We start from the raw sequence: 65,896 nt of genomic DNA, 5'->3' as shown, positions 1-65,896 counted from the left end.
TTTCTATGGATTTTAAAAGTCTGGGTGTATTCGTTCCAGACTTTTAAAAGTCTGCAGAAATCTGGGTGTATTCGTTCAAGACTTTTAAAAGTTCATATAAATCTGGGTGTATTCGTTTCAGACTTTTTAAAATCCATACAAATCTATGTGTATTCGTTATTCCATTGACTTCAAATCCGGAATGACTTTCATGGATTTCATCCAAAAAATACACACGACGAAATCCGGCCAAGAACCACGAGAATTGAAATCCGTGGAGTTTTGAGCGAGCGCTGAGTTCCAGCGGCCGCGGCCAAGAAGTCAGCGACCGCTGGAACTCAGCCACCGTTGAGAGAGTCCAGCATATGCTGGATTTGAGCGTGCGTTGGGTTGCAGCGGTCGCTGGGCCCAGATAGCCCAGCCCAAGTTGATTTTATTGAGCATGAATTATATAATTAGGGGTGTATTAGTTGGGGATTTGATGAAATCCACGGAATTGAGCATGAATTAGGGGGTATTTGTTTGGGATTTGAGTAAAATCCCCAGAATTCGAGCATTCTGACTTGGGCTTCCAGCGCTCGCTGGGTTTCCAGTGGTGCTGGGACTCAGCGGGCGTTGGCATCATGGATTTCAATTCCAGAATTATCCCCTAAATTCTTCGAAAATCAGTGAAAATCGGGGTGAAATTCAACCACGAATTCTTTGAAAGTCGTCTGGAATCTATGTGAATTCCATGGAATTTAAATTTCATGGACTTTTTAAAGTCTGTGGAAATTCACAACGAATACACCCCCTAAGTTTGAGTACAACTCGTTTATATTAATGAACTTTGGATGCACTTCTATCAACAGAATTTCACTAGGTGATTTCAAATGAGTTTCTATCGAATTGAATCATTTAAAAGGGTGACTCTATTTATATTCCTTATTTTACTCACTAAATTCCTTTAATTAAAAAGTTAACAAAAATATTAATAAATTTATTATTCTATCATCATAGCCTTATATTAAAACAATACCTATAAACATGGTCCCAGTTTCTTGCGATTTTGAAAAATATCCCCACCACCAAAATCAATCAAAATAGGTCAAGGGAAAAAAGCATACCGAAATGGTGCTTTAATTTGAAGATTCGATGTTGTATTTCACTGCGAAATTCAGACATTGAAACAACATCAAGAAACAAAAAATACAATCACAATTACTAAGAGCATCTCCACCGGGGGGTCGAAGGGGGGGTCGATCTGGGGCGCTGGGAGGGTGGCCGCGCTTGAGAGCCGGCCTGATGCGAGGCCGTGTCGAAGTGGAGACCCAAGGTGAAGGGAGGAAATGGCTGGCGCGTCGGGAGGACGCGCCCCATTTAAAAAAAAAATTCAAAAATCTGATTTTTAATAAATTTAGTCGTTTGAATTTGTTTTTTTTTTTTTTAATTCGACCGTTGCTGAACGGCTATTTTTGTTTTTTCTTTTTTTTCCCTTTTTTCCCTTCTATAAATACCACTCTTTCACAATATAAAATTCACCACTTTCTCAACTACAAATCTCTCTTCAAAAATTTTCTCATCTCAACTACAATTCTCTCTTCTACATTTTTCTTTTAATGGATCGCGAATTCGATGAATACCTCGAGCAACAAGGCGGCGGTTCGAGGCTTCCGATGATGGGGTTTGCTCCATTTTCGCAAGCCTCCAATGTCTTGGCTACGGAAAATCTTCCCACGCCTGCGGCGCACGCCAACGTCCAAGAAGAGCCGGAGGCGGCGAGGCCGAAAGCCAAGGGCACCCGCGCTTCATATTCTAGCGAGGAGTCCGAGCTCGTGGCAATCTTGTGGGCGGAGGCAACCCACAATCCTATTTTGGGGACCTCCCAAAGGTTGCTCCAATATTGGGGAGCAATCGCAGAGAAGTTCAACGCGCTCAATGAGTCAGGAGCGCCGCCGCGAAAGCCGGAACATCTCAAGTCCCACTTCGCCCGTGTTCAAAATGAGACGAAATTCTTCGAGGGCTTCTACAACACTTGCAAGGAGAATTGGGGGAGTGGTATGAGCGACGATCAAATCACCCAACCAGCCCAGACTAGGGGTGAGCATCGGTTCGGTTCGGTGCAAAACCGAACCAAAAACTCAAAACCGAAAACCGAACCGATGGTGAAAATTGAAACCGAACCGCACCAATAGGGGGCCCGGAACCGAACCAAAACCGAACCGGTAAAACCGTCGGTTTAGGTTCGGTTCACCGAACCGAACGATGAGGAGGGTAGGCCGCGCCGGAAGCCTAGGCTGTTGCCTGTTGGCGACGCGGAGGAGTGGGCCGAGTGGCGGTCGGCAGGGGGCTGTCGCGCCTGGGCAGGGGACGTGGACTCGAGTCGCGCCTGGGCAAGGGACGAGGACTGGAGTCGCGCCTGGGGCAGGGGACGAGGACTGCTGGAATGGAGTCGCGCCTGGGCGGGGGCTGTCGCGGAGGACAGGGGGTTGTAGCAGGCGACTGACGCGAGTTGGCGACGAGCCGACGCTCGCCGAACGGCCGGAGGAGGGGAGGCAGAACTGGAGTGATTGGAGTGAAGGGAGAGAGCAGAGCGGGGGATGAAGAAGGGCTGGCGGCTGGGAGATTGAATTGTGAATTAGGCCATTAGGGTTTTACTTTTAGGTAAAATAATTAGAAAAATATTTATATATTAATGTATCGGTTCGGTTCGGTTTAAAACCGAACCAAAAAATGAAAACCGACACCAAACCGAAAATTTTCGGTTTTCACTTTTCAAAACCGAACCGAAACCGAACCAATAGATTTGGGACCGAACCGCACCAATCCGGTTCGGTTCGGTTCGGTTTTCAGCATCGGTTCGGTTTTTGCTCACCCCTAGCCCAGACGATGTTCGAGGCGAATTTCAAGAAGCAATTCTCCTACATCAAAGCTTGGAAAGTGCTTCGCGAATGCGAAAGATTCATGTCGCAAGCCGGGGATGTCCACTCCGCAAAGAAGTCGAAGGGCTCCGATGGTGGAGCAACCACCACTTCTTCGGAGCCGAGTGTCACGGCGAGGCCCCAAGGCCAAAAAGCAGCAAAGCGAGACAAGGGCAAGGCGAAGAAGGGAGAAGGGTCTTCGGGAGGAGGTTCGACGTTCTCCGACGCCCTCGAGAAGGTGACCGAAAGCATGAGGGAGCATGCTCTCAAAACAGGGGAAATCGCCGAGGTTAAAAAAATGCAAGCCGAGATGAAACGGGAGGAGATGGATATGAAGCTCTTGAACAAGGACACGACGGGTATGACGGAGGCACAATTGACCTTGCACAACCACCTAGTCAAAGAAGTGCTCAAGCGTCGATGGCTTATTTAAATTAGGAAATTATTGTTATTTTTTATTTTATTATCGTATTTTAATTATGTTTTTAATTTTATTTTAATGTGTTCTCTTTGTTAGCAAATTTTCTCCGGGCAGGAGGGAAAATTTTCCCGAGCAGCCCATTTTCCCTCATTTTCATCTCAAATCATGATAATATTATCATTACCTGCAGGTGTGATAAAATTTTCTCATGATGTATATATTTTTTTGATCTCCCAATTTTGCCCTTAACACTAGGAATGTCAGTGAGTGAGTCTTATTCGGATCGAAACCATTAAATTTTTTTTCTTTAATTTTACTCCCCACAAAATCCCACCCCCCACCCACCCCCTTTCCCCCTCCCCAAATTTTATTTTATTTTTTAAATTTTCCTCACCACCTAAATTTTTTTTTCTTGCTACCTCCACCCACCCTCCCCTCCCCACCCCTACCCCACGCCCCACCCACCCCCTCCCAACCACCCCACCCCCCACCCCCAAATTTTTTTTTTTTTAAATTTTTCTCGTCACCTCCACCCATCCTCCCCTACCCCACGCCCCCACCCACCCCTCCCCCCCAACACCAAAACAAAAAAAATTTAAATTTTTCTCGCCACCTCCACCCCCCTCCCCAACCCCACCCACCCCCTCCCAACCCACCCCCCTCCAACCCCAATTTTTTTTTTTTTAATTTTTCTCGCATCTCCACCCACCCTCCCCTACCCCACGCCCCCCACCCACCCCCTCCAAACCCACCCCCCAACCCCAATTTTTTTTAAAAAAATTTTCTCGCCACCCTCCACCCACCCTCCCCTACCCCACGCCCCCACCTACCCCCTCCCCCCAACCCCAACCCCAACCCCAATTTTTTTTTTTAATTTTTCTCGCCACCTCCACCCCCACCCGGCCAACCCACTACCCCACGCCCTCACCCACCCCTCCCCCCAACACCCAAAAAAAAATTTAAAATTTTTCTCGCCACCTCCACCCCCCTCCCCTACCCCACCCACCCCCTCCCAACCCACCCCCCCCCCCAACCCCAAAAAAAAAAATTTAAAAATTTTTCTCGCCACCTACACCCACCCTCCCCTACCCCACGCCCCCCCACCCACCCCTCCCAACCCACCCCCCACCCCCAACCCCAAATTTTATTTTAAAAATTTTTCTCGCCACCTCCACCCACCCTCCCCTACCCCACGCCCCCACCAACCCCCTCCCCACCACCCCCCCCAACCCCAATTTTTTTTTTAATTTTTCTCGCCACCTCCACCCCACTACCCCACGCCCTCACCCACCCCTCCCCCCCAACACCCAAAAAAAAATTTAAATTTTTCTCGCCACCTCCACCCCCTCCCCTACCCCACCCACCCCCTCCCAACCCACCCACCCCAACCCCAAAAAAATTTTTTTTTTTAAATTTTTTTCGCCACCTCCACCGACCCTCCCCTACCCCACGCCCCCCACCCACCACTCCCAACCCACCCCCCCCCCCCAACCCCTAATTTTTTTTTAAAAAAAAAATTCTCGGCACCTCCACCCACCCTCCCCTACCCCACGCCCCCACCTACCCCCTCCTAGGGGTGGGAAGATAGGGTTCGGGTATGGGTACCCGATTACCCGACCTGAAAAAATCGGGTATCGGGTACCCTATACCCGAAAAATTAGGGACCGGGTTCGGGATCGGGTATTTAGGGTGGGGAAAAATCGGGTATCGGGTACACCCGAAATACCCGATTTTTTATTAAATATATATTAAATTATTTAATTAGGGGTTACATTTTCGAATTTTTTTAAAAAAATCGGGTATTTTCGGGTATTAGGGTACCCTAATACCCGATTATGGAAAATCGGGTACGCTAATACCCGAAATACCCGATTTTCACAGTCTGACCTGAAACATGCAATTTTGACCGGGTAATTTAGGGTACCCGAATACCCGACTCGGGTACCGCCATCTCCAGCCCCCCCACAAACAAAAAAAAAATTAAAATTTTTCTCGCAATCCCCACCCCCCACCCCCACCAACCAATTTTTTTTTTATATTTTTCTCGCCACCTCCACCCACCCCTCCCTACCCCACGCCCCCACCCACCCCCTTCCCCTTCTCCCCTAAATTTTTCTCGCCACCTCCACCCCGCCCCCACTCACCCTCCCCCCCCCCCAAAACAAATGGATGGGGGTGGGAGTGGCGAGAAAAATTAAAAAAAAATTGGGGGTGGGGTGGGGTGGGGAAGGTGGGCAGGGGGTGGAGACGTTGGGTTAGGGGGTGGCGAGAAAAAAAAAATTGCCGAGGGGGGGTGGGGGGAGGGTTGGTGGGGGCGTGGGGTAGGGGATGGGGTGGAGGTGGCTAGAAAAATTAAAGATTTTTTTTGGGGGGGAGGGGGGTGGGTTGAGGTGGCGAGAAAAATTTTAAAAAAAAATTGGAGGCGGGGGAGGGTGGTGGGGAGGGGGTGGGTGGGGGCGTGGGGTCGGGGGGGATGGGTGGAGGTGGCGAGAAAAATTTAAATTTTTTTGGGGTGGTGGTGGGGGTGGGTGGGGGCGTGGGGTAAGGGGGATGGGTGGAGGTGGCGAGAAAAATTTAAAAAAAAATTGGGGGTTGGGGGGGGGGGAGGTTGGGTGGGGGCGTGGGGTGGAGGGATGGGTGGAGGTGGCGAGAAAAATTTTAAAAAAAAAAATTGGGGGGGGGGGAGGGCGTGGGGTGGGGATGGCGTGAAAATTTTTTTTAAAAAAATTGGGGGTTGGGTGGGGGGGTGGTGGGGAGGGGGTGCGTGGGGCCGTGGGGTAGGGGAGGGTGGGTTGAGGAGGCGAGAAAAATTTAAAAAAAAAAATTGGGGGGTGGGGGTGGTGGGGAGGGGGTGGGTGGGGGCGTGGGGTAGGGGAGGGTGGGTGGAGGTGGCGAGAAAAATTTAAAAAAGAAAAAAAAAATTGGGGGGTGGGGGGGAGGTGGGTGGGGACGTGGGGTGGGGGGATGGGTGGAGGTGGCGAGAAATTTTTTTTTAAAAAAAAAATTGGGGGTGGGGGTTGTGGTGGGGAGGGGGTGGGTGGGGGCGTGTGGGGTGGAGGTGGCGAGAAAATTTTAAAAAAAATTTGGGGGGAGGGGTGGGGGTGGAGGTGGAGGTGGCGAGAAAAATTATAAAAAAAAAATGAAGTATGACATAAAATAAAATTGAAAGTATGGCATACAATAAGTAAGTCAATAATAAGGGTAATATTGTCATTTAACAATTTATCTATCATTTTCCAATAAAGAGAACATGTGTATAGGATAAATGAAGTATATGATAAAAAAAATTTCCATCAAAGAGAACATGAGATAACAAGAGTGGAAATGATAAAATTTTCCCACCTTTTCATTTCTATCATTTTCTCATGATAATTTTACAACCAAAGAGAACGCACCTAAGGGTATTGAGAATGAAACAGAATTAGGTGTATGATTCGTACACAAAATTGGTATGTTGATTGACAAAATCCCTTAATTTTTGGTGTTGAGGTTGTTGAACCATTCGAAGAAGAAGTCGCCAAGGTTGATGTCGCAGTTGCCTGGCAAAATTTTCGATGGGTGGCCGCGGCGGTGAATGATGAAGGATTCACATATTGGAGAAGGGGGATTATGATTTATGATACTCTCCGTCCCACTTAAAGCATCTTACTTTTCTATTTGGATTGTCCTTTTTGAAATGTCCTATTTAATTTTGGGACACTTAGCAAATAACGAACACCTCAACATAACTTGTAAATTACACAAAAGATTCTTTAATGTTTTAATATTTTGTTGTATTTTATCCCTAGGATACTATCTTGTAGCACCAACGTTTACATATTTTGTTAGAACCGGGTACACGATCGAGATATTACAAAATAAATATTTTGAGATATTACAACTCAAAATAATTGAAAATATTACAAAGAAAATAATTTGAGAAATTACAACTCAAATAAATGTATACAACTGAAATATACTGTATAAATAAATTATACGTATAAACTAAGTCGAGTCGAGATGAATCTCTTCCCGCAAGAAGATTATCGCCCCGGTAGTGCTCTTCGGTTTGGCGTATCTCCCCCAAAGGTAAAACGACTTCGTCTCGTCGGATGTAGCACCACAATCCGGCGAGCTCCGGCGAACTGAATAAGGGTCGAAAACTGAGCTAGAGGTGGAATGCAGAATGCAGACTATTTTGTGAGTTGTGAGTTGTGAGTTTTCAGAGTGAATTCTAAAGCTCACCACACACCCATATTTATAGGTGTTAAACCGAGTGTGAACGGATCGGCAGTCAACTCCGGCGGCTGCGGTAGGTGGCCGCAATCGTTGAACGCAGAAGTTGAAACAGTCAATTCCGGCGGCTGCGGTAGGTGGCCGCAATCGTTGAACGCAGAAGTTGAAACTGATTTTCCCTCTTCAACATCCAAACTTTGACATACAATATCTCACTCACCGGAAATCGGTTTTGAGACTTCAAGTATATCACGTTGATCTACTCGAGATGTAGATTAACATCCAATTATTATTTTAATTAAATAATAAATATTTAATTAAATAATAATTTTCAGATTTGGCATAAAACCATATTTCCAACAATCCCCCACATGAGTGAGAAATCAGTATGCGTATGTATGCAGACATTTAGCTCAGTCTTCTTAAGAAACAACATTGCTTTTGGAAAGGTAGCTTGTGGCTTTGAACCTGCCATAGTCAATATTATCGAGTATACCGGCGGCCTAGTGGATTGTGTTCCTTGAACTAGTCCTCCTCGGTGTATACTTAGTCAACAATATTGACACAATATTGCTTCAATCCTTATTCGTTCTCACGTTTGTGTCCATTACAGGCCTTGGAACACCTCTTTGGATTCATAAGTGTTTCAATCGAAGCGGCCCCACTTCACACTTACATAGGTGACTCTTAACTCAAGTATCCTGCTATATTTGTCCTCTTCGAGGAGTTCTAGAGTCATTAAAAGTCAAAGACTTAACCTCACCACGTGCAGGTTTCCGAACACTCACTGTTCTACAAGGAATAGGCAATTCGAGTGTTCAACACACGGATTTTCATAACTTAGTTGTCCCATTGAACCAAGTTCTTGGGATCCTCCAGTCATCATGGTTGGGTTGCCACTATGATTATCCTTAATTTGTGGACTTCAAACCCATTCCCCCTAACAGTTTATACATCTGATCTCGATGGATACTTTTTGTCAAAGGATCCGCTATGTTATCAATTGATCTTATATAATCAATTGAGATAACTCCACTAGTGATCAAATGTCTCACGGTATTATGACGTCGACGAATATGTCTCGACTTACCGTTATACAAATGGTTTTGTGCTCGTCCGATAGCAGCTTGACTATCACAATGAATTATCACGGACGACACAGGTTTTGACCAACATGGAATATCCTCGAGGAAATTTCTAAGCCACTCGGCTTCTTCACCAGCTTTATCCAAAGCTATGAATTCTGATTCCATGGTCGATCTAGCAATACATGTTTGCTTCTTGGATTTCCAAGACACAGCACCACCCCCCACAGTGAATACATAACCGCTCGTTGAAAACGAGTCTTTGGCATCAGATATCCAATTTGCATCACAGTACCCTTCAAGTACAGAGGGTTCCCTAGTATAATGAATCGCATAGTTTTGAGTATATTTCAAATATCTCAAAACCCTTTCAAGAGCTTTCCAATGTTCATTACTAGGGTTAGCTGTAAAGCTGCCCAACTTGTTGACCGAGCATGCTATATCGGGACGAGTGCAATTTGTTAGATACAACAAGCTCCCAATAATCTTCGCATATTCTATCGCGTCAACAGGTTCTCCCTTGTGTACACTCAAATGCACATTAGGTTCCCATGGTGTCTTAGCTATTGGCTTGTCAAAAGCGTTGAATTTCTTTAACACTTTCTCAACGTAGTGAGATTGTGTTATAGCAATACCATCAGGTCTTCTTAGAATTTTAATTCCAAGGATAACATCAGCTAAGCCCATATCTTTCATACTAAAATTTTTACTTAGCATGCCTTTGGTTTCTTGAATCACTCGGGAATTACTTCCCATGATGAGCATGTCATCTACATAAAGACAAACAATAACATATCCGTTATTAGAATTCTTAATGTAGATACATTTATTGCACTCATTGATTCTGAATCCATTTGACAACATCACACTGTCAAATTTTAAATGCCATTGAAGCGGTGCTTGCTTCAACCCATATAAAGACCTTTGAAGTTTGCATACTTTGTGCTCTTGCCCAGGTACTACAAACCCTACAGGTTGCTTCATATATATTTCATCTTCCAACTCGCCATACAAGAACGCAGTTTTCACATCCATTTGGTGAATCTCGAGATTGTGCAAGGCAGCAATAGCGAGAAGCATCCGAATAGATGTTAGTCTAGTTACAGGTGAATAGGTATCGAAGAAATCGTACCCTTCTTTCTGCCTGAAACCTTGAACGACAAGTCGGGCTTTGTACTTATCTATAGTACCATCAGATTTGTACTTCTTCTTTAGGATCCATTTGCATCCTAAAGCTTTACTTCCAGGTGGTAGATCCACTAACACCCAAGTATGATTCTGCATAATGGAATCAATCTCAATATCGATGGCTTCTTTCCATAGAGCTGCATCAGAGCCAGATAAAGCTTCTTTGATCGTCACCGGTTCGCCTTCTAACATTAAGACAACATAATCCGGTCCATGAACCTTAGCTTTTCTAACTCGTTCCCCACGTCTCGGTTCTACATCCATAGGTTTAGACCTTGGTCTTTTCCTATTAGGTGGTACAGGATTAGAACCCGTGGCATCATCTACTTGAGTAGAATTACTAGCTACTTCCATAGGTTTAGAACCTGTAGCATCACCATCAACTCCATCATTAGAGTTCGATGTACCTTTCTTCTTGTTAGGATAGATATTTTCAAAGAATATAGCATTCCTTGATTCTATCGTTGTCCCAACATGTATATCAGGTATCTCCGATCTGTGCACTATAAAACGATAGGCACTGCTATTAAGTGCATGACCAATGAAGATACAATCCACCGTTTTAGGTCCTATTGTAACTTGCTTTGGTAAAGGCACTTCTACCTTGGCTAAACACCCCCACACTTTGAGGTATTTATACGAAGGTTTCCTTCCTTTCCATAGCTCATAGGGAGTTACATCTTTCCCTTTGAGTGGAATCTTGTTCAAGATATAGTTGGCCGTCAAGACAGCTTCCCCCCACATGTTCTGGGGTAATCCTGAACTAATCAACAAGGCATTCATCATCTCCTTAAGAGTTCGATTCTTGCGTTCAGCAACGCCGTTAGATTGTGGTGAATAAGGTGCAGTCGTTTGATGTATTATACCACTTTCGTTGCATAATTCAGCAAACGGAGCTACATATTCTCCACCTCTATCACTTCGAACCATCTTAATTCGACATCCAAGTTGATTCTCGGCTTCATTTTTGAAGTTTATAAAAGCTTCAATAGCCTCATCTTTACTTTTCAATAAGTAAAGGTAACAATACTTTATGCAATCGTCTATAAAGGTGATAAAGTACTTCTTGCCACCTCTAGTTTGCACGAACTTTAAATCACAAACATCGGTGTGAATAAGTTCCAAAGGTTGAGTGCTCCTTTTTACCGATTTAAACGGTAACTTAGCCATTTTGGCTTCAACACAAACTTCACATTTTTCTTGTGAGTTGTATTCATCAACTTTTAGTAAATTTATTTTTACTAATCTCTTTATAGCATTTAGATTAACATGTCCAAGTCTACAATGCCATAAATCAGAACACTCAATCAAGTAAGCAGAAGCAGTTGATGCATCTTTATTGATTTTAGCCTTGGCAGGCTTACAAGCTCTTACTCCAAGTTTGAAAAGTCCTTCGGAGGCATAGCCTTTCCCTAGGAACTTTCCCCACTTGCGTATTACAACATAGTCAGATTTGAAAAACAATTCAAAATCCTTTTTCGTAAGCCTAAAGCCCGAAATTAAATTCTTTCGGACAATTGGAACGTGTAATACGTCTTTCAATGTGATCTCCACGCCCGACGTGAGTTGAAGAATCACATCTCCCATGCCAAGGACTTGGGATGTCCGCTCGCTAGCCTCCATTATCGTTTTGTTTTCCACTTCCTTGTAGTTGTGGAACAACTCACGATTTATACATATATGGACGGTAGCGCCGGTGTCCACGAACCAAGCGTTAGGATTGTCCACATGATTCACCTCGGAGATCATGGCAGCAAAGTCATCGTGGCTCCAATCGTCGAAGTCCTTCTCGACGTTGTTCACGTTGCTCTTTGCCTTCTTCCGCTTTGGCTTGCGGCAATCCTTAGCCATGTGACCTTTTTTGTCACAATTATAACATACACCATCAAACTTTGATGGTTGACTACCGCTTTGCTTCCCTTTACCCTTATTATTAGGGTTAGGGCGACCACGTTTGTTGTAGGGACCGCCTTTCTCGGCGAGATTGGCCTTTGCCTCCATCGGAGCTTTTCCCTTTTGATCACGACTTCTCACGTGATCCTCCATTTGAAGCTTGGATAACAATATCGGCACGGACATCTCCGAGCGCTCATGCTTCAAAAGGTTTTGAAATTTCCTCCAACTAGGAGGTAATTTCTCTATGATGATTGCAACGAGCAATGCATCCGCCAAGGGCATCCCTTCGGCTTGAACCTCATGTGAAAGATTTTGGAACTCTTCCACTTGGTCCATCAATGGTCGGGAGTCAACCATTTTATATTCCAACCATTTGGCAACGACATACTTGGTAGTATTCGCCTTGTCCACTTGATACTTTAGATCAAGGGCCTCCCACAATTGTTTCGCGGTTTCATGAACCTTGAAAACACGGTAGAGCCGTTCGTCCAGAGACATGAGAACGGTGTTACGACACAAGTAGTCGCCGCGACACCAGTTCAAATATCCGGTACGAATTTCTTGGCTTGTCTCCCCTTCCCCTTCACTCGGGGTTGGAGGTTTATCCTCCATTAAGAATCCGGCAAACCCCACGGTTGTGAGGTAGAATAACATCTTCTCTTGCCAATATTTGAAGTTCTTGCCTGAGAACGTTGATGGTTTCTCGGCAAGACCAATAGTTCTAGATGTTGACGATGAAGCCCCCGTTGATACAAACGAGGAAAAAATTGACGACGTGGTTGAACCGATGGTTGCAGAGGTGGTGGAGCCATCCATATTGACGTCGGTGTGAGCCATTTCTCGAACGTGTATCAACGGCAGAGAAATAATCTTCTTGCGATTGTTAGAACCGGGTACACGATCGAGATATTACAAAATAAATATTTTGAGATATTACAACTCAAAATAATTGAAAATATTACAAAGAAAATAATTTGAGAAATTACAACTCAAATAAATGTATACAACTGAAATATACTGTATAAATAAATTATACGTATAAACTAAGTCGAGTCGAGATGAATCTCTTCCCGCAAGAAGATTATCGCCCCGGTAGTGCTCTTCGGTTTGGCGTATCTCCCCCAAAGGTAAAACGACTTCGTCTCGTCGGATGTAGCACCACAATCCGGCGAGCTCCGGCGAACTGAATAAGGGTCGAAAACTGAGCTAGAGGTGGAATGCAGAATGCAGACTATTTTGTGAGTTGTGAGTTGTGAGTTTTCAGAGTGAATTCTAAAGCTCACCACACACCCATATTTATAGGTGTTAAACCGAGTGTGAACGGATCGGCAGTCAACTCCGGCGGCTGCGGTAGGTGGCCGCAATCGTTGAACGCAGAAGTTGAAACAGTCAATTCCGGCGGCTGCGGTAGGTGGCCGCAATCGTTGAACGCAGAAGTTGAAACTGATTTTCCCTCTTCAACATCCAAACTTTGACATACAATATCTCACTCACCGGAAATCGGTTTTGAGACTTCAAGTATATCACGTTGATCTACTCGAGATGTAGATTAACATCCAATTATTATTTTAATTAAATAATAAATATTTAATTAAATAATAATTTTCAGATTTGGCATAAAACCATATTTCCAACATATTTCAGTCTTCATGTTTTGTCCATGTTCTATTTTGTACTCGTACTAGTCTGAATCTCTGAACTTAGTGAGTCTCAAATCAAAACTCGATCATAGAGTTTCAATGATTTTTGTTGGATCAATATGTCATTATTGAGAAACTTTGTCTTACAAGCGCGTAAAAAAAAGTGATTTGGAATTTTAATATCGATTTTGAGTTTTGTTTTGAGACTCATAGATGTGAAGCCGTCTTAGCTCAGCTGGTAGAGCGCGTGGCTTTTAACCACGTGGTCGTGGGTTCGATTCCCACAGACGGCGTTTTTACACATTTATTTTTGTATTTTTTAGCTTTTGTCCTTTTGATACGAGTTATGACTTATGATTATGAACATCGCTTATTTATGCTGCTGATTCACGCAATTTGCAAAACATTCTCTCCCCAGCATCAAATGCTTGTACAAAAATGGTTGCTAAAGGATCTAAAATCTCTTCTGTTGAACTGCAGAAACAGTGCATCCATCTCCAAACTCCACGCATTGATGATTACATCTGGGATATCCAACAAAGGAGCGCAGCTAATAGCATCATACGCTCGAACTGGCGACATCGACATGGCCTACAAACTGTTCGACAATATGCCGAAGAAAGGCATCGATTCTTGGAACGCCCTCATCATCGCCTATTCCCGCCGGGAAACCCCGGCTGAAGCCATAAACCTCTACAGAAAAATGAAGAACTCGGCTGGAGTCAATCCGGATAGCTCGACTTTCACGGTGGCCATCAAGGCCTGCACCACCTTGCTCGACTTGAAATCGGGCGGAGAGATTTGGAGAGACGCGGTTGAATGTGGGTACGGGGGCGATGTCTTTGTGGGCTCGTCCGTGTTGAATTTGTTCGTCAGGTGCGGAAGAATGGACGAGGCGATGAGCGTGTTTGATGGCATGAGGAGAAAGGATGTTGTGTCGTGGAGCACGATGATCACGGGGTTGGTGAAGAGCGGGAGGCCCGGGGAGGCGGTGGATGTGTACCGTAGGATGCGGGAGGAAGGGCTCGAGGGCGATGGGGTCGTGATGCTGGCCTTGATGCAAGCTTGCGCGAGCGTCGAGGATGCGAAAATGGCCGCCTCTGTGCATGGATTCATCATAAGGAGAGGCTTGAAAGTCAATGATGTTATGGTGCAGACCAGCCTTATAGATATGTATGCCAAGAATGGGAAATTAGGCACAGCTTCTTGCATTTTTAGGAGGATGAGAAGCAGAAATGTTGTTTCTTGGAGTGCTTTGATTTCGGGGCTTGCAAGAAACGGAGACGCTGGAGCTGCGCTAGAGCTGCTCGTCGAGATGCAGAGCTGGGGGTTTGAGCCTGATTCGGTCTCACTCGTTGGCGCGCTCCTGGCATGCTCTCACCTTGGTTTCTCGAGGCTAGGTAGGGAGGTACATGGATTCATTGTCCGAACAGGGCTTGAGCTGGATCAAGTTTTGGGAACTGCGTTGATTGATATGTATGCCAAATGCGGATCACTGCCCTGCGCCCGGGCGCTCTTCGAGAGGATGAGCTCTTGGGATGAGATCCTCTGGAACACAATGATCGCGGGCTATGGGATCCACGGACGAGGGGAGGAGGCGCTCGAGGTCTTCCATCGGATGATCCAGACGGATGCAAGACCAGATCATGTGACATTTGCTTCTCTTCTCTCTGCAATGAGCCACTCCGGGCTAGTCGAGGAAGGGAAGCAATGGTTCAATGCCATGATCAAGGATTACAAGATCCAACCTATGGAGAAACATTATGTGAGCTTGGTTGATGTTCTAGCTCGAGGGGGACGCGTTGAGGAGGCTCGGAGCTTGATCTTAGACATGGGATGTGAACCCGGGATCGCTGTTTGGGTCGCCCTCCTCTCCGGATGCCTCAACCATAGCAAGTTCTTGATAGGGGAATTTGCAGCAAAGAAGGTTATAGAATTAAAACCGGATTGTCCGGGGATTTACACCCTTGTTTCCAACTTCTTTGCTGCAGCAAGGAAGTGGGAGGAAGTTGCTATGGTGAGGAGAGTGATGAGAAGTGCAGGGATGAAGAAGGTCCCCGGTTACAGCGTGGCCGAAGTTTCCGGAAGGCTCCATGCTTTTGTTGTTGAGGATAAGGGTCACCCTGAGTATGAGCAGATACTGGAGATTATGGAGGAGATGGAGCTGAAGATGAGGGCTTTAGGGTATCGACCGAAGACTGAGTTCGTGCTGCACGACATCGAGGAAGAGGAAGTGAAGGTGAAAATGCTGAGGAATCACAGCGAAAGGCTTGCTATTGCCTTTGGGATCTTGAAAACCAGACCGGGTACGAGGCTGCTGGTTACCAAGAATTTGAGAGTTTGTGGAGACTGCCATGAAGCGATCAAGTTCATGTCGATTGTTTCAGAGAGAGAGATTGTTGTGAGGGATGTTAAGAGGTTTCATCACTTCAAGAATGGGAGCTGTTCTTGCAGCGACTACTGGTAGAGATGAAGAACAAGAAGAAGATATTTGTGTATGCTTGCATATGTTTGGCCTAATTGTATAGTAGTTAATGTCTGAGATATTTAATCTCAAGTTCGAGTCCACCATCACACAGTCTTAAAGTATTTGTTTCTCCTACAACAGATAAGGAGAAAATAATGAATTTTGCTGCAGTTAAAGTATTTTGACTGTTTGAAACGTGAGCGAATCAATGGTGTTTGTTTGTGTATGTTTATGCTTTCGTGGTTATTTGTTTGAGATGACAATGATAGGTGAATTGATGAATGATGAATGATATTAGGGCTTGAAAAAAAAAATTGGAATAGGTTTAGAAAAATAAAAGTTTGGATAGGTCGAAAAATACATTCTTCTAAAAACAATCAGTTATTTGGATAGCCGAAAAACCGATGGGCTCGGTATTCAGTTATAATCCGCCACCGTTTAGGGCTCGGGTTAACCGAAACCGAACCGATTCCCACCCCAAGTTATTCTTCAAGAGTGTAAAGAGGTCAAGAAGTTAGAAGTGAATAGCTCATCTCTTGCATTTTCCTTTTCTGCAGTAACATTTATGTCTGGAAAGACAAGAATGCTCCTATTTGGGTTACATCAATGTCACAACTTAAATAAACTGGATTTTGCAACTGGAGAAAAACTTAGATCAAATATCAAAAGTCTAACAACATTCACAACCGAAATCTCTGAAACTGACAGAATAATAGGTGAACACATTTGGTGACTTGACTAACCTGAACTTCTCTCCAATCTATTCGCCTTGCTTCCACGACGAAAAGCGTGCCTCTAATCAAACACTTGAATAAAATTTTCAAGATTCTCACCAGCAACGGCTCAACTCCGGTGACCTAGTGCTTGGTTTTGAAGATTTTGGTTGTCCTCCAAAAGTCTGTCGTATTCGAGTAGTAGATCTGCTGCTTGTTTCTGGAGCGCAGCAACATGGCCTTCTGCAGTCTCGACTTTCTTGTCCTTTTCAGCTGACTCCGACTTGAGCTTGTTCAAATTCTCAGTCAGACTCGATATCTCCTTCCTTAGCTTCTTCACTTCAGCAGAAGCTTTTTCTTCCTTCACCTTGAGCTGCAGCTTCTCTTTCTCAAGATTCTCGACTTCTTGCTTTGAAACTCCGGTGTTGCTCCTCAGTTTTATCAATTTTTGTATGTAATGATGCATACGATCAATTAAAAACCCGAGGAACAGCGAAAAGCCTGCGAGATGTCGCCGTTAACTCTCAACGCCATAAGGGACTTCATGCTTTTACCATTACTTACAAAAATTTACAAACATGTCATAACTTCTTCTTATTCATTAAAATGAAAGAAGGTGGTATCACAATCATACCAAATATCAAAATGTTATCCATTAGCAAATATATGATTCGGATGAAAATGACACAATCCAATCTCATCATTCCTCTCTTTCCCTCTTTTCTTTACACATTAGTAAAACCAAAACAGAGACGACTGCAAATGTAAAAGCCGGTTGGACAAGATCATCGTATTTTAAATATTCAGAGCAAATGAGAATAAGGATGACACTAAATCACACACAATAAACATTAAAAATCCCTCTGCAGAGAAAGGTAAAACGAGCACCTTTAGGTATGTCGTCCAATTACTTCAACAACCTAACTAACAAGAAATCGTGTGATTAAGCCCTCACAAGATAAACAAAAATGTGAAATCTATGATGCCAAGATTATGCCTTTGCCTACTTCTCTAAACATTCATCACTATTTCACCACACGATTCCTCCCTTTCTTCTTTCTGATCACATCACTATTTAAGCAACAAATTTACAAACACAAGCATTTCAACATCCTATGTAACATCCACTTAAGATTCTTTCGCTAGCAGCATTGAGTTCTAAAACGAGTACCTTTAGATATTTCGTCAAATTAATTAACAACCTTACAAACTGAAAATCATGTGATTAAAGCCCTCACAAGATAAACCAAAATGTGAAAACTCAAACAGGGCAAGATTGTGCTTTTGCGTACTTCTCTAAACATTCGTCACTTTCTCACAAAACGATTTCACTTCGTCCCCTTCTTTTGCCTGTTCCAACTCTTTCTGATCGCATCACTACTTCTTAAGCAGCAATTTTACAAACACAAGCATTTCAACATCATATGTAACATCCACTTAGATTCTTTCACTAGTAGCATTGAGTTCTCAAATGGCAAATTTCTAGACAGCCTCAGCAAACATAAAACCTATCATTTCAACCAAACTAACATAGACATCAACCAAACAATACAAATTGAAAGCAATGCAATATGACAATTACATGAATCAAGAAGCAACCAAGGATGCAAGAACAAAACATAAGCATCAACATCCTATGTAACATCCACTTAGATTCTTTCACTAGTGAACATTGGGTTCTCAAATGGCATTTCTAGACAACCTCAGCAGACATAAAAACCTAACATTTTACTCCACCATATAATTAAACTAACATAGACATTAACCAAGCAGTACAAATTGAATCAAGAACTAAAAGAAAAGCATGATCCATCAAGTAACCAAGGATGCAGGAACCATACCCATCAGAGTTGCCTCTAGCAAGTTTGTCCTCCAAAGAACTTGATCCATCGGCGTCATCGTTCCGTGTTTCGTGCCCTTGTTCTGAATCTTGAGAATGCTAAATAAATCAGACAACAAAATGACAAAGATGGTTCCCGCAATGGTTAGAACTGTGGCCCTTCTCATCTTCACTTGATCCAACCCCTTTATTACAAGCTCCCTAAACGGACCAATCTTGACCATTAAAAGGAATGCAACCAAACCCTCCGCACACACAACCAGAAAGAACAAAGGAATCATCTTTGCAACAACACAATCACAACTTGTCCTAAGCAAAACTAAACCAAGTTTCAATTTTTTTTGAACTGGGCACAATTTTCATGCAAAATAAGGAAACCCCACATAGATTTTTGCAGGAACTGTGCAAGCAAGAAGAAGGGCAGAGAGCAAATCGTGTTCTTGATAAACCCTTTTGTTCTAGATGTCTATTCAGAGTCAAGTAAGAACTTTCTATTCGAAAAGAATAAATAAAAATCAAATCTTTAATCAAGAAAGTAAAACCCCATTTCTCATTCAGCAGAATGCGAGGGGTTAAGGCCACAGATCTGTAAAAGAAATATAGCTGCTGGAGCCAAACATGACACAATTTTGAAAACACCTCTCTCTCTCTCTCTCCTTGGTTTATTATTCCATTAATTCTAGATTAAAGGTTTGTTCTTTTTTTGGGGATTAGTGGGATGGCTATGCTTTACAGGGCGAAAAAAGGACGAGCACATAAAGCAGCATGAAATGAAATGAGTCAAAAAAGCTTATGATGGTGAGAGTAGTTATTACACAGCATGAATTGGTAAGTGAAGTGAAAGCAACACATTCTTCTATTTTAGGAGTGAATTGGCAAATTCTATATTCATCTCCTAAATTTGCAGAGTTCACATTATTCAGACACTAATTCACAAGTGGTTTGAGTTCTTAGGGTTTTTTTGCACACAGGATTGTGAATTTATCATAAGGTTTTAGGAAATGCGACCTGCTGATTTTGCCATTTTGTGGATGCCATGTTTATGCGCGTGGAATTATCTTCGAACAAATGTCTCATATCAAAATAGATAGATCGAAAATTGAACAATTTTATCCTTTTTAGCAAAACATAAAAATACTGACAAAGATGTATATGCATTATAGAAAGCTCAAATAATTTGAAGTTGTTTAAATATTAAACATACAAAAAATTTATTGGCAGTGGGGGGCTGAGGCCTCCACCAAGCAATTACTATTATTTTTTAATTTATTATTTTGAAATTAATAACTTAATAATACTTTCCTCAAAAAAAAAAAAAACTTAATAATACTTTGTGTAAAAACTGTTACTCATATACTAATAGCTTTATCACCAAATCAAACTGTAAGAAAATTATGTATTTTTCAAATTTTCAAATTCAAACACAACTCTCATTAGGGTTTTTCATGCGTCCGCCCTTGATGTTTTTTTCTGGAATGAAATATATGCATAAGAGCATTGGCAACGCCCTTACTCGAGTGCCTACTCGAGTAGAGCGTTGCACTCGAGTAGGGCGTTGCAGGGGACACCTACTCGAGGGATACTCGAGTCTTTGAGTATGCACGATGGGGGGAGAGGGAAGACGCGTGCAATGCACGCGCCTTAATTTAATTAAAAAAAATAGAGAAATTTGAATTTTAAATGAAAATTTTGACTGCTTTTCCTCGATCTCCGTGCTTTGACCGACCGTTTCCATTTTTTTTTTCTTCTTCTTCTTCTCCTCTTTAAAAAACCCCATCTCCTCCATTTTTCTTCACATTTCTTCTTCTCCAATTTTCTTCTCCTTCATTTCTCTTCTAATTTTATTCCTTCATGGATCCACACAACCCTTTCTATGATCCTAATTGGTGCCCCGATCTCTCCGCGAATTATCACCCCGATATGGGAGAAATCAACTTGGAGGAGACCCCAGCCGAGGAGGAACCAGTCAGTGCAGAGCAGAGTGGATCCAAACCAAAGAAGGGCGGCCGGAGGCAGGAAATGGCCAACAAAATCAAGCACGACAAGGAAGTAAGGATCCGTCATACTTACCTTCCCGAGCATACGGATCTCATCGTCCAAGTTTGGGCAGAGGAGACGAACGACGCCATCCGTGGGACGGATCAGAAGGGGGAGGCGTATTGGGGACGGATCCGCGCACGTGTCAACCCCATCATCGGCGTCGACCTTAAGATCCGGCAACTTCAAGGCCACTGGGCCCGAGTGAGCGCGGATGTGCGTCTCTGGGAAGCTATTTGGGTGGAGACGCGCAACAATTGGCCTTCCGATCATTCTGACGATATGCTTCGTGACAAGGCTCGAAGCCCACAAAAAGGCCGCATTCAATTTTTGGAACGCGTGTAAAGTTCTCCGGAACAATCCCAAGTTCAAGTCGATGTACCTCGTTGGAGACGTGTATGCCTCCAAGAGGACAAAGACTACGGAAGAGGGCGACTTTACCACCTCGGCGTCGGGCGAGGAGATCTCTTCTTCCCGGCCCATTGGCAACAAGGCGGCGGCAAATGGGAAAGGGAAGGCGTCAGCGTCGCAGATGAGCTCAGAGCCTCCACCCGAAATAGTGGAGAGGTTGGACAGGTCCGACCAACAGATGAGGACATTCACCGCCCAGTACACGCGGAGGAACGATATCAAGGAGAGGGAGCTTGATATGCAGCTCCTGAACGCGGATACGACGCACATGACGGACGCACAAAGGGCATTGCACGCGTCCATGGTCGCCGACGTGCTCAGGCGTCGTGGTCTAGACTAGGATTTTAATTATGTAATTTTAATGATGGTTTTTTATGATGTTTTAGGTGTTTTTAATTTTTATGTAAATTTTTATGATGTTTTAGGTGTTTTTAAATTTTATATTTAATGACGTATTTAACTATTAGAAAATATGTTATTTAAATTTGAGCAATTAAATTTAAATGAAAAACATAAAAATCAAAACTAATGTTATCAAGTAGGCTATCAAGTAACCCCATGCAGCACTACTTACTCAATAACAAAACCCACTATCAAGTAGGTTATCAAGTAGCCTATCAAGTAAGCCCATTACGGATGCTCTAATACATGTATACAAGGATTGTGTGTAAATCGCAAAAAAAAAAAGAAAAAAAAAAGGATTTTGTGTAGGCTAAATTGGTTTTGACCTGGGCAAAAGGTTATGACTTATGACATAAGTCATCTTTATCTTCAATTAAATGGATTTTGTAAATGTAGATTTTTGACCTATTTCTTTGTGTATAGAAACGAGTGAGCTATCTTATGGGTTATGGTATGGCCCAATAGACTTGGTCTGAATTATCAAAATGGGCGACACCCTAGTGGCAAGCATGCCAATTTTTGTTTATACGTTATTGCTCATTCTTCCAATACTTCATTATTTTTTATTGCTCTCCTTTAAAAAAAAAATTGAAACATGTTGCTATCTTCAAAATATACAATTTGAAAGAAGGCGCAAAGATAATAAAATATCATTGTGTTTGTGGGACTTAAATATTCTCAAAAAGCACCAACATGGTCTTTAATTCTTGGTGACATTGTTCACACAAGTTGACAGAAATCGGAATTATTCTTTTATTTCCTTAAAGAAGGGTAAGAGTACATATATTTTACAGGTCAAGTAGAACTATTTTATATATTAAGAAACATTTTTATTTAATTTAATTTATATATATATATAGAGAGAGAGAGAGAGAGAAATATTTCGTTAAAAATGCTAAATATATCGAGAATTAATAATGCGTGCGAATAAATCAATAATTTCTATAAATAAATCAATTTAAGCATGAATAGACATTTATTTTTTGTATGGTATTGAATTATGAAAAAGGCGAGCTTTTCACCATATTAATTAAATATGACTATTCATGAATTATATTGGTTAAGCTTATAAGCGCTTTAAAATAGCTTATAAGCTTCTTCAAAGTATTTGACAAATTAAGTTATTAATAGTTTATAAATTGTAGTAAAAATAAACTCCCCAAAAACAATTAAGTTCATCTGCCCCAATGTATTTTTTCATAATCATATACGCAATAATCATTTTACAAAGTATATTATTTAATTGTGCATTGTTATTTCTATCATATACCCATTCAAATTCATTTATTTTTTATTTTCTCTCTCCAACAAAAATTTTCTCTCTCTAATACAAAATTTTCTCCCTAACTTATAAGTTGAATTATCCAAATATTTTGACAATTTATAAACTTTTAAAATATCTTATAAGGTATTACAATAAGGTTAGCCAAACACCCTCTTCTTTTACTCTCAACAATGAGTACAACTCATCAATCTCGTATGTGTGAATCTGTGATGTAGTTTTCCCACCTTTTATGTGTTATAGTGATCCTGTCTGCATGAGGTTATTTTTTCTCGTATGTGTGAAGTTTATAATATACTCCATATAGATACTCCTATCTCTTATAATTTTAAAAGAAAACAAAAAAAACAAACAAACAGCGAGTACAACTCATCAATAGCTACCGGCAACTTGTTCCAATCATTCTGTCGCTATGCCTTTCGATTTCTTTAAATGCCAATTATTTAAGGTCAGTACTATTAATGACCCATTACATTTGCAACGTAATTTTGTAGAACAAAGATTATTCTTTTCTTCCATATCCAGTTAGTTTCGTGAAAAAATAATTAGTTTATCTGATCTCTAACAAATAAATAAAATGTTGAAGGATTCTTAGAAAGAGTTGACATTTTTAGACCATAAAATTATAAAGCGATGTGACTTGTTTTTAAAGTAGAAATTAAGGTTGATTGTTTCTTAGGTGTGAACAAATTTAAAGACGCAGGCACGGGGTTAGAATGTCCAAGCCCAAATAGATTTGGTCTACTCTAATATTTAAAATAGTATAGTAATTAAATTCAGTAGACAATAGAATATATTTTTCAAAATAATTAGACAGTAGAATACTACTATTAGTTTTCAATTATATGACAATCTTTATGCACTAAATTTAAGAGTTTATACATATAGTGCTTTTTGTTTGAGAATTTTGGAGATTGTGGATGTCTGAATGGACGCTGATTAAAATTAAGAGAGTAGATTAAAAATAGCTAATTTATCTTATAATTTAGAAGAAAAAATTGTATAGATGTAGGTGAAGTTCAGACACAGACACAGTGTTCAATGAAAATATTTATGTGAGTAAGAATAAATATTTATTTCAAGAAAGTGTGAAACATTTTTTTATCTTATGTCAATAACTAATGTGAAACCAGAAGAAAGATGTTAATTGTGGGAGTTAAGTTAATTAATTTCCAAATAAATTCATCAAAACACTCAATAATCCAAAACAAGCATAATCCCAAAGATATCCCAATAATAATAATTGAGGAAAATGAATGCTAAATGACCATGAACTTGTTCTTTGTTTTCAACATGTTGGTTTAATTCGAATCCCCATGTTCTCAACATTGTTAGGTTTAGCAATATTAAAATGAATACTTATGTATCCTTATGAGCTGTAATGTTGGGTTGACTACATATGTATTGGTAATTTTTTTTACTATTATATTAGGTTTTACGCATGAAAAAGACGAGAAATACTATTCTTTTTTTCTATTTTATGACATAATTATGAAAAAGACGAGAAATATATACTAACACTAATTTTTAAGACATTAAATAGCAAAAATGATCATAGGAGATGGTGTAAGTGCATGTTTGACTCAACTTATTTAATGTCGCAGAATAAAAATAGTCTTTTGGGGCTATAGAAATATCAGACGATGTTTTGAAATATATTCAAAAGGAATTTGCATTGGTCAAAGTAGATGATATATTATCTAATATTTTTTTTTTGAAATAGCTTATAAATTGGTTCTATTATATGGATAAAAAATAGTAGTAATATTTATTTTTTCAAATACTTGCAATAACTTTGTTAATTAGGACAAGAAGTAACGATTGTGAGTATCCACATAAAAGTGTGGGCAACGACGACAAGTGGCTACAATTTTGGCATCGACGAACATACATAATTATAGTGCAAACTCAAAATTTGAAGTGTACGTGTGGATAATACGAGAAATAATTTCATTTGTAGATTGATAAATATAGAAATAAAATTAAAGACAAATATAGGGAAATAAAAATTCAAGACGAGTGAAGACTTGGTTAATGCCTTGAGAGGGAGAGAATAGTCAACCATGAGCTGTGGCACTCGGTCAACGGTTGATCAACCTCTCACCTCTTCTTCTTATTTAGACATCAATCTCTCTCTCTCTCTCTCTCTCTCTCTCTCTCTCATTGAAGTTGGTGGGAGCTTTCAGCGTTACGTGCTATTTCGTGTTTTGGGTTGATAAGAAAGACACCATTTTCTCCTCTGCTGCTTTCTGGGTTTTGAAGCTGAACAAAAATGGCGGTGAGTTTGAATTTCTCTCTTTTTACTTTTTCTCAAAGTCAAAACTGCTGCTTTCTTTCTAGTTTTTTTTTCTGTTTATCGAAATATCAAGTCTTCATGTTGTAGATTAAAACCAGTGCCTGGATTATGTTTTCTGAATATTGCCTTCTCTCTCATGCTGTTTTCTTTCTTCTTCTTTTTTTGGCAATAGAATTTAAATGTTACATACGTCGATTGGATTTGAACTCGAAAAGTACTCGTGAATTGTGAGTTAGGAGTTCGATTATTTTATAGACTGATAATAACTCGTGACATCACTTTAATATGTTTGTGTAATTCACGACTGATAAATCTGAGGTCTTATAGTATAAGTGCAAGTTTTTAAAGCGTTTGTATTTACTCGCTTTGTTATTCATAGTAACTTTTCCCTTTTGTGGTTAGGATTTAGGAATAAGCTTTTGGGAAATTGCTATGTTTTTGGTTTGCGTTTTTGCTGACAATACAAAATATTTTTCGGGCATTAATTATTTTTTTGGGTGCAATTTTCTGACTCTGTTTTGATCATGTTAAAAAATATTGGTTTCTTATTGAATATTGATCAAGCACAAGTCATGATAAAATTAGTACTCTAATTAGTGCTTCATTTAAGCAAGACCTCGATTTTCAAGGTATTGCTAAGCTTCAAACATATGGATTATATACAGCAGCCTTTACGAAACTTATAATTTATACACTAGTATAGGAGAATTAGATGCTGGTTGCTTGTCACGTGTATTAATAATACGTAAACTGATTATTGATATTGTATTTATTTGTTTGGTTGTAGAAGCAGCGGTCAAATGTGCCAAAATTTGGCAACTGGGAAAACGAACAAAATGATGTTCCTTACACGGTTTACTTCAACAATGCAAGGAAAAATAAGGGAGGAAAGATGATAAATCCAAACGATCCTCTAGAGAATCCAGAGATGTTTGCTCATCTAGAACCTTCGCCTCTTGCTGCTGCCGCTCCTCCGACTCCTCCACAAAAACCGAGAGCCAGGCCAGAGGAGCCAATCGGGAGAGGGGCCGTGAGGCCCGCCCCCGACCAAAGAGATGGTGATTTTAGGCAGATCAATTCTTCTTCTACTAGGAATGAGCCAAATTATGGTGGTCGTGGTCGTGGCCAGAGGTCCGCTCGCTCTGCAAGGCCGCCTAGTGCAGGCTCGGAGTTGAGCTTTGAGCGTTCGCCTCTTCATCCTCAGCCTCGCCCTCAAGCAAATGCTGTGGCCCGAGCCACTGGATCTCCGGCTTGGGAAGGTCCTAGAAGCCATGATAGTAGCCATGGCACGCCTTCTAGGTCGCGTCTCAGGCCAGTTCGTCCGGATGAAAGTGTACGACTATATTTTTTCATTTTGGTTAAATTGTCTACTTTGATAACTTAAAATGTTATAGGTTGCTTACATATCTGGATATACTAAATTTTGTAGCTTGTTTGATCCTTTGAATTTGGTGGATGTATGCAGCATGAGAAAGGAGCGGCGGTTCCAAGATTTGGTGAATGGGACGAGAACGACCCTCAGTCAGCTGAAAACTTCACGCACATATTCAACAAAGTGAGGGAGGATCGGAACATGAGTGAGGCCGGGAATGGCTCGACTACTCCGAAGCATCCATCCTACGCACCACAACGCTCCAACGAGCCTAAGGTTAGACCAACATCATCTATCTATCTATCTATCAGTTCAAACCTTTGATTTGATGTGCTGTTTTTGGTCTCATCTCTTGCTGCTTTTCTTGTAGCAATGCTGCTTTCCGTGGTGGTGAAAAGCCTCTTACTAGACCTATCTCTCAACTCTTCACAATAAATGTGATGTTCATCATCTATGTGCTTTTTTGAGGGCTTGTTACTCATTTCATCCTACTCCACTTTGTACCATCTTTTGGAATAGAGATTAGTTGTTTGTGTTAGATATGATTCGTTTCTCTTCTTCTTTTTTTTGGGCCAATGTATTTCGATTGTACATCTTTCTTCATATTTTTTGTTCCCATTTGCGAATTGCGTTGTAGTTTTTTTCTTTTTCGAATGCATTGTTGTTCTCATAAATCATTCTAGTTCAAATGCAATCAATTCACTCGTACTTCTTCTAGTAAGTAAATATGTTATCCAAAAAATGGTTTAAATGAGCTCTGACGCAAATCGCATAAAATATGAATTATTTTTAATCTTTAGATTATGAAGGTATACAGTGAATTTACTATACTTTACTGAATGAATTTGTGGTTCAGGTTCTAATATCATAAGTGAAAGTGACGGAAATTTCACTTTTTCCAAATTCATCATTTTTCATAACGAATTCATACTGTTTTATGGCAATGTATTTTATATAATAAATCTTATTTGTATAATAACTCATCCCTATATACATTTGAAATTATACATATTTTTATACACACACTAACCCCAACCTATTAATTGGAGGAAATCGTCTTACTAACTAAGGTGCACTTGATTGTCTCTTAAGTATAATACATTTAAGAAGTAATATTTTTATTTTTCTATGAAAGCGTTGTATTTTCATTTTTCGATGAAAAAATTCAGATGGAATCCTCTGTCCCATAATTTAGTGTGTACCACCATATACCACTCTTAATTTATTATAATTTTTAATTATATTTTCTTCAATTTTAATTTATTATGCTTTAATATAATAAAAAGATAATTAACAAGGGTTCACTTATCCAATTAGGGTTTATAAATATTTTTTTATATTTATTTGAATTAATAATTGATTATTTATGTTAATTAATCCAAAGTTAGGGTATACTATAGTTTTTTAAAATTTCAACTTTTAGTGATAAATATTAATTAGAGTTTATAATATAATAATATTTTTTATTTTTATAACAAACAATTATAAAATAGATAAATTAAGAGTGATATACGGTGATGCACACTAAGAGGGTGTTTGGCTAAGCTTATTTTAAAGAGCTTATAAGATGTAATTTTTATGAGCTTATAAATTGTCAAAGTGTTTGGATAATTGAGCTTATAAGCTAGAGAGAGAAAATATTTTTTTAGAGAGAGAAAATTGAAGAAAAATGAACTTGAATGATATATGATGAAAATAATAAATTATAGTTGAAAAATATTTGTAAAATGATTGTTGCATATGAGATTATAAAAAAATAAGTTGAGGTAGAAGAACTTATTTTTTGGGGAGCTTATAAGCTCTTGGAGCTTATTTTTAGAACTTATAAGCTGTTTAGGAGCTTATTGTGCCAAACACTTTGAAGGAGCTTATAAGTTCCTAAATATTTTATAAGCTGTTTTGAGAAGCTTATAAGCTCAGCCAAACACCCTCTAAATCGTGAGACACGTCCGGAAAAAATTGTACTCCATTTTGCTGGAACTATAAATTAAGACCAAAACCTCTGGACTATGAAATTTAGATGAGCCAGTTTACCGCAAAGCCCAAATTTCGAGCCCACTATTTTGCATAATTATGTGAGTATCTGAGCTAGAGCGTATCAGATTCAAGGAAACAAAATCATGTTTTAAATCCAAGTTTCAGCGCCAATTTGTGGAGGCAAATCGAAATTTCAAAACATTTCCCATTTTCCAATCTCCAAAATCGAACTTAACAGCAGCCACACTCAAAAATCAAAACCAATTCAAACTTCAAACCACTTTCTCCTTCCCTCTCTCTTTGATTTTCAACGAGCAAAAGCAGCAACCGCAGCTGAATCTGAAAAATTCAGGTAACTTCGCGAAACCCTGAATCAGTTCCCGTCGAGTTTTCTGGAGTCACCGCTAGTCAGCTCAGTCTGTGTCGGCCCTAAGATAATCGATTGTGCTTTGTGAATTTTGTGCATTTTTTGGGGGGGTTTTGAGTGTTTGACTCGTAGCTGAGGTGAATCTTCACGGTTCAATGGGGGCTGACCGCAAAGATTTGGCTTTTTTCTGGTGAGATTTTGATTGCAGTTTTTAATCATGGGCTTCGCGAATGTGTGCTGGATTAGCAAGATCCCGGGTAGAACCCAATTGTGAAACCCCTCTTTTGTAGTTTGATTGAGGGTTTCATAGAATTTGATATTTTCTGCTAGTCAATTAAGGAATATTTCCCCCTTTCTCTCGTTTTTCTGCCTTTGATTTCTTCTTCTCCTTCTTGTTGATTGGATCTAGGTTGAGTTTGGGGGTAGTATCGAATTCTAGTTCTGAATTGGGAATGAGGGAGCTAAGTATTGAATCGTTTTACGCACGGCTAAGAGAGTCAGCGATAGCCTCAGCTTCATCTGCCCCTCTTCTAATTTTCCCTTCAACTTCGGATGTTGATTCACTATGTGCGTTGAAAATTATAGGGCATGTTCTTGAATCTGATTCGATTAGGTATGCCTGTTACCCAGTTTCGAGTTTCAAGGAAATCCACAAGTATGCAGGGCCTAACCTGAGTTCATCCTCGAATGAGCCCATAACCATTTTGTTGATTAATTGGGGTTGCCATAGGGATCTTCGGAGGGACCTGCAGATTGGCCCCTTAGCTCGAGTTTTTGTCGTTGATAGTCATAGGCCGATTCATTTGCATAATTTGAGTGACCAGAATGACTGTGTGGTGGTGCTTTACACGAGGGATGATGAGAACCAGGCCGATCTGGTTTATGATTTTGATGTGTCCACTGTTGCGAATGCAAGTGAATTGAACAGCGATGGTGAGGTTGAAGAAGATTCGGAGAGTGAGGATGAGAGTGATGTCGAGGAGGGTGGGGAAGTAGGTAGAAAGAGGAGGAGAGATTCTGAAAATGAGGGGAATCCTGATAAGTTGTTCAAGAAGTTGAAGAGAGACTATTACTATATGGGCACATACCATGGGAAGCCATCGGGATGCTTAATGTACGAGCTATCGCATTCCCTAAGGAAGAACAAAAATGAGTTGCTCTGGTTGGCTTGTGTGGCTTTAACCGACCAGTTTGTACACGAGAGGTTAACTGAAGAGAGATACCAGGCTGGGGTTATGGAACTTGAGCAGCATATTAACAGCTCGGGAAACTTGGATGCTGTTTCATCCGTCACACTCAAGGATGGCACAAAGGTTACTGTGCCTGATTCTTCCAGAATTGCTTATGAGGACGAGCCTAGGTTGATGTTATTGCAAGAGTGGAATTTGTTTGATTCAATGCTGTGCTCATCATATGTCGCAACTAAACTGAAAACTTGGAGTGACCCTGGGTTGAAAAATATGCAGCTTCTTTTGGCTCGGATGGGGTTTGCACGAGAAGAATGCAAACAGAAATACCAATACATGAATGTAGAGATCAAACACAGAATGAAGGATATGTTTCAAAAGTTCCTACCCGAGATTGGGCTCAGGGATTTCTACTACAGGGGTTTCCTGCTATTGCACGGGTATAGCTCGAAAGTCTCTGCTGCAGATGTGGTGTACGGGGTCACTGCTCTTCTAGAGTCGTTTGTGGAGGCAGATGGCTCTTCTGGTTCAAAGCAGTTTGGTGTGGCATATGATGCTTTGTCCTTCAACAAGGTCGAGAAGCTGGAACTGGGAATGAGACAGGCTATTAAGGTGCAACGTGCTGTTCTTAGACAAGGAAGCACAGCCATAACAAAGAAGGGATCAATAAGAAGTGGCAGTAAATTCAGATGGGTAAAGCTGGAAGATACTGCAGATTCAAAGCTCTTATGTCACCCTCAGGCTCTGACCAAATTTGGGTTCTTTCTGATGGATGCTCTACGCGAGAAGGGAGCAAGAATGAAGCCTCTGATATGTGTTTGCTACACTCAAGAACAGCAGAAAGTGCTGATTGTTGGCATATGTGGGAAGCCACGCCTTGGTGCACGAAATGGAAATGCGTTTGGGATTGCCTTCAGGAGCGCGGCTGATGAGACCGGAGCTGAGTACTTTCACGAGCTCTTTGAATCATCATGGATAGTCTTGGAGGCGGCTGCAGTAAATTCGTTCATGATCAGGTTAACCGAGAAACTATTGTGATCATCTTTTCAAATTTGTAACTCTTCCATCTTTCATTTGACTGTAATTCTGTTATAATTCATAGATGTCTTTCTTTTGTTCTGCTAGACTAATGCTTTCTCTAAATAGTTTTAACTTGCATGTAACATCATCACTATTCAATAACTAGATTGAATACTTCCACCAGACTATAGTTTTCTTCTTTGAACACAACTCCAGCGCTGGATTATAGCAGAGGATATGAGATATGTGTATCTGGATCAACTCTATCACCATCATCTTTATCTGTATTTTCTTGAATATATGAATATGGATGGCTTGGAGAACTTAGAATCATCATTCTTTGTAATATCTTGTGCTGCTGCTGCTTACGTGCTGTCGAAATTAAATAGGCTTCATTTTGCACATGCTTCGACATATATTCGGGGCGGTCAGATGGTTTTAGAGCTCTTGATATCTTTTTGAATTATGAATTGATAGTTTAAGAATTTGTAGCAGAAATTGTACGATTCTTTCATAAATTGTGCAGATTTCAGTTTCTAAAGTTTCTATCTTTGAGAGGTCCAGTTGTATGCCATGGCCGTTCCAAAAAAGTTCAAAAAATAAAATAAAATACTCATACATACTCCCATTCGAATCCATATTTAACTACAAGATCTTGAACTAATAATCGTATATGATTTACCAATATTGGCTATAGTTTATTGTTTCTCCTTCCAAATTATCTAGACAAACCAATGAGCATCAACATCGGCGGGTGCGAAGCCGGGATCGATCCCGATCTATCGCACCCGCAACCGATGCCGCACCCGGGTGCAATGGAGGTGGAGCGATGGAACGCTCCTGCTGCGAAGGTGGAGCGAAGGGGATGGGTGTGCTACACGCGCCCCATTTCCGTAATTAAAAAAAAATTTGAACGGATTAAAAAAAAAATTAAACGGTCAAATGACCGTTGCCTTCTCAACGGTCGAATTTAGCCAATTTTAATATTTTTTTTTCTTTTTCACCTATATATAATCACTAGGGCTGTCGATCGGTTCGGGTTCGGTTACCCGTACCCGAATTTTCGGTTACCCGAACCCGAAATTGCCAAATTTCAATAACCGTTCCCGAACCGTTTTAGAAGTTCGGTTACCCAATACCCGCTTCGGTTAACCAATTGGGTTATTTGGGTATCCGAAATACCCATTTAAAAAATAAAATTCAAATAATTTTTGCTCTATCTACTCTAAAAGAAATTACAAATATATAATATATATTTACAAATATATTATATATATATATATATATATTAAATAATTTACAAATATATAATATATATGTAAATTTACAAATATATAATATATTTGTAAATATATTATAATATATATGTAAATTATTTGTAAATTTACAAATATAATATATTTGTAAATATATAATATATATGTAAATTTACAAATATATAATATAATTTACAAATATATTATATATAATATATATATATATATATATATAATAATTTACAATATATATATATATATATTAAATAATTTACAAATATATTTATATATTAATTTACAAATATATAATATATTATATATGATATATTGATAATGTATATATTAAATAATTAATAAAATAATTTTCGGTTATTCGGTTAACCCGATCGGTTTTTCGGGTTAACCGATAACCGAAATTTTCAAAAAAACAATAACCGAAACCGATCCATTACCCGAAATTTTCGGTTATTGGATACCCAAACCCGAGAATTTCGGTTCGGTTAATTGGATACCCAAAACCCGATAACCATTTAGACAGCCCTAATAATCACATATCCCCTTCCTCAATCACAAACACTATATCAAACTACTCATTTTCTCTTCAATTCTTAAAGAAAATGTCTTCATCCACCAATTCTTCCAACAATTATTCTTCCTAAAATTCTTCATCCGACGAAGAAGGTCATGTTGATCCCGCACAACTTCCTCCTCTTCCCAATCCTACTCAAGCCCCCGATTTATTTTTTATGAGATGTGCTGTGAATTTTATGACAGTGGCAATTTCATATCGTTTCGATCCACCTCCACCACGCCCGAGGAAGAAACGGATAGTGGTTCGTCGTGACCGTGAAGGTGGAGCCGAGCGCCTCCATCGCGATTATTTTTCTGTCGATCCTGTTTATGGGCCACAATTCTTTCGCCGTCGATTTCGCATGAGCCGGGAGTTGTTTCTACGCATTGTCAATGCGCTAGAAGTCGATCCTTACTTCCAACAACGTCCGGATGCTATTGGCCGCTTAAGCTTCTCCCCGATCCAGAAGTGCACTGCCGCTATTCGACAATTGGCATACGGAACTGCTGCTGATTGTTGTGACGAATATCTCCGTATAGGAGAGACAACGACGTTGGAATGCACAACATAATCATTGAGGATGAAGGTGGAAATGCAAGTAATTTTGACGGTGACGGCGGCGAGGGACCAAGTTCTCCTCAAACACAATTCAATTACGGAGCACCAACGGAGTTCGCCGCCTATTTGGCACGAAATGCAAGCTTGAAGGATGCACGATTGCATGCTCGCCTCTGCGATGATTTGGTTGAGCATCTATGGGCACGCTTTGGTCCGGTTGACCCGTAGTTCGACGGCTTTAAATTTTTTGAAAATTGGATGTTTTAAATATTTGTTGTTTTTTTTGTAATGTTTGGATTTTTAATTGAATGAATTTTATGTTGTTAAAATTGAAGTTGTTTAATTTAAATTGAAAAAAGAATAAAAATAAAGAGAAAATAAAATTAAAATCTATTGAGTTCGGGCGGGTGCAATACCATTGCTGAACTGGGTGCACGGTTGTTGATGCTCTGGAAAAGAAGAATTTATCGACCTTTTTAAAAAGAAAAGATAAAATTAAATCAATTGGGGTGGTAACCGAATAAATTAGGTTTCTTAAATTAATATGCGATCTGAATTATTATTATTATTATTATTATTATTATTATTATTATTATTATTATTATTATTATTATTATTATTTTGCTTGTGCTTGAATGAAGAGTGGACTCCTCGAATAACTGAAAGTTTTAAGAGAATGATTGGGCTAGTAACCCAATAAACTAATAAAATCAGCCAATTTAATGTGCGATCAGAATTTCAAATATTGAAATTGACTACTATAAAAACCTAAATTTTCTAAAATAGTAAAATTAATTGGGCTGATAACCCAACAAGAGTATTCACAGCGGAGCTCCATCCACCGCCTCGAGCCCTACCCCAACTGCTGTTGCAAGCTCCTATCTCGTGCTCGGCTTTTGTGAAAATATATGAGGCGTGTGCTATAAACGTGTCATTTAAAAAAAGAAAAGAAACGAAATTTAAATATTGTGCAACGACTCTTTCAATTGATCTTTTTTTTGGTAAATTAACTCGTTGAAGAGACTTGTTTTCACTTTTTTATTTTGTGTTTTATTCTTAAATTTATCTATAAATACTACTTCATCCGTCCACGAAAGAAGAAGTGACAAGTTTTAACAAAAAAATTGTTGAGTGTATTGAAAGTGAGAAGAAGTTTTGAGTGTATTGAGAATGGTGAAAATATATTTTAATTAGTATTGACACTGGTAAAAATGTGAAAAGTAAGGGTAACTGTGATATTTATAAGTGGTGGGGTATAATAAAAAAATAGATAGGAAGTTCTTTTGTGGACGCCTCAAAAAGAAAAAACAGGAAGTTCTTTCGTGGACAGAGGTAATATTTCATTTCTTCAATTCTCACGTCAATTCTTACCAATTCTCATTTTCTAATTCTCATTTTTCTTCTCTAACAATGTCTTCTTATTTCCACTCCTCATCCGATTAAAACCCCAATGTGGTTCTGATCGTTCTCGTTTACAACGTTGATCCCGCCGTTCAATTCATGCAACTCGTAAATCAATTTTTAGAAATAGTCAACGCAGTTGGTCCACCGGATAGCCTTCCGAGGCAAAGAGGTAATAAGAAAACTTACATTCATCGTGACCGTGAAGCGGTAAGGTATAAGGTATGGACAATTTATTAAGATATACCGTACCGTTCCACCCCTAGCATCAATGTTGAACCACTTATTTATTTATTTATTTTTAGTAATATTTATTATTTGAGGGAATTATTAATTCACTTCCAGGCTTAGTCTTAATAATCATTGCAGGGAAGAACATAGTCATAGGCCATATTGACTTTTGTGACTAGGATTGACCAACACAAAAAAATGGGTCGCTTAAAAGTAAATCTTCAACTATCAAAGAGAAAAATAATAAGGATATGAAGTCTATTCAACGTTGAATGGAGCATCACTGAGGGTGTATACAAAATATTTTAGTTTAATATATGACAAAATTTTCATTTATTATTATTATTTTTTTCAATTTGATAATCAATTTATATGGAGTATTTTTTTTTTTTTGAAGTAGAGAGGTTCTTTGTTTGAATTTACAAAAACACATGTTCATCAAAACTAAAAATACCATATATCAAAATTAATAAAAATTAGATAATAATACAAAATAAAAGTAAGATCTCAATTCCTCAATATAACTAGTAAAATACTTTTTCTGTCTTATTAATAATGGACACAAAAATTGAAAAAAGGTCTTTAGTGTATAAAATAAGTAGGAATTACTTACTCCCTCCGTCCCATGAAGCATGACACACTTCTTTTCGGCACGAGAATTAAGAAATTGATATTTTGTGTGTTAAATGTGGTAGGTGAAAAAGTGAAAATGTGAATAAAGGGTAAATTTTTTGCCATTTTTAGAAACGTGTCATGCTTCATGGGACAGACCAAAAAGGAAACTGTGTCATGCTTCGTGGGACGGAGGGAGTATAAGTTATAAACATAATATTTAAATTAATTTTATAGTATAAAATAAATGTTATTTTCTGATAATAATTCTCAAATTTTCAAAATAACAAAATAATTCTCTTCATCCGGGGCCAAACACGGCCTTAAATCACGAAATTTACAGCGGCGCCCAAATTTCGTAAGTGGTGACGTGTTAATGAGTCTTGAAACGTGGCCATTTCCCTCACTCTCTCCAAATCGTGTGAAAATGTCTGTATTCACATAACTCTATTCCCAATCCCTAATTTATTTAACAAATCGAAAACCTCCTCCCTCGCCTTCTTCTCCCCCAATTCAAATCTTCAAGTTGATAAACTATACTATCTAGAAAGTTATATAGATACAAAGCTTTCTTTAGTTTCACCGATTCGTAAATTGAAGAAATCAGGTTAGGTTTTCATGGAGAGTTATTATTTTTTTTTTTATTTTTTTTTGTATCGCCATTTTGGTTTTTATTTTTGCTTAGGTCGATCCGTTTGACATGTTTTATCTTCATTTGTCATGGTTTTGATTGTTAAAAATGCTATCTTTGTACGGTTTATGGTGGATTTCTTGTTTATTTCTGACCTTAGGGTTTTGAGTGGTTAGGTTTATGGTGGATGTCTTGTTTATTTCTGATCTTAAGTTTTATTATTTAGGGTTTTTTGGGTTGGTGGAACTGAAAATGCTCTGTTCTATTGATCGGAGTAGGCTATGATTGTTGAGCAATTACTTTAGATATGCATAAACGGTCTACGCTTTCATTTACTTTCTGCACCAGATCAAACTATTTGAATGTTCAAGAAAATGATGATTTTGGTTTGGATAAAAATCCGAACTTGTTGTGTTGGATAAGATTAGTAGGTGGTTTGGGTTGGGGGTACAACTATGGGGTCTCCTTAGGTGATTATATATAAATTGTTGGTATTGACTTATTATTTAGTGTCATCTGCATCTGAGGTACTTATTAGGTATTTTCATTAGCTGAATGAACTTTGGTCTGCAATGGATGATTCTCAGGAGATTGGAGGTCTTGCCATTGCTGCATCATGAGCAATCAACAGGAAATTAGGATGTATACAAGGGCTAGAAGTAGGAGGCGAATGCTAGATGTTGATCTTAATGCTGCACCGCCATGTGAAATCCGGGAACATGGTGTCGTTTCACACCATACTAGGTCGCAGGACAGGCAAGATGCTGTAATAATTGGTACCTTGCCTCCACCAATTGATGTAGAGGCGCTTGATGATGATGTTATTATCTCTTCGCCTACAGCATTTGCAGAAGTATACCATTGTTGCTCTCTTCTTGTTACTTATTTTAGTTTAGTTTTCTTTCTGTAATGCATTCTGAACTTATTTTTCAGGCTAAGAACAATTCCAGAAGGAACCGTGGGCGTGCTATAATTGTTGATGTAGACAATGGTATGTATTATATGAATTATGAGCAATCATATAGAGAAGTGGACTTCATGTGACTAGTTCAAGTAATACACCTTTTTTTTTAAACGTGGAGCTGTTTGGTTCTCCTTAGAGGTGAACTTTACTATCTACCACTATCTCAAAGAAGTCTATTGTCAGTCAACAACAAAATAAGTATCTTGTTGGTCTTTTAGTATACATTTCTTTGAATATATTGCTTTTTATTCTTGAATATTCGTTTCATTCTTTCAGTTTTGACGTTTTAGAATTTCCTTGCTGATATGCTTCAATATTTTTACAGATGAGAGGGCATCTCGCAACAAGCGTAGAAGGGTCCCTACGAATCAGACAATTATAAATTGTGACCTTTACATAAACCTGGAAAGCAGTAGTAACTCAATGGTAGCATATGAGATGCGCCTTTGTATTTTTCTGTTTATTTTCTTTTCCAGTAGTCTTTTCTTGTCAATATCACTATCCTTGTTGAGTACTATGGTATTTGAATTTTAGAGGAAGAGTGGCCAGACCGCTGCAGTGCCTCCGAAACCTCCAGTTCCACCGAAGGAGCCTACATTCAGCTGTCCCGTTTGTATGGGCCCATTAGTTGAAGAGATGAGCACAAAATGCGGTCATATTTTTTGCAAGGCATGCATCAAAGCTTCCATAGCTGCTCAGGGGAAATGTCCTACCTGCCGGAGAAAAACAACTGCCAAAGACATTATCAGAGTTTACCTTCCTTCAACTAGAAGTGCTTGAGCTCTCTGTAAGTCTCTCCCTCTCTCTCTCTCTCTCGGTTGCTTTTGTACCTGCCCGTGCTCTTGTTGGCCTATGAAGATTATCAAACTTGTGTGTATTTGCAGCTAGTGTGAGTTCTTTACAACACAAAAGGTACAAATAATAGGGAATATACACTTTCTTGAAATTGCTAGAATATTACTTCTCACTGCAATATATGCTTTTCTTGAAATATATATTGTATTCTAGGAAATCCTTTGATGGCTATTGCTATATTCAAGTGTATAAATTGTAAGTGATTACTGCAGTGATTCAATATTTGTGGAGGCTTTGAAGGGAGAGATGGTTTTGGATGTGAATATGGAGTAGGAGGCAGATGAAGTGGTTATGGGGCGAGGTGGAGGTGAAATATTAGTTTTGATTGCGTCGACTAGATGGAGGGTCGTTATTGTAATTTTGTTAAATTGAATATCCATCCAGGATCACAAATATGCACTTTTATTAAAACATACTTTTGTTCCGTGTATCGGACAAGAATATATCAGTGCAATTCATTCCATCTTTATATCCTACCATGCTTTTTTCAACCTTGTTATTCAAATTCTCACGCTTGAATTACAAATCATTTGCTACCAAACACTATTAAAAATCTTATTCCTTGAGGAAAATAAAACTGGTAAATGTTGTGAATTTCATGTACTAGTTTGATTATTTTTGCATGGTGCATTTATTTTGATTGTATAATTTTTATTGAAAAATGATGAATAAGAAAAAATGAGAAAGTGTCGTATGTTTATTAGAAATGAAAAGATAGAAAATGTTGGAAGATATTTTTACACTCCTACTTTAGAATAATATTATTCAATATTGAAGAGAAAATGAGTGAAAAGAGATTATTGGAGAAAGTATTTCATTTTATTTGGAGAATTTTTTACCATAATAAACATGTGAAAATGATGAAAATATGTGAAAATATACATTTTCTCTTCTTTTCCATCAAAATTTTGAGACTATTATTATTTAGCTATTATATTTCACTTAATTTTTTTGAGATTATTATTCATTCTATAAATATATATATATATATATATATACTCACATTTATTATTTTCGCTTGACTTAGTAATAAGGACTGCTATAGTTTTTAGGTATATATTGTAAAATGATAATTTTAATTTATTTTTTTAGTAACGCTAAAATTTTACTACTATTTTCACTGTCATACTGTCTTAGTAAATTAACAAATGATTGTGATATTTACGACAATCAATTGGAGTTGCGTGATAGTTATGAAATCAGAGTTACAATTTGATCTAAGATTCCAACTAGAAATCTGATGCATCACCTATAAAGGAATCCAAAACTTCAAACACTCGTGAAGACATTTGATTTGATAGATGTGATAAATAAAATTAATAAAATTGAAAAATTATGGAATAATCAATTAAACTTTGGATTTAGGGTGATAAATAATTATTTGAGTTTAGGATGATAAATAATTACTCAATAAAATGATTAAAACATGGTTCGAACTATTCACCACATGAAAACTAAATATTTAATTAAATTAAATTATTTTATTAATCATATTTTATTATTCAAATCAAACGCCTTTTATATATAAATAAATATGCTATATAATGATGTATGTTATTGAAAAAAATAAAAAATAAATAACACTACCATGAGTTAAATATGATTACATGAAAAAAAAAATGCAGTATAACATTTCTCTTTATTTTTATATATTCATATAGATGGAACATCAATTTTCCAAGGGACCTACCAAACGCGACATATACATTCCTCCACCGTCGTTTTACAATTTGTTCGTCGCCGATTTTTTCAAGGGCGTGGAAGACGATGGAAACTTCCTTGAGGTTGAGTTGAGGCCTCTCTCCCTACTCATTTGAGATGTATATACGAAATTTAGTATCCCACTTTTAATTTTTTAATTTTCTTTCATTTTTTTTCTCTTCAATTTCAATTTTATTTATATTACTTTAATTTTGTAATTATTATTCGAGTTTTATTCCACCTAACTCAAATATATAATTAATTATTTCTTTTATTATTTAATTTCTCTTTTATTTACTAATAATTCATTATTATAGTTGATAAATCTAAAACTAGGTATATAATATTGTTTAACTTTACCTTTTTGAAATAATAGTTAATTAGTGTGATTCGTAATATTGTAGTAATAAAAAATTTATTTTGATAAAAATATTATTAAATTAATAAATATAATAGTGAAACACGTAATCATAGAAAAATTGAGGGACACTACTAAATCTCATGCGTTCAATGCTACTCTCAACAAGAAATCAACAAGTAAACGGTGAAAGAGCCCCAAACCTTGGCTGCCGCCGCCAACATTGGTATACGACGGCGGAAAGGGCATGGAGATTGTGGGAGTTAACGAGCGTGGATTTAATTCTTTAGTTTTTTTATTTTACTTTTATTTCTTTGGAGGTCTTGAAATTATAATATGACCCCCCCCCCCACACCTTTAGGGGTGGTAAAACGGTTCCGGTTAATCGGTTTTAAACGTAACTGAACCGGAAAAACCGGTTTTTGGTTAACCGATAACCGGTTTTTACCGGTTCGGTTCGGTTATCGGTTAGTGTGTTCATCACTAATCGGTTAATCGGTTTAACCGGTCGGTTAACCGGTTAAACCGATTAACCGGTTTATTTTATATTAAATTAATTAATTTATATTTTAATATTTTAATTTAAATAATACACTAATATTTCAAATATCTATGAATTTTTTTTTGTTCTAAATTATTACTATAAGTTATGAATTGGTGTAGTGGATAAGACCTTATTCTTTCTGTCAAAGGTCAAGAGTTCAAATCCTATTGCACACAGTCTACAAATTTGATTTTTTTTACATAAAAACCGGTTAACCGATTTAACCGGTTAAATTCGGACAAATTGAGAAATTCGTGGATTAATCGGTTTGACCGGTCCGATTAACCAGACCGGTTAATCGGTTAACCGATTCAATAATCGGTTCGGTTACCGGTTAGGGAAATGGCCCTTAACCGGTTCCGGTAAACCGGTAAACCGGTTCGGTTAAAACCGAACCGACCGGTTTACCAGCCCTAAACACCTTATATTTTCATGTGATTTTTTGGAATAAAATTTCTTTTTTAAATGTAGATATTTCATTCCATATGATCTTCGATTTTGATGTTGTATGATGTTGGGAACGGGAGATTAAATACATACAAATTAACCAAAGGACTTTTTTTGGACTAAAAAAACCTATATACTGTTGAGAGCATCTCCAATGCATGGTGTCTTAGATGGTGGTCCCCATCTAAAATACACCCCTCTCCAATGCATTGGTGCTTAGAGGGTGTCTTAGATCTCCATTTCCACAAAATTCATATTTTTACACTTTTATTTTTAAATTCTCAATTTCATTAAAAATAAAATCAAACATTACAATAATTAAAATATGATAATAAAATAAAAAATAACAATAATTTCCTAATTTAAATAAGCCCTCGACGCTTGAGCACTTCTTGGACTAAGTGGTTGTGCAAGGCCAATTGTGCCTCTGTCATTCCCGTCATGTCCTTGTTCAAGAGCTTCATATCCATCTCCTCCCGTTTCATCTCGGCTTGCATTTTTTTGACCTCGGCGATTTCCCCCGTTTTGAGAGCATGCTCCCTTATGCTTTCGGCCACCTTCTCGAGGGCGTCGAAGAACGTCAAACCTCCTCCCGAAGACCCTTCTCTCTTTTTCGCCTTGCCCTTCTCTCGCTTTGCCGCTTTTTGGCCTTGGGGCCTCGTCGTGACACTCGGCTCCGAAGAAGTGGTAGTTGCTCCACCATCGGAGCCCAAAATAGGATTGTGGGTTACCTCTGCCCACAAAATTGTCACGAGCTCGGACTCCTCGCTAGAATATGAAGCGTGGGTGCCCTTGGCTTTCAGCATCGCCGCCTCCGGCTCTTCTTGGACGTTGACGTGCGCCGCAGGCGTGGGAAGATTTCCCGTAGCCAAGACATTGGAGGCTTGCGAAAATGGAGCAAACCCCATCATCGGAAGCCTCGAACCGCCGCCTTGTTGCTCGAGGTATTCATCGAATTCGCGATCCATTAAAAGAAAAAAATGTAGAAGAGAGAATTGTAGTTGAGATGAGAAAATTTTTGAAGAGAGATTTGTAGTTGAGAAAGTGGTGAATTTTATATTGTGAAAGAGTGGTATTTATAGAAGGGAAAAAAGGGAAAAAAAAGAAAAACAAAAAAAAACAAAAATAGCCGTTCAACAATGGTCGAATTTGAAAAAAAAAAAAAAACAAATTCAAACGGCTAAATTTATTAAAAATCAGTTTTTCGATTTTTTTTAAATGGGGCGCGTCCGGTGCCATTTCCTCCCTTCGCTCCGGGTCTCCACTTCGACACGGCCTCGCATCAAGCAGGCTCTCCAGCGCGGCTACCTTCCCAGCGCCTCGGATCGACCCCCCCCCTTCGACCCCCCCGGTGGAGATGCTCTGAGAGCTTGAGAAAATTAATCAACAAATCAAATAATTTTGTGACGTTGAATCGAAGCCTATCTTCTATCCTCTATCTTACATCCCACACTTTCTAAATTAATTCAATACAGTGGGCCAGTGGCGGATTCACATGGAGGCTAGGGTGGGCTGAAGCTCACTCCCAAAGTTTTAGTTTATTATTTTTTAATAAAAAAAATTAATTTAATTACTCCCTCCGTCCCAACTTTTAGTATCCAACTTTCCTTTTTTGATCGTCCCAAATTTTGGTATCCACTTCTATTTTTAGTAAAAGTAGGTGGGGTCCTTACTCCACTTTAATTATTTTAACTCTCACATAAAATGTGGGACCCTTATTCCACTCACAACACATCAATCACTTTATTAAAACTCGTGCCGTTCTCAACTGGATACCAAAAGCCGGAACGGAGGGAGTATTATTTTTATTTTTATTTTTTGATCGGACAAAGTCATGCTAGATGTTAGTAATTAGTTCCCCATCCACTCCAAGAACCACCTTATCTCTCCATTCACCAAAATCCACCTTATATCTCCAATCTCCAATTCGCTCCCAAGAGGGATCGAACCCGGATCACTTTATACTAACATATATATATATATATATATATATATATAATTTGTTTAAATAGTTTCTATATTTCAATTAATTAATCAACTTAATTTAGTATCAATGAATAGATTTTTAATTTTAATTTTAATAATTTGTGTAGATAATTGCATATTTCTTTATTTAAATATAAAAGTAGCACGTATCTTACAAGTGTAGATATTCTCATACGTAGTCAAACTAGATGTATATGATTCTAATATAATTTGCGTAATTAAATTAACTTATTCTATATAGAATGTTATACTCCATCCGTCCCACGAATCTTGACACGTTTTTCTTTTTGGGCCGTCTCACGAATCTTGACACATTTCCAAATAAGGTAACTTTTCTCTCCTATTTTTATCACTTTTATTATTTTCTCTCTCCTAATTTATCACTTTTATCACCTTCTATCTCCTACTTTATCACTTCTATAATTTATTAACTACATACTTAAAACATTAATCTACAATTCCTCAATTCCCGTGCCGAAACCAAACGTGTCAAGATTCGTGGGACGGAGGGAGTAATAATTATGAATTTGAAAATATTATTTTTTTTCTCACCCTATTCATAGTGTTAGAATTTGAAAGTTCATTTTATCTATATAATAGCAGAATGATAAAAAAAAAATATTTTTCCACCTAAACTACAGTTGTAAATTCTATTCTTTTTTGGGCTAATTGCCGCTAAATCCATATACTTTTCCAATTTTCAGTTTTTTCCCATGACAAAAAATCTACTTAAAAATCCATGAATTGAAAAATCGATTGGAAATTTCCCCCGCGTTCGATTTCCGGTCATCGGCGAAATGAGTCAGATCCTATGTGGCGAAATTCATTCCAAGTGTTAAGTTTAATGAATGACATGGACGCCACATAAGATTTTAAAAACTGAAAAAATAAAACAAAAAGAAAAATTAAATGCCACATAATACTCTTTTCCTCTCCTCAAGGCCACCGTCTACCCTCAACGCCGACGTCTACCATTCCGACTCTAGCGTCCCTTCCGGCTGTAACTTCCGCAAGCCAAAACTACCCTATTGTGTTGCAAGAATACATCAGAAATGACCGTTTCAACACTTCCAAAACCCCAAAATCAACCATAATCTTCATTCCCCTCGCCGAATCCAATGTCCGATCCATCGTGAGATGCGCGAAAAAGAAGAAGCTGCATCTCAGAATTCGGAGCGGCGGCCACGACTCGGATGACCTTTCCTACACATCCACAACCCCATTCGTGGTTCTTGACATGTCCAACCTCGAATCCATCGAGATAGACGTGGCCCACAAGACGGAGTAGGTGTAGTCTGGTGCTACTAGGGGTGAGCAAAAATCGAACCGAACCAAAAAAACCAACCAAACCAACCATTTTTGGTTCGATTCTGTTCAGTTTTGGATTTTCTGGTTCAATTTTCGGTTCGATTTTGAAAGGTAAAAACCGATCAGGTATCTATTTAGTTTCGATTTTCCGGCCATGGTTCGGTCAGGAACCGAACCGAACCGAACCGATACATATATATTTTAATAAATATATTATTTATTATATATATTTTTATTAGTTAAAAACTTAAAATTAGAAACCTTACCACTACCACCTAAGTCAAAATTTGATTTTCAAGGTTCTACCCTAACACTTCTAACCACACCCGCCGCTTCCCCCCAGGCTCCCCTCAGTGACGCCGCGCTGGAGTCTGACGACACAGCACGACGCCGCGCCCTGAGGCCCCCGACGATGCCGCGCGACGCCGCTCTTTTGCCCTAACACTTCACCTCCGCCGACGCCGCTCTTCTCGCAGCAACAGATCGGGCGGCGGAGCACCCTTCTCCCCTCCTCCGAGCACGAGCAGACCACCCTTCACCAACGAGCAGTGGAGCACCCTTTTGCCCTAACTGTTATGTTTTTCTTGTTCGCTGATTTAGGGTCAAATTTTTGTTGACATGCTATTGATTACTGTTATGATTTTAGGGTTAGATTTTCTTTTTGATATGCTAATTTAGTGATTATAATGTTTTTTTTTGAAAAAAAAGAAAAAAGAAAAAAAGGGTCAGTCGGTTCGGTTACCGATTGATTTTGATCGGTTCGGTTCGGTCCAAACTTAGGATGGATCGGTTCGATTTCAGTTTTATGATTTTGGGTCGGTTCGGTTCGGTTTTGAACCAATGCTCACCCCTAGGTGCTACACTTGGTGAACTATACTATAGAATCTAGGAGAAAAGCAAAACCCTAGCTTTCCCCGCTGGAGTTTGCCCCATCATCGGCGTCGACGGTCACATAACTGGCAGCGGCTACGAAAACCTGACGAGGAAACACGGCCTAACCGTTGACAACATGGTCGATGCTAAAATAGTCGATGCAAATGGAAGAATTCTTAACAGGAAGGTGATGGGGGAAGAGTATTATGTGGCATTTAATTTTTTTTTTCAGTTTTTAAAATCTTATGTGGCGTCCATGTCATTCATTAAACTTAACACCTGGAATGAATTTCGCCACATATGATCTGACTCATTTCGCCGATGGCCGGAAATCGGACACGGGGGAATTTTCAATCGATTTTCCAATTCATGGATTTTAAAGTAGATTTTTTTTGTCACGGGAAAAAACCAAAAATTGAAAAAGTATATGGATTTAGCAGCAATTAGCCATTTTTTTAGCAACATCATTTATTATTTTGGTTGGAAATTTTAATTATTTATTGGCTGAATTTGATCAAATTTATTTGTCCATTTATTAATATAATGTGTGTTTTATATCAGCTTTAATTTTGTCATGTCATTTTTTATTTGGGTGAAATTATAATTCATGGCAAATTCCGGAATTGACTAAAGTTTATGTATTAGCATTACAACTTTATAGAATTGGAAAAATACCAAAATTCACTAATAGTTTGTGGATTTACAGTCAATTAACGTCTCAAAAAATATGTTGTGAAATACTGATCTATAAAATGTAATTAAAAATTCTAAAAACTCTTTCTATACTAATAGAAGTGAAAACTTTAAAAAGATATTATAATAGTGTACATTAGATAAAAAAGGTTTTGTCAAAATTTTGATCATTCATTTGATAAGGCACCAACTATAAAATAATTTCATCTTCATTTTAATGCTACTATTTTTGTTAGGGTTATTTTAAATAATATAAAAAACTTATAAAATTTTATTTTTTAAATATAATATTCTAAAAAATATAAATTATAATAAAATTTGACTTGGGAATAGTCTCCGAACCCTCATACAAGTTTAGTCCCCTCTAATATAAATTTGTTTAGTCCCCTCTAATGTAAATTTTTGGCTCCGCCGCTGGTTTAATATATAATCAAATTTATTAAACCAACAAAAAGTAATATACAAGACTTTTTAAATATCGAATAGGAAGTACCGATCACTACAAAAAAACGCGTTTTTACCGGCGAAAACTACCGGCGGCTATTTTGCCGTCGGTAGCTAACGGCGGCACGGCGGCGGCAGTCCAGGCGACCCGAACTTTCGAATTTACCGGCCATCTACCGACGGCAAATTCCCCGCCGTTAATATTAAAATACGCATTAAATAATTTATTTTATAGAATTAACGGCGGTAAAGTTGCCGCCGCTAGCTAGCGGCGGCAATTGCCGTCGGTAACCGTTTAAATATAGGGCAGCGGGTTCCTTCTTTTTTCATATTCTGCGCCGCACACACACACGAAAATCCACCCCCCCTCCCCTGCCTGCGTACGCCGACCGCTGCTGCTTCGCCGCCGCCGCCGACCGCCGCCGCCGCCGCCCTAGCAGGTATCTCTCTCTCTCTCTCTCTCTCTAGATCTATATATATATATATATATCTCATTAATTTTAATTATATATATATAATTATATAATTTTCACTTATATTATTTATTGTAGTTCGACGACCTCGTTTCACCGCCTTCTTCACGACACCCACCGGAAACCACCACCGTACGCTCTCTTATTTATTTATTTATTTAATTATGAATTTATTTATGTATTTAATTATATATTAATTAAATAGATTTATTTGTTATATATAGTTAATTAATTTATAATTGATTTTGTTTATAACTAAATTATATGAAGCATGATTAATTTTAAATTATATTAATCTATTTAATATATGTTGTTAGTTTAATTTTAAATTATGAAGCATGATTAATTTTAAATTATATTAATTTTAAACAATTAGTTTAAGAATTGTTTGTTAGAATAATTTATATATGTTGGATAATTTTGTTAAATTAAATGTTATGTGCTATGTGTTTATGAAATGTTATATTATATATATATATATATATATATATATATTGTGGGATAGATTTAATCAATTTCTTAAGGATCTTCTCCCTTTGGGATAGAAATTGATTATTTCTTAAGGATCTTCTCCCTACAAATGATTGTTTTTAATTTAATTACCATGATTTTTATTGCTTTTATTTGTATTGTATTATTGCTTCGACATTGGGGGCCCGGGTAGACCTAGTATAGGTAGGGATGTCAATCGGGCCAGCCCACCGGGTTTTCGGGCTAGCCCTATCGGGTTCCGGGTTAGTCGGGTGCGGGCTAATCGGGTTGGAGATTTTTTCGGGTTGTAAATCTTCAACCCTAACCCTAAACTTTCGGGTTTCGGGCTAGCCCATCGGGCCAATCAGGTTAAAGGCGTAAAAATAAAATTATCATTTGTATTTTATTATTCCTAATGATCTAGTGTATAATGTATAAAATATACATAGATATTAAAGATATAAATTATATAGCAAAACATGAAATGCAAAAATATAAGATATTCAAGATTACATAAACAAAATTATATTAAAATGAGATAGTAAAATTTAACATGCATCAATGCACTATAATCAATCTGGATTATTACTGAAGAATTAGTGGATTTGCCATGCACGTCTCATTGACAAAAAAAAAAAATTGGTATCACTTTAAAATGAGATACTAATAATTAATTTCTAACTAATGAGATACTAATAATCAATTTCTACAAAAAAATCCGTAATTAATTTCACTTTTTTTAATGAGATTGCGCGCGCGCGCACACACACACACATATATATATATATATATATATATATATATATATATATTCTAACTAATTAATTTCACTTTTTTTAATGAGCCTACATATATATATTTAAGCAAATACCATAGATCTAAACATAGCAGAAGTTGTAATTGGATGCATCAGTCACAATTCCGTCAGCCCACCGGGTTTTCGGGCTAGCCCTATCGGGTTCCGGGTTAGTCGGGTGCGGGCTAATCGGGCTGGAGGTTTTTTCGGGTTGCGATTTTTCAACCCTAACCCTCTAATTTTGTCGGGTTATTCGGGTCGGCCCACGGGTTTCGGGCTGCATTGACATCCCTAAGTATAGGCTTAGTAAATTAGGACCACTATGGTCACTATAGTTGCTGGTAGAGTCGAGCACTTGGTAGTTAGGATAGTGGGGTTATGCTGTCGAAATTTTGTTAGATTTCAAGTAATTTATTATATTTTATTTGTTTTTTTCAATTAGAATTTGCAAGAATGAGTGATAATCGTACGTGGATGTACGCGAGATACAATGATCGTACCGCATTTGAAACGGGGCTTGAGTTTTTCCTTGAGTGGGCGTTCAATCAAACGGCGTACACAGATGGACAAGGTAACATTAGGTGCCCGTGTAAGAAGTGCAAGAATCAAGCGTATTTAGATGTACCTACGGTCAGAAAACATGTTAGTAGGCGTGGATTTGTCTTGAATTACAAAGTTTGGGTTAGTCACGGGGAAGCACCGCTGTCTATGCCGAGAGAACATGCTATAATGAATGAGGATGATGGATTATACAATAACTACGAAAGGATGGTGCATGACCATGCTGGACCTAGTAATTATCAAGATCCTCCAAATCTGGAGCAGCCGCCCAATAATGACGCTCAAAAGATTTATAACATGTTGGATGCAGCGGATACTCCATTGTACGCAGGATGTGACACGTACACACAATTAAGTTGGATGACTCAATTCATGAGCATAAAGACTGAAAGCCACATGTCAGAGAGGACTTACAATCAGATGTCTTCGATGATGAAAGCTGCTTTACTAGAGGGTAACAACTGTCCAGAAGACTTCTATAGTACGAAAAGAAATCTACGTGGTTTGGGTTTGCCAGTAGAGAAGATCGATTGCTGTGTTAATAACTGCATGTTGTATTGGGGGGAAACTAGTGAGCTACATAGTTGTATGTTCTGTGACCAATCACGATATAAGGACAGCTTGCGTGCATCTGGGAGTCGCAGAAAGAAACAAGTGCCCGCCAAACAGATGCACTATTTTCCCTTGACGCCCCGATTGCAGAGATTGTTTGCATCTCCTGCAACTGCTGAACATATGCGGTGGCATGCGACCTCCACAGACGATGGGATAATGCGCCACCCGGCCGACTCTCCGGCATGGAAACATTTGAATTCAGTCTTTCCTGGATTCGCCGATGAGATCAGAAATGTGAGATTGGGCCTCTCTACAGATGGTTTTGCCCCATTTGCACAATCAGGGCGTCAATATTCTTCTTGGCCAGTTATTGTCACGCCGTATAACCTGCCTCCGTGGTTGTGCATGAAAGAACAATTCATGTTCCTCACAGTCCTCCGTGGTTGTGCTTGCTGCACACATGTATATTTTGAGCAATTGTGCAGAGGTTGCAGAGACATATAGCAAGTGAGTATTCTCGTTCAATTTACGTATAAGAAGTGTTCATCATATATAGGTGTTAACATATTTATTTGATTCTTTGTATCCAAGGATCTTCAAGGAGGAAAAACGATATGCAAATCCTTACATGACTGATGCAAAGTTTGAAGTCGCGTTTCACAACGAGTTTATTGTGTGGTTTAACCATTACGTAAGAGACGATAAATTTATGTTAAATATACATTTACTTACTCTAAAATTGGCTAGCAAACTTAAATGATATTTGTGTGAAACAGGTTTGTCGTCCTTGTAACGACGAGTTGAACCCTTATATTAGGTCGCTTGCAGCTGGACCATTAAATGAGATTGAAACATACTCCGGCTATTTCGTGAATGGCTACAGGTTTCACACAACTGATCATGATAGAGAGAGTGCGACTGTGAACAGTGGCGTTTGCATTAAAGGCTCGGTTTATGGTAGTGATAGAGATGTGCTAGACTTTTATGGGCGTCTGCAAGAGGTTTGCGTGCTGGAGTATCCGGGGTATCCAATTAAGCAAACAGTCTTGTTCAACTGTGAATGGTTTGACTTGTCGGCTCAGGGAACTTCTATTGATACAGACTTCAAGTTAGTTTCACTGAACCACACACGAAGATATAAGAAGTATGATCCCTTTGTTTTGGCGAGTCAAGTAGTTCAAGTGTTTTACTGTCCCTATCCCAGTACGAACCAATCAAAGAAAAATTGGTGGTCAGCATGCAAAGTCAACGCAAGATCAAAGGTTGAAGTGTCTACTGCAGCATCTACATCAACATTAGATCAACCATTTCAAGAAGAAGTGGTTACTATTATGCCTACTCACACAAGTGTAGGCATTGAACAACCACTTCTCCTTCATCCCCTCGGTGGAGTCGTTGAGATTGAAGATGACGATGAAGCAGAAGACGATGATTCCCCGTTGACATCTAACGATAGTGATGATGATAATAGTGATGCTTATGAATAAATGTAAATGCACAGATGACGTTGAATTTGATTGCAAATTTGTTATGTTTGTTAGTTACTGTTAATGTTATGTTTCGCTATATATTTGTTAATTTAATTGTATGCAACAGGCATCATGTCTACCTCTCGAGGTTTCTTGGGATTTGGGAGGCGATCTGGCGTTAATGCGCCAGAAGCTACAGCAGATACATCTGATGGGTCTGGGACGCATATTTCTGGGACTCCCGAGACTCCCCAGGCTTCTAGTAGTTCACGGGCTAGAAGGCCTAGGGGCCCTACAGCTGCCGCTATCAGAGAGAGAGAGGTTAAGGCACCTGATGGGAGGACGGTATTTCAGAGGCATCCTACGACTGGGTAAATATTTTAGTTAAAATTACTGTTTCTCGTACACCATGATTAAGTGACAAAATTACTTGTACACAGTGTTTTGTTGGAGCCCACTGGCCTGTCCAAATCTTGCACGAGCACATTTAAGATGTTTGAAAACCCAGGCGGGTACACATGGAAGTTGACGCCCCCGGCGATGAAGGATAAATTTTTTGATGAATTACAGGTACAATTAAATTTATAATACATATAAATATATCATATTAAATTGTTAAAATGTTTGATATTAAATTAATTCTCTTTCTTTCAACAGAAAGAGTTTATGTGGCAGCCCGATGATGAGCGTGACGTGAGGAAAATGTGGGAGACAAAAGCCCGCAAAAGGTACTCTGACATGATGAGCGACTACAAGACAGATCTCAAGCAGTGTATCCGCCAAGGGAGAGAGATGTCTAGGCCCGTCTGGATGACTCCCGATTTTTGGACTGGACTCCGGGATTACTGGCATCAGCCCGAGGTTGAGGCTGTTTCAAATCGAGCACGTGCCAACCGGATGTCCGAGCCCGATGGGGAGGGTACAGGGATCAGTAGGCACGTGGGCGGGTCCCAGTCGACTCGTATCCTGCAGCAGTATATGGTATGTAATTAACAAATAATTAAGTATATAAATTAAATTAATATATTGACTAATATAACTTATTTATCTTATATAAATGCATCTACAGAGCTTGGATCCTGGTACTCCCCAGGATGCACCGAACTATGCCACCTTCCTCCGCCTCCACACGTACGCCGACGGAAGTTATACGTCGGAGAGAGATGCTAGAATTGACGTAAGTGTTTTAAGTTTATTCAAATATTTAGTGAATGTATTTATTTTCTAACAATTATGCATTGTTATGTATGTATTAGGCCGAGGTTCATAGACTGGCCGCTGCCACAGGACGACAGGAGCGGCTAGACGAGGTGTATTTGGAGGTGGTGCAAATTGATAGGTCACGGATCTACGGCGTCGGGAGTGCCGGGCAGAGTCAGGCTAGTAGGGGGTCTATCCGCAGCACGGGCAGTTCTGCGGTGTCTCAGCAGCTTTATGAGACACGGATCACCACGCTGGAGGAGCGATTGGCGGCAGAGCAAGCACAACGCCAACAGATGGAGGAGCGCATGGCGGCAGAGCAAGCACAACACCAACAGATGCAGGACCGCGTGGCTCAATTGGAGGCGTTTATGAGGATGTATAATGCTCAGCCACCTCCACACCCTGATGCCGATGATGATGATGATGCTTAGAACTTTCCGTCTTTTATTACCATACTAGACTTATATTTATGTTTTCTAACAAAATTACATTTGTACTTTCTTTTCAAATTTATGTTTTATTGAATTATATATTCCAAGTGCTTTAATTATTAAAACTATATATGTTTTATATATTTATGGCAATGATGATGATAATTGCATTTAACATAAACAAATAAATTCAAATCACATTATAATAACCAAATTAAAACACTTTTGGTGTATTAATGTTAAAAAAAAAAATCTTAATTAATTAATTAATTAATTAATTAATTAATAATTAAATATTAATTAAATATTTTACCGACAATAAAAATAAGGACCGAAACGAACTCGATCACTAATTAACAACATATTTCAGGTATTATCTCCACATATTCAAAGATTATAATTATATGAGTGACTATATAACATTTATATGAATTAATAGATGTAGATATATCAATAATACGAGTGTTCTGTACTGGTGACCACTCGAAAAGAATTTCAAAGTTAAGCGTGCTTGACACAGAGCACAAGCAAGATGGGTGACCCACTGGGAAGTCGGGTCGCCGACTGGGAAGTTCGTCTAGAGTATGCAATACCGTATAAATACGGAAATAAATTGTGGATATACAATATACAATTAATTAAATAAATAAATAAATAAAATAAAATAAATAAAATAAAATAAAATAAAAAAATAAAATTAAAAACATTACCGTGGGCAAAACGCCGTCGGTAGTTACCGACGGCGTTTTGCCCTCGGTAAATACCCGGCCATCCTCCGGCAAAGACCCACCGGAGTCCGGCGGCCTGTTACCGACGGCGTTTTGCCGCCGCTAGTTAGCGGCGGTAATCGCCGCCGCGAGTTCTCCGGCAGGGTCTGCCGGACTCCGGTGACTCTCTACCGACGGTAAACTCGCCCTCGGTAACTAGCGGCGGTGTCTGCCGCCGCTAATTCTCCGGCTAGGCTCCGCCGTTTAACGGCGACAATTCCGAAGGCATCGCCGCCGTTAACTGCCGACGGCGGATGTTCGCCGCCGTTATTGTCGTTGCCGACGAACCTTTTAGCGGCGGGAGCTTGCCGCCGTTATCGCCGCCGGTAACACTATTTACCGGCGGCCGTCTTTTTTTACCGACGGCAAATCGCCGTCGGTAATCAGCGTTTTTTTTGTAGTGGATGCTATAGTTACTTAGAATTCATATGGCAAATCAAACTTCCCTTAGTTACTTAGAATTCACATGGCAAATCAAACTTTCCTTAGTTACTTAGAATTCACATGGCGTATCAAACTTCCCTCTTTAATTTCAATGAAATATATATATATATAAAAGCAAAATAAACTCTATCCTATGTGGCTTCGTATAATCACTCCATTCCAATTTTTCTCAATTCTCATTTATTCTTATTTTTTTCTAAATTTTTAATAATTTTCAATATCTATAAAAGCAAAATAAACTCTATCCTATGTGGCTTCGTATAATCACTCCATTCCAATTTTTCTCAATTCTCATTTATTCTTATTTTTTTCTAAATTTTTAATAATTTTCAATATCTAATAAATTTATTTTGCTTTTATAATTACGTGTAATAATAGAGAACAATTTTTTCGATAATTGAGATCCCAAATCAATTTTTGATATCTACTAAACTCTATCCTCAACTCAATAATTTTCGATATAAATAATTTTCAATATCTAATAAATTTATTTTGCTTTTACAATTACGTGTAATATTAGAGAACAATTTTTCCGATTATTGAGATCCCAAAACAATTTTTGAAATCTACTAAACTCTATCCTCAACTCAATCATTCTTAAATGGCGATATATCAACAAATTTTTATATCTAATACTATCTTAAATTAAATCAAATATATGTCAATAATTTTTTATATCTAATAAATAATATATAACTCCTAGAACTCCAACTCAACCATTCTTCTTTATTATGATATATTCGAAACTATCAGATATATCAAAAGTAGAATTCTTTGTCAAATTAACTATCTTATATTTCATCTATAAAAAGGTGTATAATTAATTTTATTTCTTTAACCTAAACTATTCTTCTCGGTTTTTGCTGTATTCATTCAGCCCTTTAATTATCATACCATTCGTCTGCTCTCTTTTTACGTGGAAATTAAGAGACTTCAAGTTGACTACTAAGGTATGCTCTATGATTTGTATTTTGTTTCCACTATTTTTTTTCTATTGTTTTGATGCATTTATTGTGCTGTTGAAGTTTAGATTTTTGTGAATTTGATGTATTTTGTTTAGACTGTAAAACTATAGTATGTTAAGAGAGTATAATTTGATGTATTTTGTTTAGACTGTAAATTCTCATTTTGACTTTGACGATTCTTTTAGGCACTTTCATCATGTTCAACCCTTTAATTATCATTGTGCTCCTTATCTTATCTTGATTAACTTTTTATTTTTTGCTTTCTCATCCCTTTTCTTTTGGTGTCTTACGATTCAATATTTTAAACTAATTCAATGTATAAATATATTCTTATTTGCAGATGCAATATATCCATCATGGGTTGCTAGACAAAGGAGGCGAAATATTATGTTACGTAACGAAGATTACTTAAACATTAACGAAGGTATAAGATAAATTAGTATATTTGTAATAATATTATATTATATAATTCATGGAGTTTGTTTAAGCCAATTTGGCAAACCATTATGAATCGACTATTTGATTTGATCATCAAGGCATTAGATTTTGTTAATTTAAATCAATATGAATTATTCTTATTACCTTCTTTTTAATATTAATTTAGGTCGATTTCATATAAATATTACATCTTTTTACTTTAAAACAATTTCATTAAATGCTCTATTTTAGCTAAAAGAAATTCATGAAATATAAAATGTATTGAATAATTAGAAAAATTAAAATTATAGGAGATTCCCGTCGAATTTAAATACGAGTATATAAACGAAGTTTATAATCCGCATATTGTATAATTGTCAAATTTATACTTACAATTATTAATAAAATTTATATATAATAATTGATTCCCGTCGAAATTCGACGGGTTACAAACTAGTTTAACTAAAAAGAAAAATAGGCATTTTAGTTGGCACGCGAGGGAACACTCACACGCATATATAAACACATATATATCATGATCTCATAAATTGAATATTTATGGAACTCATATATATCATGATCTCATAAATTGAATATTATGTAGCATGACAAAAAAGACAAATACCCCATACTATATATCAAATTGCACGAATAATAATAATAAAAACTTAAGCAAAAAACACAAGTAGCCTAAACTATTAAATGCATAAATAATAATAAAAATACCCCTCTAAGTAAAAAGTATATATATTTCTCCACTCTCTCTCCCTCTCTCTCCTCGACTACATGATCATGCAATCTGGTGACTCCTCCGCAGACGGATAGACTGAAGAGCGCTGGGCCGGCGGCTCGAAGAAGTGATGTGGTTGCTGAAACGGCGGTGGTGGCATCGGTGGGTCGCGGTACCTCATTGGCGGAGGCGGGTGGTACTGCTCCGCCGACCACGTGTGCTGAGGCTGTTGGTACGCCGGCTGCGACGGCTCAGGAGCGGCCACATAGTAGTCGTGCCGCGGCTCGTGATAGTTGTTGTACTCGTCATTCGAGTGCGAGTATGAGTATCCACCATAATTCATACTAGCTCCATGGTGCGAGGATCCTTCCCCACGGCTCGAATAGGTGCGCTGCCGTGGCGGCGACGGCGACCGCGGAGCCTCAGGATCGGGGAATTTTTTCTTATTACGTCGCCGGAATAAACCATCCATTTTTTTTGCTTGGTGAGCAAAGTTGAAGGGTTCTTGATGTTTTCATAGGGTTTTGCATGGAATGAGAGGAGGAAATCGTTAGGCGAATATGGAAATATGAATCTTTGAGGTTTTTTTTTTTTTTTTGAGATGGAAACAATTTTTTATCAAAGGGATGAATGTAATATTGCAGGCGTGAGAGGAGAAAGGTGGATTTTCTTACTATAATTTTATGCATGCTATGAATCTTATGAATTCTGGCAAATGTTATTTTATGGAAAGAGTTGATCATGAGTATGATATATAATTAATGAGTAGGGTGAGAATTAATTAACTCGATGTTGCTTTGCTCCACTTTTTTGGTATTTGCCGCCCTAAAATCATTGTTGATCTAACAATATATATTAATATTTTATTTTTAGAACAGCAATATATATTACTAATATTTAATATTGACTAAAAAGTGAAACTGAAAAAGGTTAGAAATCCCCAATTATAAATAATCAACCCTATATACTGCTCGAATAAACTTGAAATTCATTATCTATATTCTCAATGACTATCGCATTCCGTAAAATTTTTGCTTCTATATATGAAGAAGACGAAAATATTAAATATGGCAAAGTAATATTGGTTTTTACTCGTAAAACATGCATCTATAGAGACTGGTTAGTTTTCCACTTAAAAAAAAGTATTGTTAGTATTAATTAACAGTGTACGTCTAGGATTTAGTATATTAAATTGAGTAAAATTAATGAATTGAAACTTTGGGATATTTGAAGGTCATTGATAATTTTTTTATCATTTGAACTAATTTTGCTTGATTCATATCTCATTGAAAGCGTGAGCTAAATTGGAGGAATCATAATTTATAACGGGTGAAAAGTATCATAATAAATACTCCCTCCGTCCCACTTTAAATGTCTTAAAACTATAAGATTGTTTGATACATTTGAAGTGGACGGAGGGAGTGCAACACTTATGGATATTAGGGATATAGGTAAATAAGTAAAATCATATTCAACTTTTTTTTTTAGACGAAATCATATTCAACTTTAATTCAGTATGAATTCAAATAATTCAACTTTTACGTACATGACTGATATCCGTTATATCATGTGTATATATACATGCATTATCATCTTCGAATATCTCTTTAGAGTTCGGTATGAATAAATTAACGTTAAAGAAAAGCCGAAACTATTGAAAATTTTATAACTCAGACGAAAGCAGTTGAAGTACATTTAGTTTGTGAGTCGAAACACTGTCTCCCGCCAAATGTGAGGGGGGCATTCGTCTTTAAAATAGAATTATATGTATATAAATTAAATTAATTTAATATAGAATATATGATTCGTGATAGACAACATTAATTTATATGTCTACTTCTCTACTCTCCTCAAACCTACTGAATAACGCAGGCGTTGGGGTCTTCTTCGCAGGAGCGGCCGTCGCGCGGATAGAAATACGTAGGTGGCGGCGGCGGCGGCGGCGGCACAGGCCCATAATGGACCGTACCACTCTGAGGTGTTAGCGGAGGTGATGGGGGATCTTCTGGTGGTTCAGGCTCTTCTGATTCAGGTGATGGCTGCGGTTTTACCGGTGATTTAGGCGGCGGCGCAGGTGATGATGGCTGAGGCAGCGGCGATGATGATGATGATGACGGCGGTTGAGGTGGTGGCATTAATATGAGAGGCTTCGATTTCTTTTTCGACTTGCTACCGTTTAAACACATCATTTTTTAGAATATTGTGATTTGTGAGGTGAGTACAGTTACACGTCTTCTTCATATTTATATCAAGGCTTTTGCATGAAACGAAAGATGGGAAATGCGTATGTAAAATGGGATGTAGTATTATCAATTATTTCCATTTAATTACTATTATTGTATTATATTCTCTACTGATTGTTAATATTTTATAACATTAACTTCTATAATATTGTCTACATTAATTAATTAAGGATAGGGATGTACAACTATGTACAAAAATAATATTTTATAATACATGTTGTATGTAAATTTAATAACATCATTTCTTGTCAATTTCAATCAAAAGTTTCTCTAAATTATAAAGGGACTATATATCCTGTATTTGCACTCTTAATTTTTCTATATTTAATAATATTCGAAATATGAATATTACGTGGAGAACTAATCTACGTACATATATAAACTCCAATTCAACAATTCGGCGATCGAAAACAATTCCGCAAAAATTGAAAAGAAGGTTATTTAATTCGTCACACTTCAAAAATCACGTTAAAATGACAATTTTAAAATAATTTGTGATTTTATTTTCCAAAAACTCTAGATATAAATACAAAGTATATAAATAAATTCAGACAAGAGACCTTATTAGCCGACTCGATAGTCGATACTGAAATTCAACATTTATGAACCTGCAAAATGATAGGGCTGGGAATCGGGTCGGGTTCGGGTACCCTACCCGAAAAAATCGGGTACCCGAACCCGAAAATCCCCTAAACCCTATACCCGATCCCGACCCCGAAATTGAAATCGGGTACCCTAATACCCGACTCGGGTACCCGAGTCGGGTATTCGGGTACCCTAAATTACCCGAAATTCAAATCAACAAATTCAAGCGAAATTCAACATTGCCATAGTGAAATTCAAGGACCAAATTCAATTATTCAAAGCAGCAAATTCAATTATTCAACATTGAGTCATTGACATAGGAAATTTGTATTAAAGAAGAAGAAGAAGAAGAACTGGTGTTGGAGCTCGAAGGCGGTGCGGCGCTGCAGGGCGACGACGGGCGAGAAGGGCGAGGCGGGCGAGAAGGGGCGCCGCTGGCGAGAAGGGGCGCCGCTGGAGAATGGCGGGCGGGCGAGGCGAGGCGAGGCGAGCAGATCCCGAGGCGAGGCGAGGCGAGGCGCTGGAGAAGGGTCGCCGGATTTCTGGATTGAGAGGCGCTGAAAATGACATCAACTTCAGAGAAAACGCATTTGAACATAATTAACTCAAAGTTAGAAATTGCTATCGAAACTATAAATCTAAACGAAGACACCATTCACACAACATGCATGCACCAAATCAATAAAAAAAATAATACAAATATAAAATTTTAAAGGATAAAACTGAGAGCCGAAGCAGCGTCCTCTCGACTGGCCAGCTGACAGATTCAATGATGCTTAAAAATAATGTTTTGAAGATTATAAAAAACTGTATTTGCATTGCCACTTTGTCTTTCGTGCTCATTGTTAAAATATGACAGTAATTTCAGTGTTTTTTTTTTTTAAATACTACTCTCTCTGTCCACGAAAAAGAGTCTTGTTTCCCCTCTTTTTTTTTTATCCACGAAAAGAGTATAGTTTCATTTTTTTATACAATTTTACCCTTTTTTGATTTATCTATTTACTTGATTTGCCATTCATGGACCCACCACAATACATGATAAACAACCTTTTTAATTTCTTAATTAAATCCTAATCTTTCTCTTTAATTGAATCTTACGCATTACCCCCACTTTCTTCCATTACTATTTGGTCAATCCATTCCGAATTTCTTCCATTCTTTTGGCAAAATTCTAATCCGCCAATCATTTTTGCGCCGCCTCCCTCCTGTGATTTAAGGTAGTCGTCGTCTCCCTCTGAAACCCCAAATTGGAGCTCATCGCCGCCTCCCTTTGTCGGAGTTATTTTCGACGTTTTCCCAAGTGTTGACGGCGACCCACACTCAATCAGCGAGTCGCGGGTTTGGCCGGCAACGACGAGGAGATTCTGCTCGATTGAGGCGATTTCGGTGATCTCATCGAGCGTGGAGGAGGCGAAATCCCCAGAAATAGGGGTGAGCAGAAACCGAACCGACACTGAAAATCGAATCGAACCGAACTGGATTGGTGCGGTTCGGTCCCAATTCCATTGGTTCGGTTTTCGGTTCGGTTTTGAAAAGTAAAAACCAAAAATTTTCGGTTTGGTGTCGGTTTCTATTTTTTGGTTCGGTTTTAAACCGAACCGAACCGATACATATTAATATTTTATTATATATAATTATTTTATACTCCCTCCGTCCCAGCCCAATAGGCTCGTTTTCCATTTTAGGACGTCCCAGCCCAATAGGCTCAGTCTTAAATTGGAAATAATTAGGATCTTCTTAATTTTTAATTAAGGAAAGATATACCCTTTAATTTCTCACTCTAATATTCATTTCTCACTTTAATTTCATTTCTCCCCACTCTCTCTCTCTCTCTCTCTTCGACTTCCCCCCCTCTTCAACGGCCAGAGCGTCGCCGCCGACACCAGAGCTCCGGCGACACTCTCTCTCTCTCTCTTCGACTTCCCCTCCCCTCTTCAACGGCCAGAGCGTCGCCGCCGACACCAGAGCTCCGGCGACACCCTCTCTCTCTCTCTTCGACTTCCCCTCCCCTCTAGAATCCGGCGAACAACAGCAGCAGACGGAGCCTACCGGCATCCCCCTCAGATCTCGCTTCCCTTTCGCCATTTCCATCACCGCCGCCCCCTCCCCCTTCTCTCTCTCTCAACAACGAGCTGCGCCACTGACTCTCCAGAGCTCCGGCCACACAGATCCGCCGCCGCCTCAAGACTACAGCCCCTGCTGTGCCGCCGCCGCCTCTCCTTTGTCGGTGGACGGTTCGGAGCCCCCACCGCCGCCGTTCTCCGTCTCCACCGCCGCCTCTAAGCTCTTGATTTAGGGTTTTTGATTTGGTAGAAAGTTTCTGAAAGTTTGATTTCTCAGTTCTTGATTTAGGGTTCTTCATTTGCAGATTCGATTAATTGAAGCATTTTGATTGTTGCTGAATTTCGATTGTTGCAGATTCGATTAATTGAAAGTTTGATTTCTCAGTTTCTGTGAAGCATTTGATTGTTGCTGAAAGTTTGATTTCGATTTCTCAGTTTCTGTGAAGCATTTTGATTTAGGGTTCTGTGAAGCATTTCTCAGTTTGATTAATTGAACAAATGTGATTAAGGAAAATAAGAGAACACTTAAAACATTAATTGTTGGTGGACCACACCATTTACCTACCAAAAAGTGACTTTCTTAATCTCCGTGCCAAAAGCAACTGGGCCTATTGGCCTGGGACGGAGGGAGTAATATATAATTATTTTTCTAATTTTTTAACCTAAAACTAAAACCCTAATTCACAATTATAATACATAATTATTTATCATGTTCATGTTGTGGGGATTTGACATTTGAAATTTGTGTATTTTACATTATTTTATAATTTTTAATTGGTATTTTCGAAAAAAATAAAATAAAATAAATTGCATTGTTCGGTTCGTTGAACCGAACCGAAACCGATGGTTTTATCGGTTCGGTTTCGGACCCCCAATTGGTGCGGTTTGGTTCCAATTTTAACCATCGGTTCGGTTTTCAGTTTTGAGTTTTGGTTCGGTTCACCCCTACCCGGAAATCCCAAATCGTCGCCTTCCCCAAATTATCGCCTCCCTCAAATCGCCGCTTTCCAGTGAGCGCAAAACCTTCAGGCATCGCGTCCCTCAAATTGTCGGCTCTTTTTTGAAGGTTAGGATCCACATGCACTGTGCGGCTCGCCTCTCTTCCCCGGTGAAGAGCGCCACAACCGACTGCCCCTCTCTCCGACGCAACAATCAGCAGCTGTAGGAGGACTCACTGTCGTCGTTGTCACTCTTCACTCCTATCTCTCTCTCTATAGATCCAGAAATCAGCCCTTTGTTCTCAGGTAACAATGACAATCCCTTGTTGTCTCAGAAATTCCGGCAACCATGGTTGCCCCCATCTTCGACTCCCACTCACTGTCCGAACATACGACAGCCCCAAATTTCAAAAACAAATTCTCATAATGTTCATTTACTGATTTTGTTTTGAATTTTTTCGAATTTGTTGCTGGAATTTCCTGAGTTTGTTGCTGGAATTTTCTAAAAATGTTGGTCGAATCTTTTTGTTGAATTTATTGCTGTAATTTCTTAAATTTGTTGGTGGAATCGATTTGTTGCTGAAATTTGTTGTTAGGAATTTTCTAAATTTGTTATTGGAATCGATTTGTTGAATGTGTTAAAATTTGTTGGTGAAATTTATTTCTTGTTGGAATCGAATTTGTTTGAATTTGTTGTTGAAATTGTTTGTTCAATATTGTTTGAAATTGTTTACCCATTAATAAAGGATTAATCAATTAAAATTGTTATTAACACTCCCCTATAAATTTACTTATATGTTATGTAATTTGAAAATAAGGATTACATGTTATGAAATTTGAAAATGAGGATTATAACTTTTATTTTTTATATTTACACTCCTATTAATTAACACATCAAAATGATGATTATAGCTTTCATCATAGATCGAAATAGGAGTGTAAATGTAATAAATGGAAGCTATAGTCCTTATTTTCAAATTTTGTAACTTCTAGTCCTCATTTTCAAATTCCATAACATATAGCTAGTCTTTAAAAAAAAATAATAAAAATTACAGTCCTGTTTTAACAATTACCTCATGTCTTTCCAAATTCTTTTAATCATTGCCATTGCTGAGAAAAGCATGTGATCTGTAGATAAAATGTAAAATTGATCTATCGAGTTTGATGTTATAAACACATGTATATAACAATTAATATTAATTGGGATGAGCAAATTAAAATATATAAAAATGAAGTTAATATATAATGATTTGGTTGACCGATTCGAAATAGTTTAAGTTTTTTTGGTTTCCATGTTTCAAAGAACAATATATATGTAACAAAATATAAACATTCTTAAATTTTAACACAATATTGTAACACACGAGCAAATCATCCTACATACAAATGATAGTCATATAGTCAAACAAAGAGAACATCAATCTATGTATATTCGTTTAATTGTCTCTGTTTGAGTTCATTCATCTCACATCACATATCGATTAAAACGACCGTTCTTTACAATTTAAAGAGAAATTACAATTTAAAAAAAAATTATTATCGGTCGGTGCCGCATTCTTAATTAACTACCAATATTTACATCAACCAAAATCTAAATCGTTAGTTTGGATCATTAATCAGCTCTTTTCTTGCAGTACATATGCTATTTACTTTCTCAACAAAAATCAAAATGCCATACTATAATTAATTACTTTTTAAATTATTTTTTCCGATATAAATGAAAAAGGCCTCCAAACATAAGGTAACACTAGGCCTTTGATGTAAGAATGTGCTTCACGTTAATAAATTCATAATCTCGCGATTAAAAATCATCCCACAAAACGCAGAAAACCCAAAATAACATAATTCACGATTCAAAAGATTAATGTCAAACAGGTCTATTCCAAAACATCAAATGCACAAAGAAAAAAAAAAAATCAATCCATCTAATTAAAACTGGAAACAAAATTACTTCTCAGATCTCCCAAACCCTAACTACATGATCACGCAAGCGTTGGGATCCTCATCGATGGAGTAGCCGGGTGGCGGCATGAAATGGGTCGGCGCCGCCGGCGGCGGAGGCGGAGGATCCGGCGGCCCCCAGTTAAAGCTCGTAGGAGGTGGGTGGTAGTGGCTCGGATGCTCTGCTAGAGGGTACTCGGAAACCTGCGGCGGATGTATGCGTTCCCCCGGTGGCGGAACATGGCGGTGGTAGTCCAACTCACGTTGATAGTAGGCCGACCACTGTTGTGGGTGGTTGTTGTAGTAGTCATTGTAACTGTTGTATGCTCCTCCTTCTCCATTGTTGAAGTTCGCCTCCGTCGCTGGATCTTGGGCTGGTGGTTGAGACGTTGAAGCCTCGGATTTCGAGCGCCGCTTGCTTTTGCGGAAGAGACCCATGTTTAGGCTTAGGTTTTCTAATTTTTGTCGGTTGATCAAATGCATATTTATAGGGTTTTGCATGAAAAGCTTTTTATGTGAATATGGAAATGCGAATTTGGGGTATGATTTTGTTACAATTGTGATTAATGAGTTTACGAGCAGAGAAAGGTAAATCTTTTAGTTGATTAGGGTGAAATATTTTGGTTACAATTTTGTTCTTTAATTTATGCGACGACAAGGCAACTAATTAATGTTATGAGCGTTTAATTATATACTTACCTTTAGTGATTTTTAGAAATGTATTAGAGTTAAACTAAAAAAAGAAAAGATACTTTTATTTGATATATTTGTAAATTATTCAGTACCTTGATTGGACTAGGTTTGATGTAGCGTACGTATAGCTGAAATAGGGTAATTTACAGAAAGAAAATATAAATATAAATACATATTGATTATATTAAAATAGTATGTATAATATGAAACAAAATTTAAAATGTAAGCCGTAGTAATTAATTTAAAGTTATATGTTAATATAATTTATATTGAATTTGTGAAATAATTCGCTAAGGGCTTATTCGAAGTGATGACAATTTGATCTTTAGTTCATTAATATTAATTAGTATATTTGATGGGTATCATGATGTGAATAATATTTGGGCTAGCTCATCTTATTCATTATAGAATAAATACCACAAATTAGGTCCCAAAATGAATTACGAAGGCTATAAGCCTATAAGCAAATGAAAATGTTTGCTGATTTGAATGTCACATGTAGGGCTGGAAAAATATACCGAAAACTCGGTATACCGGCCATACCGTACCGTAAAATACCGTAAAATACCGAATTTAAGGTATACCGGTTTTTTTTGGTAAGGTATGATACCGTACCGAAGATTTACGGTAAGGTAAATGTATGGATTTTCCAGATACCGGGGTATACCGGTGTATACCGATACCGCGGTATATACCGAAAAAATCAATAAATACCGTATTAAAGGTATATACCATAACACGGTATGATACCGTATTACTGGTATACCGAATATTACTGTATATACCGGTGATGCGGTATCATACCTTATTCCGGTATACCTTAATATTCAGTATATACCGGTAATAAGGTACAATACCTTATTCTGATATACCGCAGTTGTCCGTATATATTGGTATACCGAAAATCGCAGTATATATCGTATCAAAATCTATAGTTTTAAAATATATAATATATATTTTTATGTTTATATTTTTAAAAGTATTTATAAATTTTATAAAATGATGTATATAATCTATATTATGTGAATATAAACAATTGTACATGAATTTATAAATATCATCAAATGATACAAAAACAAATAAAATACAGTATATAGTATAAGTGATACAATAAAATAAAATTGTTTATTTTGATATTATAGTATAGTTATAATATATAACTAAAATTATTGTTTTACAATAGATTATACATCTAACTTATAATAGTTACATATATAATAGCATAGTTATAATATTAGTATTATATTATAAATAATATTACGTCTAACATATAAATTATATGTAACTTATAACATCTATATAATTTACTATATATTACATGAATGCATACAAGTATGCGAATATAAATATCATCAAATTATATAAAAGTGAATAAAATATAATATAGTATGTAAGTGATGAGGAGTGATATGTGCAGAGTAGGGAAATGATGCAAAACAGAGGAGTCACCCTCGCCAGAGGAAGTACACTCGCCAGAGAAGTCACCCTCGCCAGAGAGGTCACCCTCGCCAGAGGAGTCACCCTCGCCAGAGAGGTCACCCTCGCCAGAGGAGTCACCCTTGCCAAAGAGGTCACCCTCGCCAGAGGAGTCACCCTTGCCAGAGAAGTCACCCTCGCCAGAGGAGTCACCCTTGCCAGAGAAGTCACCCTCGCCAGAGAAGTCATCCTCGCCAGAGAAGCAGCCTCCGCCAGAGGAACTACCTTCATCAACGGAATCGCCATAGACGCGGGAGATTTCCCGTGTGAAGGCAAATTTACCAACATGCCCTTCTATCACGCCAAGCGCATGAACCATAGATGATTTTGTTGGAATATAAAAAATAAACTTGATTTTTTAAGTGAAGATATTTGTATTAGAAATATCTAGAATTAAGATATTTTAAGAAGAAAAAGAAAGAAAGAAAAATATAGAGAATTCTAGAAAAAGTGACTAAGTGAAGATATTTTGTAATAGTAAAATAAGTATAAAAATCTAGATAGAAATCAAGAGAATTCTAGAATTCTCACTTGACTACTATATATA

At 38.1% G+C, this 65,896-nt stretch overlaps 5 protein-coding genes and 1 non-coding gene across 10 annotated transcripts; 5 read left to right on the top strand and 1 right to left on the bottom strand.

The window, feature by feature from the left end:
• Positions 1 to 13,544: 13,544 nt before the first annotated feature.
• Positions 13,545 to 13,617, top strand: TRNAK-UUU (transfer RNA lysine (anticodon UUU)). Its single transcript has one exon. It is a non-coding gene; the product is annotated as a tRNA-Lys (tRNA).
• A 25-nt stretch (positions 13,618 to 13,642) lies between these two features.
• On the top strand, positions 13,643 to 16,028 carry LOC131023493 (putative pentatricopeptide repeat-containing protein At3g25060, mitochondrial). The gene has a single exon (XM_057953037.1). The coding sequence runs from the start codon at positions 13,671 to 13,673 to the stop codon at positions 15,789 to 15,791; it is 2,121 nt and encodes a 706-aa protein (XP_057809020.1). The 5' UTR covers positions 13,643 to 13,670; the 3' UTR covers positions 15,792 to 16,028.
• A 277-nt stretch (positions 16,029 to 16,305) lies between these two features.
• LOC131023484 (uncharacterized) lies at positions 16,306 to 19,334 on the bottom strand. The gene is made up of 2 exons (XM_057953030.1): positions 18,346 to 19,334; positions 16,306 to 17,005 (listed from the first exon to the last, which is right to left on the bottom strand). Exons 1-2 carry the CDS (start codon positions 18,623 to 18,625, stop codon positions 16,635 to 16,637), a joined length of 651 nt encoding a protein of 216 aa, XP_057809013.1. The 5' UTR covers positions 18,626 to 19,334; the 3' UTR covers positions 16,306 to 16,634.
• A 5,161-nt stretch (positions 19,335 to 24,495) lies between these two features.
• On the top strand, positions 24,496 to 26,852 carry LOC131023467 (RPM1-interacting protein 4-like). 4 transcript variants are annotated; one of them, XM_057953019.1, is made up of 4 exons: positions 24,496 to 24,754; positions 25,560 to 26,105; positions 26,238 to 26,420; positions 26,515 to 26,852. In XM_057953019.1, exons 1-4 carry the CDS (start codon positions 24,749 to 24,751, stop codon positions 26,536 to 26,538), a joined length of 759 nt encoding a protein of 252 aa, XP_057809002.1. In that variant the 5' UTR covers positions 24,496 to 24,748; the 3' UTR covers positions 26,539 to 26,852. The 4 variants fall into 4 exon arrangements, with proteins under 4 accessions (XP_057809002.1, XP_057808993.1, XP_057808998.1 ...); XM_057953023.1 differs by having other exon boundaries at positions 24,613 to 24,754; positions 25,566 to 26,105; XM_057953010.1 differs by having other exon boundaries at positions 24,513 to 24,754; positions 26,238 to 26,852.
• Positions 26,853 to 28,179: 1,327 nt separating this feature from the next.
• LOC131023463 (uncharacterized) lies at positions 28,180 to 31,028 on the top strand. The gene has a single exon (XM_057953006.1). The coding sequence runs from the start codon at positions 28,941 to 28,943 to the stop codon at positions 30,711 to 30,713; it is 1,773 nt and encodes a 590-aa protein (XP_057808989.1). The 5' UTR covers positions 28,180 to 28,940; the 3' UTR covers positions 30,714 to 31,028.
• A 4,635-nt stretch (positions 31,029 to 35,663) lies between these two features.
• Positions 35,664 to 38,248, top strand: LOC131023453 (uncharacterized). Of its 2 annotated transcripts, XM_057952995.1 has the most exons (7): positions 35,720 to 35,931; positions 36,543 to 36,808; positions 36,889 to 36,946; positions 37,245 to 37,345; positions 37,454 to 37,706; positions 37,778 to 37,831; positions 37,987 to 38,248. In XM_057952995.1, the coding sequence occupies exons 2-5, from the start codon at positions 36,572 to 36,574 to the stop codon at positions 37,697 to 37,699; spliced, it is 642 nt and encodes a 213-aa protein (XP_057808978.1). In that variant the 5' UTR covers positions 35,720 to 35,931; positions 36,543 to 36,571; the 3' UTR covers positions 37,700 to 37,706; positions 37,778 to 37,831; positions 37,987 to 38,248. The 2 variants fall into 2 exon arrangements, with proteins under 2 accessions (XP_057808981.1, XP_057808978.1); XM_057952998.1 differs by lacking the exon at positions 37,778 to 37,831 and having other exon boundaries at positions 35,664 to 35,931.
• The last annotated feature ends 27,648 nt before the right edge of the window (positions 38,249 to 65,896 follow it).

This window comes from Salvia miltiorrhiza, chromosome 1 (assembly GCF_028751815.1).
Source record: "Salvia miltiorrhiza cultivar Shanhuang (shh) chromosome 1, IMPLAD_Smil_shh, whole genome shotgun sequence".
Lineage (NCBI taxonomy): Eukaryota > Viridiplantae > Streptophyta > Magnoliopsida > Lamiales > Lamiaceae > Salvia > Salvia miltiorrhiza.
This window is presented reverse-complemented; position numbering and strand designations above follow the sequence as displayed.

What these genes read in the sequence shown, in the direction of transcription:
- LOC131023463 (XM_057953006.1), top strand. Translation starts at nt 28,941, where the DNA reads ATGAGGGAGCTAAGTATTGAATCGTTTTACGCACGGCTAAGAGAGTCA.
- LOC131023493 (XM_057953037.1), top strand. Translation starts at nt 13,671, where the DNA reads ATGACTTATGATTATGAACATCGCTTATTTATGCTGCTGATTCACGCA.
- LOC131023453 (XM_057952998.1), top strand. Translation starts at nt 36,572, where the DNA reads ATGAGCAATCAACAGGAAATTAGGATGTATACAAGGGCTAGAAGTAGG. An exon ending in CGCCTACAGCATTTGCAGAA is followed by an intron (nt 36,809 to 36,888) that starts GTATACCATTGT and finishes CTTATTTTTCAG; the next exon opens with GCTAAGAACAATTCCAGAAG. An exon ending in AATTGTTGATGTAGACAATG is followed by an intron (nt 36,947 to 37,244) that starts GTATGTATTATA and finishes ATATTTTTACAG; the next exon opens with ATGAGAGGGCATCTCGCAAC.
- LOC131023484 (XM_057953030.1), bottom strand. Translation starts at nt 18,625, where the DNA reads ATGATTCCTTTGTTCTTTCTGGTTGTGTGTGCGGAGGGTTTGGTTGCA. An exon ending in GCTAGAGGCAACTCTGATGG is followed by an intron (nt 17,006 to 18,345) that starts GTATGGTTCCTG and finishes GACATCTCGCAG; the next exon opens with GCTTTTCGCTGTTCCTCGGG.
- LOC131023467 (XM_057953010.1), top strand. An exon ending in CAGTTCGTCCGGATGAAAGT is followed by an intron (nt 26,106 to 26,237) that starts GTACGACTATAT and finishes GGATGTATGCAG; the next exon opens with CATGAGAAAGGAGCGGCGGT.